This window comes from Protomyctophum bolini (assembly GCF_963924005.1).
Source record: "Protomyctophum bolini genome assembly, chromosome: 13".
NCBI lineage: Eukaryota > Metazoa > Chordata > Actinopteri > Myctophiformes > Myctophidae > Protomyctophum > Protomyctophum bolini.
Genome location: NC_137874.1, coordinates 43,633,634 through 43,691,133, shown reverse-complemented (window position 1 = coordinate 43,691,133; position 57,500 = coordinate 43,633,634). Strand labels below are relative to the sequence as shown.

Sequence of the window (57,500 nt, the reverse complement as noted above, 5' to 3'; positions counted from 1 at the left end):
ACATACAGTACCGGTACCTGCACAATAAACACACTGTATTGACCCACATCCACTCAGTCACTCACATACAGTACCGGTACCTGCACAATAAACACACTGTATTGACCCACATCCACTCAGTCACTCACATACAGTACCGGTACCTGCACAATAAACACACTGTATTGACCCACATCCACTCAGTCACTCACATACAGTACCGGTACCTGCACAATAAACACACTGTATTGACCCACATCCACTCAGTCACTCACATACAGTACCGGTACCTGCACAATAAACACACTGTATTGACCCACATCCACTCAGTCACTCACATACAGTACCGGTACCTGCACAATAAACACACTGTATTGACCCACATCCACTCAGTCACTCACATACAGTACCGGTACCTGCACAATAAACACACTGTATTGACCCACATCCACTCAGTCACTCACATACAGTACCGGTACCTGCACAATAAACACACTGTATCGACCCACATCCACTCAGTCACTCACATACAGTACCGGTACCTGCACAATAAACACACTGTATTGACCCACATCCACTCAGTCACTCACATACAGTACCGGTACCTGCACAATAAACACACTGTATTGACCCACATCCACTCAGTCACTCACATACAGTACCGGTACCTGCACAATAGACACACTGTATTGACCCACATCCACTCAGTCACTCACATACAGTACCGGTACCTGCACAATAAACACACTGTATTGACCCACATCCACTCAGTCACTCACATACAGTACCGGTACCTGCACAATAAACACACTGTATTGACCCACATCCACTCAGTCACTCACATACAGTACCGGTACCTGCACAATAAACACACTGTATTGACCCACATCCACTCAGTCACTCACATACAGTACCGGTACCTGCACAATAAACACACTGTATTGACCCACATCCACTCAGTCACTCACATACAGTACCGGTACCTGCACAATAAACACACTGTATCGACCCACATCCACTCAGTCACTCACATACAGTACCGGTACCTGCACAATAAACACACTGTATTGACCCACATCCACTCAGTCACTCACATACAGTACCGGTACCTGCACAATAAACACACTGTATTGACCCACATCCACTCAGTCACTCACATACAGTACCGGTACCTGCACAATAAACACACTGTATTGACCCACATCCACTCAGTCACTCACATACAGTACCGGTACCTGCACAATAAACACACTGTATCGACCCACATCCACTCAGTCACTCACATACAGTACCGGTACCTGCACAATAAACACACTGTATTGACCCACATCCACTCAGTCACTCACATACAGTACCGGTACCTGCACAATAAACACACTGTATTGAACTACTTACAGTGACTTTGATATAATTACAATATAAAAACATGTAAAATGTCTCACGTTTTTGTCAGTGGTGTTCCATCCACCCACGTCCACGTCCAGGACGGATAGCGTCCGCTCCTTTTCAGACCAATCCATGGGAGGGAACCCTCAGACAATCCTCTGATGAATGCCTGATCATTTGCACATGATTGAAATCATCATTAATTTGATCCAATACATTCACTTCTTCACTTTGATCATGGAAGTAGATCACATGCAACTATGTGCACGCACGCACGCACGCACGCACGGACGCACGCACGCACGCACGCACACGCACACACACACACACACACACACACACACACACACACACACACACACACACACACACACACACACACACACACAATACTGCAGTGTAGATTTACTCTGTTAGAAGTAGAAGTGCACTCAAGTAAAAGTACAAAAGTATCGGCATCAAAATGTCCTTTAAGTACAAAAAGTAAAAGTAAGAGTCGCATTGTGACGCGTTGTGGGCTTGTAGATCTATTCTGTGACGCGTTGTGGGCTTGTAGATCTATTCTGTGACGCGTTGTGGGCTTGTAGATCTATTCTCACAACACGTCGCATTGTGAAGCGTTGTGGGCTTGTAGATCTATTCTGTGACGCGTTGTGGGCTTGTAGATCTATTCTGTGACGCGTTGTGGGCTTGTAGATCTATTCTGTGACGCGTTGTGGGCTTGTAGATCTATTCTGTGACGCGTTGTGGGCTTGTAGATCTATTCTGTGACGCGTTGTGGGCTTGTAGATCTATTCTGTGACGCGTTGTGGGCTTGTAGATCTATTCTGTGACGCGTTGTGGGCTTGTAGATCTATTCTCACAACACGTCGCATTGTGACGCGTTGTGGGCTTGTAGATCTATTCTGTGACGCGTTGTGGGCTTGTAGATCTATTCTCACAACACGTCGCATTGTGAAGCGTTGTGGGCTTGTAGATCTATTCTGTGACGCGTTGTGGGCTTGTAGATCTATTCTGTGACGCGTTGTGGGCTTGTAGATCTATTCTGTGACGCGTTGTGGGCTTGTAGATCTATTCTGTGACGCGTTGTGGGCTTGTAGATCTATTCTGTGACGCGTTGTGGGCTTGTAGATCTATTCTGTGACGCGTTGTGGGCTTGTAGATCTATTCTGTGACGCGTTGTGGGCTTGTAGATCTATTCTCACAACACGTCGCATTGTGACGCGTTGTGGGCTTGTAGATCTATTCTGTGACGCGTTGTGGGCTTGTAGATCTATTCTGTGACGCGTTGTGGGCTTGTAGATCTATTCTCACAACACGTCGCATTGTGAAGCGTTGTGGGCTTGTAGATCTATTCTGTGACGCGTTGTGGGCTTGTAGATTTATTCTGTGACGCGTTGTGGGCTTGTAGATCTATTCTGTGACGCGTTGTGGGCTTGTAGATCTATTCTGTGACGCGTTGTGGGCTTGTAGATCTATTCTGTGACGCGTTGTGGGCTTGTAGATCTATTCTGTGACGCGTTGTGGGCTTGTAGATCTATTCTGTGACGCGTTGTGGGCTTGTAGATCTATTCTGTGACGCGTTGTGGGCTTGTAGATCTATTCTGTGACGCGTTGTGGGCTTGTAGATCTATTCTGTGACGCGTTGTGGGCTTGTAGATCTATTCTGTGACGCGTTGTGGGCTTGTAGATCTATTCTGTGACGCGTTGTGGGCTTGTAGATCTATTCTGTGACGCGTTGTGGGCTTGTAGATCTATTCTGTGACGCGTTGTGGGCTTGTAGATCTATTCTGTGACGCGTTGTGGGCTTGTAGATCTATTCTCACAACACGTCGCATTGTGACGCGTTGTGGGCTTGTAGATCTATTCTGTGACGCGTTGTGGGCTTGTAGATCTATTCTGTGACGCGTTGTGGGCTTGTAGATCTATTCTCACAACACGTCGCATTGTGAAGCGTTGTGGGCTTGTAGATCTATTCTGTGACGCGTTGTGGGCTTGTAGATCTATTCTGTGACGCGTTGTGGGCTTGTAGATCTATTCTGTGACGCGTTGTGGGCTTGTAGATCTATTCTGTGACGCGTTGTGGGCTTGTAGATCTATTCTGTGACGCGTTGTGGGCTTGTAGATCTATTCTGTGACGCGTTGTGGGCTTGTAGATCTATTCTGTGACGCGTTGTGGGCTTGTAGATCTATTCTGTGACGCGTTGTGGGCTTGTAGATCTATTCTGTGACGCGTTGTGGGCTTGTAGATCTATTCTGTGACGCGTTGTGGGCTTGTAGATCTATTCTGTGACGCGTTGTGGGCTTGTAGATCTATTCTGTGACGCGTTGTGGGCTTGTAGATCTGCTATTTTCAAATGGTCAACATGTATATATGGCTGAGGTTAAAGGACCACTTCACCACTTTTCACCCTATCTTCATATAATTGGACCTCGCTAATAATCATGATTAAAATAGCACAATTCTTTTTCTATGTCTGTGTCTCTTAGGAGGGCTGTGGGCAGTTCAGAAACCCACCCACCAGTGACATCATCGATGGGTCTGTGTCTCATAGGAGGGCTGTGGGCAGTTCAGAAACCCACCCACCAGTGACATCATCGATGGGTCTATGTCTCTTAGGAGGGCTGTGGGCAGTTCAGAAACCCACCCACCAGTGACATCATCGATGGGTCTGTGTCTCATAGGAGGGCTGAGGGCAGTTCAGAAACCCACCCACCAGTGACATCATCGATGGGTCTGTGTCTCATAGGAGGGCTGAGGGCAGTTCAGAAACCCACCCACCAGTGACATCATCGATGGGTCTGTGTCTCATAGGAGGGCTGAGGGCAGTTCAGAACCCCACCCACCAGTGACATCATCGATGGGTCTGTGTCTCATAGGAGGGCTGAGGGCAGTTCAGAAACATTGTAAATAAATCCGTGTTTCTGCCCACAGCCTCCTATGACAGTTTGGTTCCCAAACGTTTTAATGTCAAATTGACACTAATTAGCCCCGGGAAAAAATATGCCAGGAACCCTGATAAGACTTTTTTTTTTTTTTTTTTTATCTCTAGGAGAGATTCACAACCCGTTTAATGTCAAGGACCCCCAGTTTGACATGTATTAGTCTACGGACGCCCAATTTATATTGTAAATTGTAATTTAACGGGTCCATTTGGTTCCATTAATACCCTCTCAGGGTTACATACCAGTGTTGTTTTTGGCAGCATTTTATTTTATTTTATTTTTAGTCTCTTGAATTAGAATAGTTTAATTTAGTTTTAGTCACATTTTAGTGACCTGGAATGTTTTAGTGTTAGTCTAGTTTTAGTCGACTAAATATCACAAGATTTTTGTCGACTAAATCTACAGTTGATTTAGTCGACTAAAATGTATTTTGGCAGGCCTTGCCAAATAATGACTTATACTGGATCTCTTGTCCACTACTAGTCCCTTCCTAACATTTTAGTCTAGTTTTTATTGTCTCCACCAGGCCGAAGGCATGGGGAGAGAGTATGTTTTATTGTCTCCACCAGGCCGAAGGCATGGGGAGAGAGTATGTTTTATTGTCTCCACCAGGCCGAAGGCGTGGGGAGAGAGTATGTTTTATTGTCTCCACCAGGCCGAAGGCATGGGGAGAGAGTATGTTTTATTGTCTCCACCAGGCCGAAGGCATGGGGACAGAGTATGTTTTATTGTCTCCACCAGGCCGAAGGCATGGGGAGAGAGTATGTTTTATTGTCTCCACCAGGCCGAAGGCACGGGGAGAGAGTATGTTTTATTGTCTCCACCAGGCCGAAGGCACGGGGAGAGAGTATGTTTTATTGTCTCCACCAGGCCGAAGGCATGGGGAGAGAGTATGTTTTATTGTCTCCACCAGGCCGAAGGCACGGGGAGAGAGTATGTTTTATTGTCTCCACCAGGCCGAAGGCGTGGGGAGAGAGTATGTTTTATTGTCTCCACCAGGCCGAAGGCATGGGGAGAGAGTATGTTTTATTGTCTCCACCAGGCCGAAGGCATGGGGGGAGAGTATGTTTTGCACTCCGTCCGTCCGTCCTTCCGTCTGTGAACAGCTAATCTCCGGCACCGTTAACCCGGTCGATGCTACATTTTGCACACACACTCCCTGGATGCCAACGATGAACCTCTGCTCCATAATTTCCAGAACGGCCTGTTATAGCGCCACCAGGAGGCCGCTTTTTGCAAAACAAGTTTTTGGACAGTACACCTACAGATTTTGTCCAAACATCACGCAAATTGGTACACAGTCTCTCTAGAGCCATTCAACGAAACAGGTCTTTCAGATTTATCAGACTCCATCCTGATTGGCTAAGATTGGCTTCCAAAGTTCGCAGGAGTGCTCAGTTTCAAACAAAATGCTGCAAATCATGAACACATCGTGTGATTTACGTGAAATTGTGCATGCACATTCCCACTAGGCAGAGGAAGAAATGCCACATGAACAATTTCAACTCAGCCTCATGGTGGCGCTATAACTGGCCGAAAATTGTTTTTTACCTCTAACTGCACGGATCTGTGGATAACTTTGTATACCAACTCCCTAGAGGCCATGGAAAAACCTTTACCTGGAAATTTTCACATCTGCTCTTTATAGCGCCACCAGGAGGCCGACATATGTAAAACACATTTTCTAATATTACTCCTTCAGATTTTATCCACATTTCACGCAAATCGGTACACATGCTCTCCATAGTCATGTGATCAAGACGGGTTCTTTTGATTTCTCATAATCCACCCTCATTGGCTACGATTGGCTTCTAAACTTTTTAGGAGTAGCCCGCTTTGTACCCGTTTTGTACAAATTGACACAACTACTCAACGCAGCGTCCGATTGTGGTGAAACTGTGCATGCATATTCCCACTAGGCTTTGGAAACTTGACAGTTTTCAAATCAGCCTCATGGTGGCGCTACATTAACATTACATTAACCTTGACGACCTCACAAAGGCTCAACTTATATGTAACTTAAATAGCATTTTATGTAGACATAGCACTCTATAGTGTATACACATAGTTTCATATTCTACTGTTAGACAGACGTTAGGTTTGTAGTTTACATAATGATTCATGATGACTATTTTTATGTCTTTGATGTAATGTGTTGTTCTTGCTTACTGTAAATCACTAAGAGTGTCTGATAAATGCCTAAATTGTAAATTGTATGTTTGTAATAATAATCAAAACATACAAAGTAACTACAGTTCATAAATAATTGTAATGGAGTAAAAGTAAAAATGTTGCCTCTGAGATGTGGTGGAGGCCATGGAAGTAGACACACACACACACACACACACACACACACACACACACACACACACACACACACACACACACACACACACACACACACACACACACACACACACACACACACACACACACACACACACACACACACACACTAACCTGTTCTGCTGGACTGTTGATGACCACCAGATCAGCTCCTTGACTCTGACAGTATTCTCTAGCTTCCTGCCATGATTTATATTCAGTACTTAAGTAGTAACATCCGTCTCCAAACGTCGTCCATCCACCGGGACACGACTTGACTAAAAACATCAAACAGGAGATTTACTGATGGATTTTCACTGTACTGATAATCAATAATCAACACATAGCTGTAATAATAATAGTATTCAGAGATGTAGTGGAGGGTAAAATTATGACTTTATTACATCAATGGTGTTTTCTACAACACATGTTTACTCAAAGTACAATAATTTGCTACTTCTGTCTCTTATTACAAAACTTGTATTAAACAATTAAGCCCTATTTTAAAATGACATCATTTGAATATATCAGATCTACAAGCCAGCATGATGAGCTTGTAGATCTTAATTTATTTTGAAACGTTTGACATGCTTTGAAAGTTTGAATACTTTTACTTTGGTATTTTGGTGCAAGTGACATTTTGAATACAGGCGTTTTAATTTAATTGTAACAGAGAACTTTTTAAATTGTGGTATTGTTACTCTTACTTAACCCATTCAGGACAGGAACCCTTTTTGGTGTTTTAAGCATTATGTTATACTTTAGCTATTGAAAAATAGCAGATCTACAAGCTCATAGCGCGGCACTCGGTGCCGCGTTATGAGCTTGTAGATCTGCTATTTTTCAATAGCTAAAGTATAACATTTTGCAAATCATTGAATAGGCCTATATATTCTTTCAGAGCGAACGTTTTTAACTCGTATCTTTTCTTCTGGGGGGGGGGTCCGTGGAACTACATATTTTCAGACGGGGGTCGGCGGACAATTATATATAATTTCTGGGGGTCCTTGACATGAAACACTTTGAGAACCAGTGATATAGAAACAGGTTTTAAAACTGTTCTGATTTAGAAGACATTAGAATCTGGTCTCAGTCCTGAATGGGTTTAGTAAAACAGTACAGTACTTCTTCCACCACTGAATGTACGCATGTTTATAAAGTAAGAATGAATGAATGAATCTTTATTTCCGTGTCTTGTCGTTAAGACCCATCCCGTACGGGATTATAAGACACCAACAACATAAATAAACAATATCACGTTCTCTTCCCACACAGAAGTAAAGTAAACTAGAACTGCACTCTGCCGAGTGCATACTTGCTTGTTGCACACTAGTAGGCCATAAATGGCCTACTAGTGCGCAAGCAGAGCGCGCAAGTACTTTCGACCGCTGGAAACTATCACATCTCAGTATCTCTGTGAAGGAACGTTTGAAATGTATAATCATTACGTGTAACTATTTGCTACCTAACTACTTTTTTTACAGAAAAATGAATCATTGATATGTGATGAAAAAAAAAGGTATATAAACTGAATTAAAATATATTATACAGTATAATTATTTTATTACTTATTGTAAATTGTCAATTGTTTTAAATGTATTTCATTTTGTACTATAGTGATATTAATACTAAATCATGATCAGAGTAATAATTATGTGTCTCTAACTTCAATTTCTGTAATAATACTTTCAAATTTGTTGAAATATACATGATCTAAAATACTTCCGAAATCTGTAGTTGGATTTGTATTTAATTGTTTAAAGCCTAATCTTGACATGAAGGTCTTTATAGTTATATCTTTTTCAGTATAATGGTCTTCATTGAAATCTCCTATTATCATAATTGTGGAAGTCGGAGATGATAGATAATTTACCATTTTCTTGAGAAATGTGTTTAATTCCGAAAGGTTTGTTTTAGGTGATCTGTACATAAGAATGATATATAGATCTTGACGTAAGAGATATGGTCATCTGTGTAGTCTGGTCCCAGCAGACCAGGCACAGATTTACAAATTACAAATCACATTACAACTACATACAGAGTATGTAGTTGTAATTTGATTAGCAGTATACTGTGGTTACTTGGTTCCAAAAAGTGAAGCCAAGTTTTTTTCAACCGTAAGTCTGTGCCTGGTTTGCTGGGACCAGTTACAACATTACGTCATCCTTGAGAACTGGGACCAGAGTACATGGTGTGTATATGTATGACTAGCTCTCAGTGATGACGTAAGAGATATGGTCATCTGTGTAGTCTGGTCCCAGCAGACCAGGCACAGATTTACAAATTACAAATCACATTACAACTACATACAGAGTATGTAGTTGTAATTTGATTAGCAGTATACTGTGGTTACTTGGTTCCAAAAAGTGAAGCCAAGTTTTTTTCAACCGTAAGTCTGTGCCTGGTTTGCTGGGACCAGTTACAACATTACATCATCGTTGAGAACTGGGACCAGAGTACATGGTGTGTATATGACGTAATGTTGTAACTTGTAACTAGTCCCAGCAAACCAGGCACAGACTTACGGTTGAAGAAAACTTGGCTTCACTTCGAAGAGACCAAGCGAAATGATTACTTGCGCGCTCTGCTTGCGCAAGTAATAAGTAATAATAATCTATCTCTGTGTGTGCGTACGTACGACTGTAATCCACGTAACTCGGGAACCGTTCGCCACACCGACTTCAAATGGAGATATCTCCATATATGGAGATATAGGGGTGCCCAACTTTTTTGCAAGCTTCTTTGGCAAATGGGCAAATCGAAGCAGACAGACTTATTTATATATATTATATAAATCCCGTTGGGTTCTAAATATGTTAAGTTTCCTATATAACTTTGAAACTCAAATTGGTTACGTCATCTACATTTATCTGTGTTGTCCCTCGGCCAATCAGGAACAAGTTACATTATCAGCCAATTCCAACTTGCATCGTTTCAAGTAATAACTGGGTGGGGCATGCCTTTCCAACTTGCATCGTTCCAAGTAATAACTGGGTGGGACATGCCTTTCCAACTTGCATCGTTCCAAGTAATAACTGGGTGGGGCATGCCTTTCCAACTTGCATCGTTCCAAGTAGGGCAGCGCTCTAGTAAACTCTAGTGTCTAAATAATGGTTATGAAGTGTTATTAGTTATAATAGTTTTTATAAGTGTATAAGAACTATTATGGATCCAGGTGGATCTATAGGATGGCTGTAGGATTGGTTTGGGTTTTATAGGATGTGGGATTGGTTTGTGTTTTATAGGATGGCTGTGGGATCGGTTTGGGTTTTATAGGATGGCATTTTGGGTTGTCTCCAGTTCAAATACCATTAATTGGAGGGGTCCCCAGTTCAAATACCATTAATTGTTGGGGTCCCCAGTTCAAATATCATAATAATAATAATAATTATTATTATTTATTTTAAATTATTGTTCTATGATAGTTGTCATAGTCCAGCAGTGATGTCAGATTTTCTACCTCTAAATCCCTGATAAAAGATAAAATAGAAATAGTAATAATACACAATATTGAATATTTATTCTAAATGTTTTGCAACATCTCTCACCTGGTGGTGGTGGTGGTGGTGTTGGTGGTGTTGGTGGTGTTGGTGGGCATCTTCTTCTTGGTGGGCATGGTGTTGGTGGGCATGGTGTTGGTGGTGTCGGCGACTTCTCCTTCATCAGGACGTCGTTATGAGCCGTCAGTCGGGTGATCTCCTGCGTCATGTTGATCTGATTGCTCTGTAGTTGCGTAATCTCATTACGCAGCTGGGCCAGGGTCAGGGCGTCGCAGCTGGGCTTCTGGACATCTGTAACAATAGGATTGTTAGGTTTTGTTACCTTGTTTCTACACGGACCGATTTCAGTGTGAGTCACCACCAGTGCAGTGGAGCTGACAGATCGTAACATGCTACGTTCTACATGAAACTTGAATAAATGTGTAAGCAGCTACAGGTGCGTTAATCATCCGTTCTTGGAGTATGAGAGGCAGGAATGAAACATCATCCTGCAGGGTCAGGTTGCTTGTGACTGAAGACAAAAGACTAATCATTGTGTATATTCCTGCACTATACCTGCATTGAGTGACCTTGGTACATAGAATTTGATCTGTTGAAGATTCTGACCTTCAAATGTACATCATTTTTGTTTTGATTGTATTGCTGTATTGTTGTATTGTTCTTTCTGCTTTGGCAATGTAAACGTATGTTTTCTCATGCCAATAAAGCCCTTTGAATTGAATTGACTGAATTATCTGCAAACAGAGACCAGAAGGTGATACTAAACACAGTTGTGACTGATATAAGAGTGACTTAGAAAACATCTCTACTTAGCGACACTGAACCCCAGGCTGAGTCTCGCAGCCTGGGGTTATGCAGCAACATAATGTTTGTTGAAAATGGATGCCATCTTGAAAACTAGAAGCCATATTGAATTTCTATTGGCACAATTGAATTTGTCATAAAATACATCATTATACTCTGTTCAGACATTCAAGCTCTGCACTGAAAAACCTTTCATTTGATGTGATGTAAAGTTGGACCTAGGCATTAATAAAGCCAAATGCCAATTCTTCTGAAATATTGACTTAATCTGCTGGATAATTAGTGTGGTTTGGGGGCGTGTTCTCTCCTCCATGTCATCAGTTGGGGGCGTGTTCTCTCCTCTGTGTCATCAGTTGGGGGCGTGTTCTCTCCTCTGTGTCATCAGTTGGGGGCGTGTTCTCTCCTCTGTGTCATCAGTTGGGGGCGTGTTCTCTCCTACATGTCATCAGTTGGGGGCGTGTTCTCTCCTCTGTGTCATCAGTTGGGGGCGTGTTCTCTCCTCTGTGTCATCAGTTGGGGGCGTGTTCTCTCCATGTCATCAGTTGGGGGCGTGTTCTCTCCTCCATGTCATCAGTTGGGGGCGTGTTCTCTCCATGTCATCAGTTGGGGGCGTGTTCTCTCCTCCATGTCATCAGTTGGGGGCGTGTTCTCTCCTCCATGTCATCAGTTGGGGGCGTGTTCTCTCCATGTCATCAGTTGGGGGCGTGTTCTCTCCATGTCATCAGTTGGAGGCGTGTTCTCTCCTCTGTGTCATCAGTTGGGGGCGTGTTCTCTCCTCCATGTCATCAGTTGGAGGCGTGTTCTCTCATCCATGTCATCAGTTGGGGGCGTGTTCTCTCCTCCATGTCATCAGTTGGGGGCGTGTTCTCTCCTCCATGTCATCAGTTGGAGGCGTGTTCTCTCCTCCATGTCATCAGTTGGGGGCGTGTTCTCTCCTCCATGTCATCATTTGGGGGCGTGTTCTCTCCTCTGTGTCATCAGTTGGGGGCGTGTTCTCTCCTCTGTGTCATCAGTTGGGGGCGTGTTCTCTCCTCCATGTCATCAGTTGGGGGCGTGTTCTCTCCTCTGTGTCATCAGTTGGGGGCGTGTTCTCTCCTCCATGTCATCAGTTGGGGGCGTGTTCTCTCCTCTGTGTCATCAGTTGGGGGCGTGTTCTCTCCTCTGTGTCATCAGTTGGGGGCGTGTTCTCTCCATGTCATCAGTTGGGGGCGTGTTCTCTCCTCCATGTCATCAGTTGGAGGCGTGTTCTCTCCATGTCATCAGTTGGGGGCGTGTTCTCTCCATGTCATCAGTTGGGGGCGTGTTCTCTCCATGTCATCAGTTGGGGGCGTGTTCTCTCCTCCATGTCATCAGTTGGGGGCGTGTTCTCTACATGTCATCAGTTGGGGGCGTGTTCTCTCCTCTGTGTGATCAGTTGGGGGCGTGTTCTCTCCTCCATGTCATCAGTTGGGGGCGTGTTCTCTCCTCCATGTCATCATTTGGGGGCGTGTTCTCTCCTCTGTGTCATCAGTTGGGGGCGTGTTCTCTCCTCTGTGTCATCAGTTGGGGGCGTGTTCTCTCCTCCATGTCATCAGTTGGGGGCGTGTTCTCTCCTCCATGTCATCAGTTAGGGGCGTGTTCTCTCCTCCATGTCATCAGTTGGGGGCGTGTTCTCTCCTCTGTGTCATCAGTTGGGGGCGTGTTCTCTCCTCTGTGTCATCAGTTGGGGGCGTGTTCTCTCCTCCATGTCATCAGTTGGGGGCGTGTTCTCTCCTCCATGTCATCAGTTGGAGGCGTGTTCTCTCCATGTCATCAGTTGGGGGCGTGTTCTCTCCTCCATGTCATCAGTTGGGGGCGTGTTCTCTCCTCCATGTCATCAGTTGGGGGCGTGTTCTCTCCTCTGTGTCATCAGTTGGGGGCGTGTTCTCTCCTCCATGTCATCAGTTGGGGGCGTGTTCTCTCCATGTCATCAGTTGGGGGCGTGTTCTCTCCTCCATGTCATCAGTTGGGGGCGTGTTCTCTCCTCTGTGTCATCAGTTGGGGGCGTGTTCTCTCCATGTCATCAGTTGGGGGCGTGTTCTCTCCTCTGTGTCATCAGTTGGGGGCGTGTTCTCTCCTCTGTGTCATCAGTTGGGGGCGTGTTCTCTCCTCCATGTCATCAGTTGGGGGCGTGTTCTCTCCTCTGTGTCATCAGTTGGGGGCGTGTTCTCTCCTCTGTGTCATCAGTTGGGGGCGTGTTCTCTCCTCTGTGTCATCAGTTGGAGGCGTGTTCTCTCCTCCATGTCATCAGTTGGAGGCGTGTTCTCTCCTCCATGTCATCAGTTGGGGGCGTGTTCTCCCCTCCATGTCATCAGTTGGGGGCGTGTTCTCTCCTCTGTGTCATCAGTTGGGGGCGTGTTCTCTCCTCTGTGTCATCAGTTGGGGGCGTGTTCTCCCCTCCATGTCATCAGTTGGGGGCGTGTTCTCTCCTCTGTGTCATCAGTTGGGGGCGTGTTCTCTCCTCCATGTCATCAGTTGGGGGCGTGTTCTCTCCTCCATGTCATCAGTTGGGGGCGTGTTCTCTCCATGTCATCAGTTGGGGGCGTGTTCTCTCCTCCATGTCATCAGTTGGGGGCGTGTTCTCTCCATGTCATCAGTTGGGGGCGTGTTCTCTCCTCCATGTCATCAGTTGGGGGCGTGTTCTCTCCATGTCATCAGTTGGGGGCGTGTTCTCTCATCTGTGTCATCAGTTGGGGGCGTGTTCTCTCCTCCATGTCATCAGTTGGGGGCGTGTTCTCTCCTCTGTGTCATCAGTTGGGGGCGTGTTCTCACCTCCATGTCATCAGTTGGAGGCGTGTTCTCTCCTCTGTGTCATCAGTTGGGGGCGTGTTCTCTCCTCTGTGTCATCAGTTGGGGGCGTGTTCTCTCCTCCATGTCATCAGTTGGAGGCGTGTTCTCTCCTCCATGTCATCAGTTGGGGGCGTGTTCTCTCCTCCATGTCATCAGTTGGGGGCGTGTTCTCTCCTCCATGTCATCAGTTGGGGGCGTGTTCTCTCCTCCATGTCATCAGTTGGGGGCGTGTTCTCTCCTCCATGTCATCAGTTGGAGGCGTGTTCTCTCCTCCATGTCATCAGTTGGGGGCGTGTTCTCTCCTCCATGTCATCAGTTGGGGGCGTGTTCTCTCCTCCATGTCATCAGTTGGGGGCGTGTTCTCTCCTCCATGTCATCAGTTGGGGGCGTGTTCTCTCCATGTCATCAGTTGGGGGCGTGTTCTCTCCTCCATGTCATCAGTTGGGGGCGTGTTCTCTCCTCCATGTCATCAGTTGGGGGCGTGTTCTCTCCATGTCATCAGTTGGGGGCGTGTTCTCTCCTCCATGTCATCAGTTGGGGGCGTGTTCTCTCCTCCATGTCATCAGTTGGGGGCGTGTTCTCTCCTCCATGTCATCAGTTGGAGGCGTGTTCTCTCCTCTGTGTCATCAGTTGGGGGCGTGTTCTCTCCTCCATGTCATCAGTTGGGGGCGTGTTCTCTCCTCCATGTCATCAGTTGGGGGCGTGTTCTCTCCTCCATGTCATCAGTTGGGGGCGTGTTCTCTCCTCCATGTCATCAGTTGGGGGCGTGTTCTCTCCTCCATGTCATCAGTTGGGGGCGTGTTCTCTCCTCCATGTCATCAGTTGGGGGCGTGTTCTCTACATGTCATCAGTTGGGGGCGTGTTCTCCCCTCCATGTCATCAGTTGGAGGCGTGTTCTCTCCTCTGTGTCATCAGTTGGGGGCGTGTTCTCTCCTCTGTGTCATCAGTTGGGGGCGTGTTCTCTCCTCCATGTCATCAGTTGGGGGCGTGTTCTCTCCTCCATGTCATCAGTTGGGGGCGTGTTCTCTCCTCCATGTCATCAGTTGGGGGCGTGTTCTCTCCTCTGTGTCATCAGTTGGGGGCGTGTTCTCTCCTCTGTGTCATCAGTTGGGGGCGTGTTCTCTCCTCTGTGTCATCAGTTGGAGGCGTGTTCTCTCCTCTGTGTCATCAGTTGGGGGCGTGTTCTCTCCTCTGTGTCATCAGTTGGGGGCGTGTTCTCTCCTCTGTGTCATCAGTTGGGGGCGTGTTCTCTCCTCTGTGTCATCAGTTGGGGGCGTGTTCTCTCCTCCATGTCATCAGTTGGAGGCGTGTTCTCTCCTCTGTGTCATCAGTTGGGGGCGTGTTCTCTCCTCTGTGTCATCAGTTGGGGGCGTGTTCTCTCCTCCATGTCATCAGTTGGGGGCGTGTTCTCTCCTCCATGTCATCAGTTGGGGGCGTGTTCTCTCCTCCATGTCATCAGTTGGGGGCGTGTTCTCTCCTCTGTGTCATCAGTTGGGGGCGTGTTCTCTCCTCTGTGTCATCAGTTGGGGGCGTGTTCTCTCCTCTGTGTCATCAGTTGGGGGCGTGTTCTCTCCTCTGTGTCATCAGTTGGAGGCGTGTTCTCTCCTCTGTGTCATCAGTTGGGGGCGTGTTCTCTCCTCTGTGTGATCAGTTGGGGGCGTGTTCTCTCCATGTCATCAGTTGGGGGCGTGTTCTCTCCATGTCATCAGTTGGGGGCGTGTTCTCTCCTCCATGTCATCAGTTGGGGGCGTGTTCTCTCCTCTGTGTCATCAGTTGGGGGCGTGTTCTCTCCTCCATGTCATCAGTTGGGGGCGTGTTCTCTCCTCTGTGTCATCAGTTGGGGGCGTGTTCTCTCCTCCATGTCATCAGTTGGGGCGTGTTCTCTCCTCCATGTCATCAGTTGGGGGCGTGTTCTCTCCATGTCATCAGTTGGGGGCGTGTTCTCTCCTCCATGTCATCAGTTGGGGGCGTGTTCTCTCCATGTCATCATTTGGGGGCGTGTTCTCTCCTCCATGTCATCAGTTGGGGGCGTGTTCTCTCCTCCATGTCATCAGTTGGGGGCGTGTTCTCTCCTCCATGTCATCAGTTGGGGGCGTGTTCTCTCCATGTCATCAGTTGGGGGCGTGTTCTCTCCTCCATGTCATCAGTTGGGGGCGTGTTCTCTCCTCCATGTCATCAGTTGGGGGCGTGTTCTCTCCTCCATGTCATCAGTTGGGGGCGTGTTCTCTCCTCTGTGTGATCAGTTGGGGGCGTGTTCTCTCCTCCGTGTCATCAGTTGGGGGCGTGTTCTCTCCATGTCATCAGTTGGGGGCGTGTTCTCTCCTCCATGTCATCAGTTGGGGGCGTGTTCTCTCCTCCATGTCATCAGTTGGGGGCGTGTTCTCTCCTCCATGTCATCAGTTGGGGGCGTGTTCTCTCCTCCATGTCATCAGTTGGGGGCGTGTTCTCTCCTCCATGTCATCAGTTGGGGGCGTGTTCTCTCCTCTGTGTGATCAGTTGGGGGCGTGTTCTCTCCTCTGTGTCATCAGTTGGGGGCGTGTTCTCTCCTCCATGTCATCAGTTGGGGGCGTGTTCTCTCCTCCATGTCATCAGTTGGGGGCGTGTTCTCTCCTCCATGTCATCAGTTGGGGGCGTGTTCTCTCCTCTGTGTGATCAGTTGGGGGCGTGTTCTCTCCTCCATGTCATCAGTTGGGGGCGTGTTCTCTCCTCCATGTCATCAGTTGGGGGCGTGTTCTCTCCTCCATGTCATCAGTTGGGGGCGTGTTCTCTCCTCTGTGTCATCAGTTGGGGGCGTGTTCTCTCCTCCATGTCATCAGTTGGGGGCGTGTTCTCTCCTCCATGTCATCAGTTGGGGGCGTGTTCTCTCCTCTGTGTGATCAGTTGGGGGCGTGTTCTCTCCTCCATGTCATCAGTTGGGGGCGTGTTCTCTCCATGTCATCAGTTGGGGGCGTGTTCTCTCCTCTGTGTCATCAGTTGGGGGCGTGTTCTCTCCTCTATGTCATCAGTTGGGGGCGTGTTCTCTCCTCCATGTCATCAGTTGGGGGCGTGTTCTCTCCTCCATGTCATCAGTTGGGGGCGTGTTCTCTCCTCTGTGTGATCAGTTGGGGGCGTGTTCTCTCCTCCATGTCATCAGTTGGGGGCGTGTTCTCTCCTCCATGTCATCAGTTGGGGGCGTGTTCTCTCCATGTCATCAGTTGGGGGCGTGTTCTCTCCATGTCATCAGTTGGGGGCGTGTTCTCTCCTCTGTGTCATCAGTTGGGGGCGTGTTCTCTCCTCCATGTCATCAGTTGGGGGCGTGTTCTCTCCTCTGTGTCATCACTGGCAGTTACAAAGCTTCAGGCTACCAATTGATCGATTTATTGATCTTTATTTTAGTGCCATGCGTCCAAGGAAGCAAAGCCCAAATGGACTTGCAGGACACTTTTACTTTCATTTTACATAAACAATGAACCGACATGATCAAATGATTAACCAACTAAAAACACCCAAGCGTCATACATGGCATGACATAATTATAATATAGAAAACAAATAAAATAATAAGATTGGCAAGTTGAACTGCATTCAACTGCTCCGGGCCAGACCTTTCGCACCTCATGCAGGTAGTAGAGGATGACCTAAAAAACCTAAAAATATGGTTTGACATCAATAAATTGTCCCTAAACACCAGCAAAACAAAATTCAGGCAATAAACAAATACATACACCAGTCAAATTAACTATAAACAACAAGGAAATTGAACAAGCAACCCACATAACATTTCTAGGAATTACTATTGACAACAAACTCACTTGGAAAAACCATATAGACAACTTAGAAACCAAAATATCAAAAACCATTGCAATTCCGTATAAAATTAAATTCATTATTAATAAAAAAAATCACTCCAGACACTTTATAACTCCTTAATACTGCCTTATTTAACCTACTGTGCTGAAATCTGGGGAAACACATACAAAACAATAATATATCCCATTTTTCTCCTACAAAAGAAAGCAATAAGAATAATTAATCTGGCTGAATATTGTGCACCAACAAATACACTATTTATAAATAACAACAAACTCAAACTTGAAGACCTAGTCAACCTCAACACAGCCACAATAATGTATAAGATCTACAAAAAGCTACTTCCAACCTGCATGCAGGATCTGTTCAAACCCAGGGAGAGTAGATACGAACTCAGAGGAACTGGAATATTCAAAAGAAATCTAAATCTCAAGAACTAATACAAAAGAGAGATGTCTATCTGCCATTGGGGTGAATCTGTGGAACGAACTCAATACAGAACTAAAAGAGAGCAACTCCATAAGAACATTTAAAATATCATATAAAGCTATGATAATTGACAAATATACAAAATCACTTTAATATACAATATGCATAGGCAGTAGTCATTACAAAATTATATAAAAAAAAATATATATATATATATATATATATATATATATATGTTTGAAGTAACCACTTCAAACATATATATATACAAACACATACGCAGTAAAAGTAAACAAGAATAAAAATATACACTATATTTGAAGCAACCACTTATAAAATATAAAAGTACGCTCCAAAAAAGCTAAATCTATGTGTACGTAACGTAACTAGTATAAGGCATATAAGCCAAATATGAATTTCCTGTTCATCATTGGTATACAAGAAGCACAACACTACAGATAATCAGTTTTTCCCATTGCTATTGTTCCTGTTTTTTTTTTTTTTTTTCTGTTCCTTTTTTTTCCCTTTCTTCTATTATTTGAATCAGTAATAAGGTGGGCATAATAAGCTTCGGCTTCAGCCCAAACCTTTTCAGTCAAACTGTAATTCTGAAACCCTCATTCTGAAATGTACTAAACTGTAAATGACTGAGATAAATAAACTAACTAACTAAGTATTATTATATATCAAGTTGTTGTTTAACAATTTCCACTCACCTCCGTAGATTTCTTGAATCCCCTTGCGGTCGTCTGCTGAGAGCTGGAAGTCATCAGTCTCCCTCCATTTGTAGTCTTTAAGCATGATGGACGATGTGTCGTCAGAGTGACCCAAACCCAGGCTGTGGCCCAGCTCATGGACCGCTACCAGAAACACATTGTAGGAACCTGGATGGATGGAAGAAGAACTCCTTCAGTTAAATTAAATAAAATACGTTTTTGCGTCTGGGGGCACCACCTCTTCCTACAGGTTTAGGGAAGTGGTGCAGGCAGATTCTTCTCCTGAGAGATTATTTGAGGGGCGGTACGGACTGCAAAACAGAAGATAAATTAGTGCACATTTCCGCAATATTATAAACCAGGAAGAACACTGCAGAGTAGTCCTCTTATTGTTGATCTGATTTTCATTCTTATTTTTCAAATGTGTTTTTTATTAGTTTGCATCCATACAAAAGGAATGCAATTAATGAGATGTAAGTTGTGCACCTTGCACTGTTCTGTAGCATTACAGCTGAACTAAAAACATCTTTAAAACAACTAAGCCCTCATTGATAAATCTCACTTAATTTCAGTTGAAGTGACCTGTTAATTGTAACAAGTGAACAAAAGCCCCTTCAACTAGTTCCGGTTGTCTCTATAGCGCAAAACTCACTTTGTGTCCAAGTGACACCATCTCTTACCTGGCACATTCTGGTTGGTGACGCTCCATTGCCAGTCTAAGTTGAAGTGCACGTAAACTGTCTTCCCAATCCCAGGCTTGGGGGGGCTCTCGGCATGTGCCAGGTCCGATGAGCTAAAGTCATGGCCTTCGTGACGACCCGCGTAGAAGGCGATCATGATGTCGACGTCTTCCCTATAGCGGAGGCCGTTATAGATGTCATCGTAGGAAATATACTCAAAGGTGAACGGACTGACATCCTTCCAGACTTTGAAGGCTCTATGGATGGCCTTTAATAAGTTCTGATGTGGGATTCTAGGTGGATAGGTCTCAACACTAGAGGAAGAGGAAGAGGCAAAGAGAGACAAACTAAGCAAAGCTGTCCAAGTGGAGTATTACATTCCCTAACTAACCCCACAGTAATCTTTTGGGTTTGGCCGGTTTGGCCTGACGTTCATCAAGTCTCGGTCAATATTAGGAAAGTCTCCAATGTTTCCAGTTTTGTGGTAGATAATAAGGTGTCATGACGATGTATAGATTATTGGCACATCAATACTAATACCTGAAGACCAATCAAAACTGTTCTGTTTGTACCTGTAAGTGAGGTCAGTCTTGTTCCACTTGTTTGGAAGCGCTTCGTAGCTCAACCTGGTCTTGTCAGGAATTCCACAGCGGGGACGCTTCATGGCTCTGAGGGACGGGGGGGACAAGGAGACATTAGAGCTGAAAACACCAGAATATAATGTCCAGTAGCCTACAATTTAGCTCTCCATGTCAGGCATCTTTAATCAGACTCGTCTGAATTGAGTGGTGCTGTACTGTACTGTACTGTACTGTACTGTACTAGCCCTCCTCCTGGCCTGTGTGTGTCTGTGTGTTAGGCTGTTCAACAGTGACACTTGGTGGTGAACAAGCGCTGTATTCGTGCTTGGACAGACAGACACTCCAGGGCTCTATTTTGGCCTCGGTCCCATCCTCTGCAAACACGATATATCCTTCCACTGTTACGCTGATGACGTACAAACTTACATGCCTCTCACACCCAACAGCAATAACTCCTTGGAGCCCCTGATTAAATGATGCGTATAGCTTTCAGAGTTAGTTCAGTCAGATATACTCGAGGGGTTTCATGCCGTGCTCAAATGCACACACTATACTCAAGGGGTTAATATGCTGCATTACTATGTGGGTGTATTCAGTGTGTGTAAGACCCACATGTCATTCGCTGATGTGGCAGTCAGCTGACCAATTGGGCGGGCTACTTAAAGATGGAGTGCCACAATTTTTGTATTGTTCCAGTTTTTCATGTGTCTATGAGGTGACAGTATACTTCATTAGACACCCTGGAGTTGTTTTTATGTGCAATGGTGTATTAACTTTGTATTTAGAGTTTCTTCCTGGAGGCTGAACCCTTGACAGTCAAACGGGCCAATGAAATAAACAGTAATATAGTGACATCACACTATCAGCCCCTCCCCTAACCCCTCCCCCTTTATCATACAACTACAGCTGTGGGTGTGGCTTCAGTTCAGGTGGATCACCACCCACAGGGGCGTGCATACGTAGACGCCAAGGGGTGCTTGAGCACCCCTTGGTGGCCCTCTCTGGAACAACATGCCCTTTTGAACGTCAATATTTTTACACTTTTTTATTGTTTTGTATAATTTATTTGTACGTGTATAGCATGTGGCCCATGGTGACATCGATCAATTCTGGATTAAAAGCTTATAATATATTTATTTATAATGTTGTTCATCATCATGTCATGACGTGGTGTGTGTGTGTGTGTGTGCGACTGACTGTCTACACACCCACACCCACATACACGTGCCCGCGGCGAGCTGCGGGTGCCCCTCCCTCCGTCTCCTCTCTGCCGGCTGCCCTAGTGACTGAGTTCACTCACTCTAGTCCCAATCAACGTGAACGCGCACACAGCTGATGCAAGTTGAAATCGCAAAATTTCACAGAAAGGCTCCTGGCTTCTGACTACTTCTTTCACGGATGACGGTTGACGGACCCGGTCCAAAAAAAAGTTGGGTGGTCCCTCCTGACCACATCACCACAAGCAGCCAGCCAGGTAACAATATAAATTATAAAACCACTGTGTTTACCCCCCCCCCCCCCACTGCAAGACAGTGCCTCTCTGACTGTGCCAAACAAATGATACCAGTACACTGACGTTGCAAAACTGCATCCATTTTCGTCTCGTTTGTCAACAATGAAAAATGTCACTGTTGTTATCAAGTTAACTTGACTGCCCACCTGCAGCCTGCTAAAGAAAGAATTGTTGTTGCTGCTTGCTTGGTAGTCAAGCATCATGAGCAGCATGTTTGTGTGAAGCTATTAAGCTAAGTTTATTTATTGTGTTGTAGTGCTGCCTAGGCTATAGTAACCTGTCTGTCTGGCCACTGCACTGCCCTGTATGCCCACCTGCTAAAGCGTAATATTTAGTAACCTAACCTTATGTTACTGTACTGTGTACTCTACTGTAGGCCTACTTGTTTGTTGTATGTTTGTTGTGCCTTGAGGACCCCCTTGAAAACGAGTTGCTGCAACTCAAGGGACTATAATCCTCCAGCCATTTAGTCCAGGGGGGGGGGGGGGGGGGGGGCTAGTTACAGTACACGAGAGTTTACTGTTAATGTTTCTGACTGTTACACTTTTAGTAGAGAGCAGAACATTGATATTTAGCTCATGTACCACTTGCAGCAGAATAATGCCAGGAAAAGAAAGGCTAAGAAGAGGGAGAGAGAGAGAGCTACAGCAGGCAGCCCAGGGAAGCAGATCTCTGCTCTCCTGGATAAAGCAGCATGTGCCTGGTGGTGATGATGAACCCATCGATGTAAGGTTAGTCAACACCAGTTGTACCAATTTATGTTACCTGGCTCTTAGTATTTTTTGTGAATAATTGCTTAAGTATTGCGTAACCAATTAGGGGCGGATAATGTAAGAGCCACTTTATGAGGTCATGTCATGATGACCTTAATTGCTTTGATGTTGATTGCCTATTCTATGCAACAGTGTGATCACTTAATTAGTGCAGCAGAGTACTCTTTTTACTGCCTTGCTTAGATTGGTCAGTCTTGATTGCATGCTTTTGATTGGTGCTCCTTTTCTTTGATGTCTAAGTTACCCTCCTGTCCTCCTGTTTGAGCTTGTCAGAAGCTGTGAAGTTGCAGTAGAGAGAGCACATATTTTTTCTACCACAGTAACCACTCTCATGTTATCTCACCATGTAACTTTATTGGGACATTTTGTATCACTTGTATTTTTTGCCTTTACTTCACTAAAGTGTTACAACGGATACCACGTGCGTCAGAATATTTGTGCTCACAGCTTTTGAAGGGAATATATTTTGAAAACTGAACAGAAAATATACGCCTCTATAATAGTATTGAGGGGCTGACATGAAGCCCAGATGACAATTTAAAATAAAAAAGTAGGCAAGTAGGGTGATTAATATTTTATCGTTTTTCTTCTAGGCAGCTACAGCAGGCAGCAGCCCATGGAAGCAGCTCTGTGTTGTCCTACAATAGTCCATCGTATAGTAGCATCGATTCCATGGACGATCAGGTAGACACAGTGACGGATGAAGATGACCTGGCAGAGTCCAGACCAGCACCATGTTCAGAAACAACAGTAGGATTGTCCGTAGAAGAAAGTCATGAGCAATCAGTTGTTCGTGAAAGAGATGAGAGTGCGACAACTGCAAAGATAGCTATTATGGAATATCCGACAGACCCTTCCCATGTAAATGCTTTTCACATAAAGTGCAATAACAGCTATATTTCCATGTGCTGCAGTATGGGCCCTTGTCAACCAGATATGGTGGCATATCCCAAAAATATTGACGGGCGCTCATTCCAGAAACAATGGTTCTCTGGAAATGCATGGCTGGAGTACTCACCTGCTGCTGATTCAATGCACTGTTTTAGTTGTCGGCTTTTCCACACATATCATAGCAAAACAGCATGGACGACTGAAGGCCCGGCCCTAAGCAAGTGGAGCACTGCTCTTGAAAAAATCAAGCAACACTCACAGACAGAGAAGCACATGAGAAGCATGGTTAGTTGGACCAATTACCGAAAAAAGGCTCTCCAGTCTGCATTCGATGTTTCAGATGTAAAGGGGGTGGAAGTTAGAGAGCAAGAGAGGCAGACAAATAGAGAAATCATAACCAGGTTGATTGATCTGACTGTATACCTTGCACAACAGGGACAAGCATTCAGAGGTCATGATGAGAGCAGCTCCAGTGACAACCGTGGCAACTTCCTTTCATTAGTAGATGTATTTGCACGGTATGACAGTGTGTTGAATATGCATTTGAAAAAAGTTGAAGATGTCAAAACCGTCAAGTCAAGGCCCCAGGTGTCAGCACTTTCCAATAGAGCCAAAATGACATCATTGAAGCAGTGGCTACTTACATCAGGAGGGTGATTCGAGAGGAACTGAAAAAGGCTCAAATATACTCCATTCTACTTGATGAAACCTCTGATGTTTCACGCAAGGAACAAGTGTCATTTGTGGTGCGATACTTGCATGATATGCAAATAAAGGAGAGATTCATTGAGGTGTGCACAGTTGATACAACTACAGGCCAGGAGCTGGAGAAAACTGTGCTCTCGCTTCTTCAGAAGAATGGCCTAGAGCTTAAGAATCTGTATGGCCAAGGCTACGATGGAGCAGCCAACATGAGTGGCATGTATAGCGGTCTTCAAGCCAGAATACGAGCACACAATGACAAGGCCCTCTATGTCCACTGCAAAGCCCACTGCCTAAATCTGGTCCTGGTGGAAGCTTCAAAGTCCAACAAACATTTCATCACATTCTTCAACCTTGTGGAGAAATTGTATGCTTTTTGCACTGGCTCACCAAAGCGCCATGCTGCCTTGGTGAAATGGCAGAAGGCTCTGTATCCTGGAGAGCGTGTTACTGAGCTCCAGCAGCTGTCAGATACCCGGTGGGCATGCAGGGAGTCAGCACTGAAGGCCCTTCGGAGAAATCTGGATGCTGTTTTGAAGCTGCTTGACGAGATCAAGGACAAAGACCCACCTGACCTAAGCCGAGGTGATGCTCAGATGTACAGAAAAGCGATCAACATTGTATTCTTTCTCTGCCTGGAAATCACCACACCAGTATTTAGTGTCACTGCTAAGGCATCAGATACTCTGCAGAAAAAAGACTTGGACCACCCCACTGCCCAGAAGGTGACTGACGGTGTGATTCACACATTGGAAATCATGAGGTCTGAGGAGAAGTTTGAGGAAATATTTGCATCTGCATCACAGAAGGCAAAGAGCCTCAACATCGACATACCTACAGTAGTGCCTGGTCAGGAGAGGAAACGGAAGGTGCCTAATGCGGTTGCAAGACAGCCCATCAGTGTCTCAAGTGGGGGTTCAGTTTAATTCTGTAGAAGCATACTTCAGGAGCTCTGTCTACTACACGTTTCTGGATCGTATGACTCAGGAGCTTCACAGAAGATTCAAGGGGGACAGACCTGGAAGTCCCACAGACAAAATAATCCAGTCCTTCCGCCCCTTAACAGTAAATGCCAACTGGGTAATAAATCCCACAGAGGAATCAAAGGAAGCTGTCCACATACTGTGTGACTTTTATGGAGAAGATGAGGACCAGCTGCTGACTGAACTGAAGGTCTTCCACTCCAGTTTTCCTACTAAAGACCTGAAAGAAATATTGGACACACTGAGGGAAAACACAATCAGGGAAACCCGGAAAAGCCAGGAGCAGGAGAAGCCCATATTTCCAACCTTTGAGAAAATTATTCAAATATATACCACACTGCCAGTAACAACCGCTTCTGTTGAAAGATCATTTTCCAAACTCAGTATTATAAAGAACAAACTTAGAAACATGTGTGGAGAAGAACGGCTGTCTGACCTCCTCCTTATTGCAATTGAAAAAGAGATTCAGATCGATCGCAATGAGGTCATCAGCATTTATAAAGAAATGGCACCAAGGAGGATGCTCCTGTAATTGTAACCCATTTAGGACTGAGACCAGATTCTAGAAAATGTCGTATAAATCATAACAGTTTTCTGAAAAACCTGTTTCTATACGAGTGGTCCTCAAACTATTTCATGTCAAGGACCCCAAAAATTATGTAATTGGCTGGCGACCCCCATCTGAAAAATATATTGTTCCAGGTACCCCCAGAAGCAAATATTTGAGTTAAAAAAAGTTGTATTGTACTGCACTGCATTTGCAAACTGTTGATAAAGTACCATTCAATCAGTCATTGATGTCATTATTTATCCCAGTGGTTTTCAACCCTTTTTTATCTCAAGGTCCACAACAACCATTTTCAACATTTGAGCCACAGACAGACCACCTCAGATTGAAATGTGTTTGGATAAGTTTTTATCCACAATTCCATGCTGTACTATTGATGATGAAAATAATTCTACATTGTCTCGTTGTGAATGTGTTGACTTCTTATAAATGAATTAATGCTGTGAGAGTGCAGAGTATAAAATAAGTATTACATTTATGTACTAATGTTATTGAGACTGACTGTTATCCAGACCACTGATTTAGTCAGTTAAAACTAATTACAGGCCAGCAGGGGGCGTTGGTTCCACGCGCCAGACAAGGTGCCCTTTTGTTTGACTTGAGCACCTGCCCCTCAAAGTGTCTGTGCACGCCACTGACCACCCATCACCACCCACCAGGCAAACCAGGCATACTTAATGAACTGGTGAGCGTGTCCACATAAAAGCATGATTTTAACAAATACTGTACACTTTTTGGAAAAAGTTCTTCCCCCTTATATTGTAATAATACCTGATGATCATGTTTTAGGGCACTCCATCTTTAAAGGTCCAATGAAATGCCCCGAAATGAATATGGGTGGTACAGTACATCACGTGGTCTGACTGAAAACAGTTTGAAAGCGTTGGCGACGGGCTACGGCGCTAGCAACAAGTGGCTATAGGTCAGGCTAGCGTTTTTGACGGTACATTTAGCGTCATATTGGCGATAAATGTAATTGAAAAATATATTTTTTTATCGCCCAAAACTCTTAGTTAGAATGCAATTGAGGGGGGCTCTCTTTTCTCTCTCACACACACACACACACACACACACACACAAAAGCACTTAAGCGTCTTTGAGTATCAAGAAAAGCGCTATATAAATCCCAGATATTATTATTATTATTAATGAATGGTTGACCAAACCAAGGAGCTACATGAGTAGATGTAGGAGACATACGTGATGGTTTGCTGGTCCAACCATCCAGTGACATCCAGGTTGTAGGACCTCTGCATCTCCCTGATGGCTTCAGACAGATCCTGGTTAGACGAGTCCCTGCTGTCAGCCAGGTAGCCATATTGTCTCAGCCATGACTGGTGGAGACACAAAGACAAACAAGACACCATTAAAAGATTTGTTCCACAATAAGAAATAACCAAGCACTTTGAAGGAACACCAACATACCTTGTATATGTATAGTGAATTAATAAAATGTGTTATATAGTAATTGTGTGTTGGTGTGTGTGTGTGTGTGTGTGTGTGTGTGTGTGTGTGTAATGGGCAAAAAACAACGAAAATGTGTCCATCTCTGATGGATTAATTACAGACTCCAGCGTTGTAGTGAAGGCTACCCTCACCCACCAGGGAGGGGACACTAGACTACAGGAAGACACGGCAAGAAGGGTTCTGCTTAGCACAGAACAGACTGAAGGGTTCTGCTTAGCACAGAACAGACTGAAGGGTTCTGCTTAGCACGGAACAGACTGAAGGGTTCTGCTTAGCACGGAACAGACTGAAGGGTTCTGCTTAGCAAAGAACAGACTGAAGGGTTCTGCTTAGCACAGAACAGACTGAAGGGTTCTGCTTAGCACGGAACAGACTGAAGGGTTCTGCTTAGCACGGAACAGACTGAAGGGTTCTGCTTAGCAAAGAACAGACTGAAGGGTTCTGCTTAGCACGGAACAGACTGAAGGGTTCTGCTTAGCAAAGAACAGACTGAAGGGTTCTGCTTAGCACAGAACAGACTGAAGGGTTCTGCTTAGCAAAGAACAGACTGAAGGGTTCTGCTTAGCAAAGAACAGACTGAAGGGTTCTGCTTAGCACGAAACAGACTGAAGGGTTCTGCTTAGCACGGAACAGACTGAAGGGTTCTGCTTAGCACAGAACAGACTGAAGGGTTCTGCTTAGCACAGAACAGACTGAAGGGTTCTGCTTAGCAAAGAACAGACTGAAGGGTTCTGCTTAGCACGGAACAGACTGAAGGGTTCTGCTTAGCACAGAACAGACTGAAGGGTTCTGCTTAGCACGGAACAGACTGAAGGGTTCTGCTTAGCAAAGAACAGACTGAAGGGTTCTGCTTAGCAAAGAACAGACTGAAGGGTTCTGCTTAGCACAGAACAGACTGAAGCCAAAGAACATTGGCGTGGCCTTCGACTGCAGGGAAAGTTGGCCTGTGTTGATTCAGCCGTTCACTCTGTTTCACATTCCATGTACAAAAATGCTGCTATTGGGGAGGATGTTTTAAAATTCACCATCAAAGCAAGACTGCAAGTATTTCCAACCAAGTACAATCTGTCAATCTGGTATCCCGACAGGCCGACACCCACACTCCACTCTGTAAAAACCATCATGATTCTGAACAACACCTAGAATCCATCGCACACATAACAAATGGATGTAGTGCATACACAAATTTGTATATTGCTCGCCACGACCGGATTGTTGACCTAGTGTCTGATGCAGTTCGAAAGTATGTGCCATCCAGTGCAGCAATGTATAAACATTGTGTTACCAGATTGGTTTAGCCGTGCAATGAGATGTCTTTGCTAACATCCCCAATACACCTGATGTTGTCTTTGTTGACACCAGTCACAAGGAGGTCCTGATTCTGGAGGTGGGCTGTGTCTTTGATCTGTACATGGACCAGGCATTCCAAGATAAACATTCTAAGTACCAACCATTACTTGGAAGTATAACAAACCTGGGGTATCGCTGTAGATTTGCCGCACTGATATTCGGAAGCCTGGGCCGTGTGCATAAACTGACGAGTGCAGGCCTACGTAAGAATAGCTGGCATGACAAAAAGCAAAGCCAAACAACTTGCCAAATACTGAGCTCTGTTTGGGCTGTTATAGGCAGTTTGTCTGTGTGGAGGAGGAGGTGCCATGTGTATCCTTAAGTGAACATGAACTGTCAACCCCGTTATATTTGTTTCCTTGTAAAATTAATTGTAATTTGTGGATTCAAATAAAGAAATCGAAATGTGTGTGTGTGTGTGTGTGTGTGTGTGTGTGTGTGTGTGTGTGTGTACAGCTCCGGCACACACACTCCCTGGATGCCAACGATGAAGCTCTGCCCCAAATTTTCCAGAACGGCCTGTTATAGTGCCACCAGGAGTCCGACTTTTGAAAAACACATTTGTTGATATTACTCCTCCAGATTCTGTCAAAAAAATCCCGCAAATCGATACACACTATCTCTATAGTCATGTGTTCAAGACGGATCCGTCCAATATGTCATATTCCATCCTAATTGGCTTTCAAAGTTTGCAGGATTGGCCCGTTTTTAACAAAAAGCCTCAAATCATGAACGCAGCGTCCACTTTTTTGGCCAAAAAGGGATTTTTCTTTCACCGAAAGGGAATCTTGTCTATGAGGTTTTCTCTTGGCGTTATCGGTAGATATTTATCGGTAGATAGTTATCGGTAGATAGTTATCAGTAGAGGGTGCAGTGCAGTAACTAAAAGTATTTTTTTTTTCATCATACATCATATTCCGTGATCAGCCAATTAAATCATCACAAATGTAATTCTGGCCAATCACTTTTCTGCCCTCACATTTATCCTCAATATGTACTTGCTCAGCCAATCAGGAGGGGGTAGCGCCTCTCAAAAATAGGAACAATCCTGTCAGATACAATAACAGACCAATAGACCCTCAGGCTTTGGGTAAAAAGCATTTGGTGATCGAGTACAATAATTAGCATTTAGCCCACAGCGCTTTGTGAAACACGCACACACATGCGCACACACGCGCGCACACACACACACACACACACTAGGCATGTGAATCTCGTCTCATCTCACGATTCGATACGCATCTCGATGCACTGCCAGCGATACGATACATTAGAGATACATGGAATCCCCTGGCGATACGATGCGATACGATTCTCCCTCTTCCCGATGCGATGCGATGCGATAACCATTTAGTTCAAATCAATGCGATACGATGCGAGTCACCCCTCTACTGATACGATGCGATTTGATGGCGATTCATCACAATAGAAAGGATTTATATTAAAGCTCTATTAATTTCCCAAAACATGTAAAAATGCATTACATTTAAATTCAAAGCAATTTATTGTTTTACTGTAGGTTAGTATTATAGCTCTGCATCTCAAACAACCCAACTTATAGAATTATGTAAGTAAACAAAGGGTCTGCTCTCTGCTGGTTATTGTGGAATTGTTAGATTACTAATAATCATAGGCTATAGTATAATAATTATATCTCAAAGGTCAATTTGAGGTTGAGTATAGAGGGTTCAAGAGATTAAAATGTAATAGCCTATGTAATAGCTCAATTAATGTTACCAACATATAAATAGAAAAGAAACAAATAAACAAAACAAAAATGACAGGTCACACTCGTAGTGCTGTCAAACAAGTAGTTTAATCTGCAACACAGTTTTATAATATAATTGCCTATGTATAGTGGGGGTCCCTGCTTGATCTCTCACTCTCAGCTAAGTGGTCCTTGGCTTGACCTAAAAAACATTGAAGACCCTGGCCTGCATGTATTATTAACGTTATAAATACATAGCAGATGTACAAGCTCACAACGCGTCTCATCCACGCCCCGCTGTGAGCTTGTGGATCTGCAATTTTAGGCGTGCGACACCGTCTTGCTGCAGAATATAAATAAGGCTTCTATCTCAGAGAATAGCAGGGGAAAGCTGGACAGTGGAAAGTTGTGGAACGGTTGTAAACGACTTTAAACGCAAGCAGTACACCCAGCTGTGGCGTTGTTGTACACGTGTGTGCAGACTGCAGAAGCTTTCTTTAATTACAAATTGATGATCGCGAGTCGCGACGCAGATTCGCGTCGGAGAATCAGCTAGAACAGCTGTGGAGTGTAGATCATTAGCAGCACGCAGCGCTACAGTGAAAAGTCAACTGATCGACGGACAGCTATTTTATAAAGCTAAAGGTTGTTTTCCACATGCCTAACACACACACTAGGCATGTGGAAAATAATCGATACGTATCGATACATCGATTATGACGTGCGCGATGCGAGTGAATCGGTTCATTCACTGTGTATCGGTAAAATTGACGGGTGAAATCTCGATGCATCATTGGCGGAGTGCTTGCATCGGTAAAATCCGTGGTTGCACTGTTTTTTCATGGTAAATTTCACCCTATCCTGTGTTTCCGAGGCGCATTCAACGTACCATCAGAAAAGGAAGGGAAAAAAGGTCTCTCGCAGCCACACAGGGCGCGTTCGGATATAGCGCACTGAGCCCACTGTGCAATGCAAACTAATAGAAGAGTGTGCTCCGGTGGCGGTGTGGTATTTCCGAACGCGCCCACAGTCAGTGAACAGAAGCTACCGTACGACGGTGCAGAGTAGACACGTTGAGACAACAAACAGACTCAGACTATAAAGAGCACCCGCGACTAACAGAAGTGAGCCCCACGCATTAAACGAGAAGCACCACCTTTACTCTTTAGCTTTATAAAATAGCTGTCCGAGTAGCTTTGTCCGTCGATCAGTTGACTTTTCACTGTAGCGCTGCGTGCTGGACTGCTGGTAATGATCCACACTCCAAAGCTGTGCTTGCTGATTATCCGACGCAAATCTGCGTCGCGACTCGCGATCATCATCAATTTGTAATTAAAGAAAGCTTCTGCAGTCTGCACACACGTGTACAACAACAACAACGCCACAGCTGGGTTTACTGCTTGCGTTTAAAGTCGTTTACAACCGTTTCCCAACTTTCCACTGTCCAGCTTTCCCCTGCTGTTCTCTGGGATAGAAGCCTTATTTATATTCTGCAGCAAAACGGTGTCGCACGCCTAAAATTGCAGATCCACAAGCTCACAGCGGGGCGTGGATGAGACGCGTTGTGAGCTTGTACATCTGCTATGTATTTATAACGTTAATAATACATGCAGGCCAGGGTCTTCAATGTTTTTCAGGTCAAGCCAAGGACCACTTAGCTGAGAGTGAGAGATCAAGTAGGGACCCCCACTATACATAGGCAATTATATTATAAAACTGTTGCAGATTAAACTAGACATAGACTTGTTTGACAGCACTACGAGTGTGACCTGTACTTTTTGTTTTGTTTATTTGTTTATTTTCTATTTATATGTTGGTAACATTAATTGATGAACGATAGGCTATTACATTTTAATCTCTTGAACCCTCTATACTCAAAACCTCAAATTGACCTTTGAGATATAATAATTATACTATAGCCTATGATTATTAGTAATCTAAAAATGCCACAATAACCAGCGGAGAACAGACCCTTTGTTTACTTACAGAATTCTATAAGTTGGGTTGTTTGAGATGCAGAGCTATAATACTAACCTACAGTAAAACAATGTAATGCATTTTTACATGTTTTGGGAAATTAATAGAGCTTTAATATAAATCCTTTCTATTGTGATGAATCGCCATCAAATGGCATCGTATCGGTAGAGGGGTGAATCGCATCGTATCGGTAGAGGGGTGAATCGCATCGTATCGGTAGAGGGGTGAATCGCATCGTATCGGTAGAGGGGTGAATCGCATCGTATCGGTAGAGGGGTGAATCGCATCATATCGGTAGAGGGGTGAATCGCATCGTATCACATTGATTTGAACTAAATGGTTATCGCATCGCATTGCATCGGGAAGAGGGAGAATCGTATCGCATCGCATCACCAGAGGATTCCATGTATCTCAGTCTAATAATAATAATAATAATAAAACTTTATTTGTATAGCACCTTTCATGACATGAAATGCAGCTCAAAGTGCTTTACAGAGAAATGGAGGATAAAAGAAAAGCAAGGCAACAACATTAAAAGCAGTAATGCAATACAGTGAGGACATGAATAACAAAAATAAAAAAATAAAAGATCAATTAAAAGCAATGTTGTAGAAGTGGGTCTTGAGCTGAGCTTTAAAAATATCTACAGAGGCTGCCTGACGAAGGTACAGTGGGAGCTTGTTCCATGCCGACGGCCCGTAGAAGCAAAAAGCTGCTTCCCCGTATTTTTTAGTTGCCATTTTTTTTGGCAAAGCGAGCAGGCCGGCAGTGGAAGACCTTAGGGGGCGGTTTGGGACATATTTAGGCAGGCAGTCATGTAGGTAGGAAGGTGCGAGACCATTGAGAGCTTTATAGACAAGTAAAATAATTTTAAAATCAATCCTAAAAACAACCGGAAGCCAGTGCAGTGATGCCAAAACTGGAGTAATATGTTCTCTCATCTTTGTTCTAGTTAAAACTCTGGCTGCTGCATTTTGGACAAGTTGTAGTCTGTCAGTTGTTTTCTTAGGCAGTCCTGAAAAAAGTGCATTGCAGTAGTCAAGCCGAGAAAAAACAAAGGCGTGGATTAGCGTTTTTGCATCGTCCAAGGACAAATAGGCTCTGATTCGTGCAATATTTCTAAGGTGAAAAAAGGCAATCTTGGTAACATGGTTAATGTGTGAATTGAAATTCAATTCAGAATCAATAATAACCCCCAGGTTCTTTACTTTACTGTTACTTTCTACAGTCAGGTTACCAAGTCTGCTTATTATTGATTCTTTCTGCTCACTAGAACCGATGAGAACTTCTGTCTTATCCTCGTTTAGCTTGAGAAAGTTCTCACTCATCCAACATTTGATGCTAGACAGACAGGTCAACAGCGGGTCTAAGGGCGCTTTCACACCCAAAGTTCGCTTAGAAGGTCCGGATCAAGGACCAAGGACCAAATATTTGCATTTTGATTTTGGTCCGTTTGGTGTTCACACTGGACTTTGTAAAGCGTACCAAATATGTAAACAAATGACACGTGGACATGTTAAGCGAACCAAATAGTGAGGGAAAAAGAACATGAGGGGAAATCACTGTCTACAATTTTTGGGGCATACCTTCAGTCACACAGAGAGAGAAGAGAACAGCAACAACTTGCTATTGCATTCATTCTTATTAATTATTTTATTAGCCAAATAAGAGCAACAGATGAACAGGAGCAGGTGTTTGAACAATAATGTGCTTGCTGCTGGTGCATACAATTCACGGAGACGTATAGCCTACAAGGTATCCCCGATAAAAATGACTTTTCTTCCATGTGTGCACCTTGACCCGATTAGATATATGTTATTTCTGCGCATCAAATCGGCGGGCATTTCCATGTCATCTTATGGTTTAAACTTGAAGGTGGTCAGTTAGTAGGTTATTGAGCTTCAAGTCAGAAAAGCTCCGCTGCAGCTAATTGAGTTGACCTAGTTTTACGTCTTTTGCTATAGTGATGTAGGCCTAATCAATTAATCATTTGGGACCACCTGTGTATAGCTTATTTAACATTGGCTTTTTCTCTATACGTGCGGCCGTGCGCGACATGGATGATTTTAAATATTTCAAATTCTGTCTCTGCGTCTCTCCCATATAAATATACACACACACACACACACACACACACACACACACACACACACACACACTGACACACACACACACACACACACACACAGACAGACAGACAGAAAAAAGGAGGGGACACGAGTTGAAAGAGAAACTCTCGCATGAAGACTCATGCATCGCATGCTTTGTCATAACTTCGCGTGACGGCGGCGCATGCTTAAAATAAACAGATCTACAAGCTTACATCGTGTACCATATACCGTACACCATTCCGTGTGGACCGTGTCGATAATTATACATCTGTTATTTTTGCGCATGTGAACCTCGTACGCTGCCATTACATTTGCGCTGCGCCTCGACATGCGTCTACTATTAAAATAAAATCAGACTGTCAGCTGTCATATCAATAGTGATCCCCGTAAAAAATACATGCTTTTATAACTAATTATTAATGCAGCCTCACAACTGCCGAAGCCCGACAGCTATTTTGGCTATCGTACTGTATTTGGTCCTCTATAAAGTCCGAATGCATTCACACCAGTAACGAACCGCACCGTGGTTCGTTTGGAAGCGAACCGAGTCCGGCCTTTTTTAGCGGACCATGGTTCGTTTCTTTGATCCGCACCAGAGTTCGGATGCATGTTCACACCAACCGAACCAAAGGGGTAAGCCGTAAGCGGACCATGGTTCGTTTTAAACGAACCAAACATGTCCGGTGTGAAAGCGCCCTAAAGCACAGGGATCATCTGTGTATCGTAATGTATCGTATCGCTGGCAGATTCACATGCCACACACACACACACACACACACACAGTGGAGGAAAGCCCTCCAGACTCTATGTCACTGCAGCAGATTATGTCACCATAATAAACCCTCCACAAAACTGGCGTTGCAACTACAATAACACACAATCACCAGTAGGGGGAACCAGACCTCCATTATGTATGGACTCAAGTTACATCTGCTGGAGATTTTAATCCGTTTATAAGGTAACGATACATTGGCCCCTGAGAACTAAAATACATACTATATATTTGATTTAATACACCTGAGAACTAAAATACATACTATATATTTGATTTAATACACCTGCGAACTAAAATACACACTATATATTTGATTTAATACACCTGAGAACTAAAATAGCCACTATATTTTGATGTAATACACCTATACAGTTATGTGACATGAGGGGCAAAATAGCCTACACAATTTGTAACATAAAAAGGCCCAATATTTCTATAAAATATTGAAGTTGAAGAGTATAAATGTAGGTCTAAGTCAGGGGTGGGCAACTTTATTTTTTTAATATATATTTTTTATCCCACGGTTTTGTGACCCATTTTTCCACCCCTGTGTTAATCATCTAATGTGATCCTGGGCTCTACACACCCTCCGCCAACCTAGTCCCCATACGGTGGGATCCTCTTGGTTTCCGCCTCAATCTCAAAATGACATTGCTGGGTACCTATGGGTATTTATGTTAGACACACCCACAGACACACCCCCAGATTCTCAGCCACACCCACAGGTTTATTTTAATATGTGGAGTGGCTATTCAACCACCAGGTGGCGTCGGCCCATGATGAGCAGAGCTGCATGCACTGAGTCTTAATATGTAGCTTCTAGCAATATGCAGTAAATTTGTACTGTAAACTAAAGTATCAATACTGTAATATTGAAATACATTAAAATGCATACTGTTACAAGTAATATTTATTTGAGTACGCGGTTAGGGTCCATTTGGTTCCATTTCTACACTCTAAAGTTAAATTATCATTGATGTTACAATATAAATATTGGGGGTCCCAGAGATATAAATTCCATTAAATGGGGGTCCATACTCCATAGACTAATGCATGTCAAACTGGGGGTCCTTGAAATTAAACGGGTTGAGAGTCACTGCTATAAAAACCTTCTCTTATGGGGGTCCCTGGCATATCTCTTCAAATGGGGGTCCCTGGCATATCTCTTCAAATGGGGGTCCCTGGCATATCTCTTCAAATGGGGGGGTCCCTGGCATATCTCCCCAAACGGGGGTCCGTGGCACACCACCCCATATGGGGGGTCCCCGGGAAACACCCCCCAAACGGGGGTCCCTGGCACACCCCCCCAAATGGGGGGTCCCCGGCACATCCCCCCCAAATGGGGGTCCCCGGCACACCTCCCCAAATGGGGGTCCCCCCGTCACATCAAATAACTTTAAAGAGAAAGAAAAGGACAGAGACAGAGCCTCATTTAAAAACAAAATGCTCATTATGCAATGTGAAATGCCACCTAATCCTTTTCCTTGTCTTTATTATGGGCCAACTTGTGAACGCTGCATGCTTTTATTGTGAAGGGTCTCAGTTCTCACAGCCTGCTTATTTCCACGTGCTGAAAATAGCTGATCGACAAGCTCACAACGCGCTGCGTCCGCAACGCGTTGTGAGCTTGTAGATCAGCCATTTTCAGCATGCAAGCATAACACGTGTACGACGAAGAATAAATCACGCATCACTGCGCTTCTGTGAAGGGAGGGAGATATATTTTGTTGGCCGAACGAGGCGATCATGTTTGGACATCTATGGACAGCTATTTTTCGTGGCACATTATGTTTAATCACAACAACGTCACGTTTAGCCTACTTTACCTCCTGGTCGGGACTGTATGTGTCTGCTGTCTACGTGCATGTGCTCTGCGCGCTCCAGTCTTTCTGGAGGGAGCGAAATGTAGCGTCTTCTGGATGCATCTAAGCATTAACATTTCAATGGCCGAGGGTCGTTAGAGTCTATTGTTCCGTGTTGTAGTTATCGCACGTCTAATGGTTAGACGTGTGACAACAATGACGCAACAATAATAAGCCTGCAGCCCAGTAGCTATAATATTGCTTAAGGGGGAGAGTTAGTGTGCCGCCTGATTTGACAGAAAGTAACACTATAACTTAATTTCGGTCAAATTACGGGGAGCACTTGGACACATCAAGCGGAGCACCAAAGCTCCGCGACACACAGGTTGGGAAACACTGGCATAGATAGTCAGGGTCTGTCTGCCTGCCTGCCAAATTGCAATATTTGCCTCTGAGATGTGGAGTAGAAGCAAAAGCACTGGAAATCGGCAATACTTTAGGCTCTTTGGATGCAAGAGAGTATTTTAATTTGTATTTAACCCATTCTGACCTGAGATCAGATTCATACGAGGTTTCCACTGGACACACACTGGTCTGATTAAACCCATTCTGACCTGAGATCAGATTCTGAAAATGTCAGTCGTTCTTCGATTTTTCAAAAATAGCAGACCTACAAGCTCGTAGCGCGCCACGGCGCGCTACGAGCTTGTAGATCTGCTATTTTTCAATAGCTAAAGCATGACATGATGCTAACACCAAAAGGGGTTCCCGTTCAGAATGGGTTAATTTTACAGTTCATATTACCCCACCCCCCACGGCGCATTCAACACCTTTAGCTGTGTCCCAAACAATGGTGCCTGTTATTCACTTCAAACTGTGCTCTCCTGTGTTTTTTTTCCTGTGTGTTCACTGAGTCTATATCGAGTTAAAGTTTTCCTTAGTTTTGGGTCAGTTACTGTGCTCAAGTATTCTACTAATGTGTATTCCCTGTTTAGAGCTAAATAGCATTCCATTTTGCTCTGGTTTTGAGTAGATCTGTTCCAGTGTGTGAGATAGCTTTCTTTTTGTTTTCTTATGATTTGGTGTAGCAAATTCAGATTTAAGCTCAGTCTTTGAACAATCTGTTCTGAGGACCCCCTGTTTTTTTCATATGCCATCTGAATTAATTAAAAGCAGGCTCTGTACAGTTTTTAGTAGTATTTGACTATCTCTCCCCAGAGTCCCCACAATGTCTAGCCAAACAGGTTATGTTAATTGTATACAGTAGTCAGCCTACTACAGAGGCTACTGAGAGAGAGAGAGAGAGAGAGAGAGAGAGAGAGAGAGAGAGAGTAAGTTTTTTTAGGGTTTTCAGGAAGGAAAAAAACTGATAGGCCTAAATAGGATTAAACCTTATACTTGTTTTATTACTCTTAAACAGATACAGGCTTTGAGAAAGCATATTCAAAGAGCCTAGTGACAATCAGGGGTAAATATAAACTGTTACTGACTTACTCCTGATGACATTACAAAACCATTGAAAAAATCCTATTTTGGCATGCATGGTAAACCTATTAATTTAAGTTTTTATATTTAAATGATATTAAGAAAGTCACTCACCATTCCACAGTGGTGGAAAGTAAGTGCATTTACTTAGGTACTGTACAATTTTGAGGCATTTGTACTTTACTTTAGTATTCATGAATTCCAATACTTCTACTTCTACTCCACTACATCTCAGAGGCAAATACTGTACTTGTACGCCAAAAAAATGCATTAACCACTTCCTCAGTATAGTAGACTATTTGAAAATAGCGGATCTACAAGCTCACAATATGTCGTCATTTGCCACATTATGAGCTTGTAGATCATGCAAAGTAGCCAGTGAGGGATATGGTGTGAAGCTCTTTCCAACACGTGGTGATGATGACAGTAACTCAGGTCGTCTCGTTGAGTGCATTTAAAGATGTTTTATTTTGCTTGCAGGGGTGGATAAGGCATGACATAAACCGGGTACTTAAACTTTAACTTAAACAATACCTCGTGATGCAAAATAAACAAAGGATAACTCAAAACAACTGAAAACAAACAAAACACGCACGGTTGAAAAACGGTGTGGCTTCCCTGTGACGTTTCCCAAAATCCCTCCTGCCGTGCACCTGTGACGCATACAAGTAGGCTGTGCCTGTGATTGACTGAGCCCGCCTCTGCCCAGGTTGTCATAGCAACTTCACAAGAAATTAACCACAAATAAAATCATCAAATTGGCTACAACATAGCCTATAGTGCTGGTTTGCAATAGTAACTAACTAAAGTTTTAAAATCTGTGTTTTGTTTGAAGAGGCTGAGCAATTATGTTTTAGTTTATTTTAAGCCAGTGTAAAAAATTTGTTGTCTAAGACTAGATAGTTTAATTGCCTAGGCAGGCCTAAAGTTCAATGGATTGTTGTGAATTTGCTACTAAAAGTAACACTAAGAGGTGCCTGCATGGTGGGGGTGGGGAAATGTTTTCACACCTCACAGACCGGGCATATAGGGGGGGGGGGGGTTGAGAGAGTGACTGTGAGACCCCAAAGCAGTAACACACACACACACACACACACACACACACACACGTAATGTGTGTTGTGGAAATGTAGATCTGCTGTTGACAATAAAGGATAAAAAAACTTCCTCTGTCTCTCAGAATCAGAAGCTGTTACATCAGTTTTACAAGTAAAAAAAAAGGGAAGGAGATTAAGGCAGGAAATAGAGTTTGAGTGCAATGTAAACGTACATTTTCTCATGCTGATAAAGCTCCTTTGAATTTAATTTAATTTAGATTTTCTGTCTCATTTCAAGTTTTCAAATATATAAAAATATTTTGAAAATAGCAGATCCACAAGCTCACACGCTATTTTAAAATGGCCAAATTGTGTATAGTTGTTAATGTGTATTTTATTTACTTCTACTCCACTACATCTCAGAGGCAAATATTGTATTTGTACGCCACTACATTTATTTGCAAACTTTAATTAATGTACAGTTAATGTACAGTTAACCCCCAGTCCACAGAACAGGGGGTCCTCAGAACAGGGGGTATGATGTAACTAAATATATAATTATATAAAAAAGTGGGCAGAAGGGTGTTTACCAAAAGTACAAAAAGTGTTTCATTGCAAACATTTCATCAATAATCATCAACACAATATTCAGATTAAAGAGATATGCCAGGGACCCCCACCCGAAGAGACACGCAGGGACCCCCACCCGAAGAGACACGCCAGGGACCCCCCACCCGAAGAGACACGCCAGGGACCCCCACCCGAAGAGACACGCAGGGATCCCCCACCCGAAGAGACACGCCAGGGACCCCCACCCGAAGAGACACGCCAGGGACCCCCACCCGAAGAGACACGACAGGGACCCCCACCCGAAGAGACACGCCAAGGACCCCCACCCGAAGAGACACGACAGGGACCCCCACCCGAAGAGACACGACAGGGACCCCCAACCGAAGAGACACGCCAAGGACCCCCCACCCGAAGAGACACGACAGGGACCCCCACCCGAAGAGACACGCCAGGGACCCCCCCTCCATAGACTAATGGCTATAGCTGTAAAAACCTTCTCTTATGGGGGTCCCTGGCATATCCTCTCAAATGGGGGTCCCTGGCACATCCCCCCAAATGGGGGTCCCCGGCACATCCCTTCAAATTTTCATTAAATTTGCAAGCTGTATAGTTGGGTGGGGGGGTGTACCCCCCACCCGAAGAGACACGACAGGGACCCCCCCTCCATACTCCATAGATAGACTAATGCATGTCAAACTGGGAGTCCTTGAAATTAAACGGGTTGAGAGTCACTGCTATAGCTGTAAAAACCTTCTCTTATGGGGTCCCTGGCATATCCTCTCAAATGGGGGGTCCCTGGCACATCCCTTCAAATTTTCATTAAATTTGCAAGCTGAATACTGCACTGGCCTCTGTCCTACTGCCCTACTGCCACCTACTGTCTGTTTATTATATTACACAGTAGGTGAAAAGAAAACACTAAACCACACCCATCAGAGGTGTGACTTCCATAGGTACCCAGGTACTTTTAAATACCTAGAGGTAACTATGGGTACTGGGCTGGCATAAACGAATGGAACCCCACTGTATATGGGGGACACAAGGGGAGACCAACCTAGTCCCCATATATGGGGGACAAGGGGAGACCAACCTAGTCCCCTAGTCGATCTACAAGCTCAAAACGTGTCGTGCTGCGACGCGTTTTGAGCTTGTAGATCGGCTATTTTTGCTATATTCAAACTGAAGCTATTTTTGGAATTGGAATCCTGAAAATTTACATTTTGATGTCATTCCAAATGCCTTTAATTATACTTGTGTTGAAGCGATGAGCTCCTCATTTAGACTGAAGTAATAACAGCGGGTCATGTTTGTATATGTTGTGGAATAGTAACAGCTGAAACCAATATCATATCAGTATTCTATTCTGACATTAACCTGTACACATAGTACAGAAACAACATAACACCAAGACAATACAAAAGAAACATGAGTTGTGTACAGAAAACCATCCTATCGGCGGGGCAGTTTGTTGCCGCGATGGCTGAGGGGGACAAAACTCCTACTGAAACGGACCTTTTTCCAGGGTAAGGTTCTGTATCTTTGACCTGATGGCACGAGGTTGAAGAAGCGACACAGGGGATGGTCAGTGTCACGTGATATTGAGAGTGCTAGTCGTGTGATGTCAGAGACAGCCCATTCACCCAAACAGAACAGTCCTATCTAATTGCATTAAACAACGTCTAACTCACCAACATTGCAGCTGTATAAGCGGAAAGCTTGAATTATCCTGTTTTTCGATCGGCAATGCGTTTGTTTAATAAAAATGCACTGCACTGTTAACTGTGAGTGGACGGCCTACACTTGTTTACCAAGAGGGTCCACCTTGTTCAATTCATCAAAACATTTAGAGACGTACAAATAGACACTTTATATATAGTTAAAGAACAGAACAGGAATTCATCACTGTAACTTCCCCTATCCAGCAGAATGACGCTCCAACTGATATCTTTAAGGTTGTTTATTTACCCCAAGACAACGTGAAAAACTGTAACAAAAACATAACAACATTCTCTTAGACACAATGAAACATGAAATATGAATGTCCTTGTTGTAAGTCAATCATGATGTCCATATTATTATATAAAGAAACACAATATTTACACAAACACAATGAAATGTAAACAAACAATTAAACGCGCAGCGGAATTACAACACTGTTTACAAACAAAGAAAACACCAACATGTGACATACCGTGTGCGCCTTCTGCAGATTATTTTAGGAGAGCTGCGTTATCTTCTCTTATATTCTTTATTTTAAGGACACTCTTTTTAGACGTGGGAAGAGCTCCTTGCACCACTCAGTCAGCTGGTTCTGCCTGAGTTCAGCTGGTTCTGCCTGAGTTCAGCTGGTTCTGCCTGAGTTCAGCTTGTTCTGACTGAGTTCAGCTTGTTCTGACTGAGTTCATCTTGTTCTGACTGAGTTCAGCTTGTTCTGCCTGAGTTCATCTTGTTCTGACTGAGTTCAGCTGGTTCTGCCTGAGTTCATCTTGTTCTGACTGAGTTCAGCTTGTTCTGCCTGAGTTCAGCTTGTTCTGACTGAGTTCAGCTTGTTCTGACTGAGTTCATCTTGTTCTGACTGAGTTCAGCTTGTTCTGCCTGAGTTCAGCTGGTTCTGCCTGAGTTCAGCTTGTTCTGCCTGAGTTCAGCTTGTTCTGCCTGAGTTCAGCTCGTTCTGACTGAGTTCAGCTGGTTCTGCCTGAGTTCAGCTGGTTCTGCCTGAGTTCAGCTGGTTCTGACTGAGTTCATCTTGTTCTGACTGAGTTCATCTTGTTCTGCCTGAGTTCAGCTGGTTCTGACTGAGTTCAGCTGGTTCTGACTGAGTTCAGCTGGTTCTGCCTGAGTTCAGCTGGTTCTGACTGAGTTCAGCTTGTTCTGCCTGAGTTCATTTTGTTCTGCCTGAGTTCAGCTGGTTCTGACTGAGTTCAGCTGGTTCTGCCTGAGTTCAGCTGGTTCTGCCTGAGTTCAGCTGGTTCTGCCTGAGTTCAGCTGGTTCTGACTGAGTTCAGCTTGTTCTGCCTGAGTTCAGCTTGTTCTGCCTGAGTTCAGCTGGTTCTGACTGAGTTCAGCTTGTTCTGCCTGAGTTAATCTTGTTCTGCCTGAGTTCAGCTGGTTCTGCCTGAGTTCAGCTGGTTCTGCCTGAGTTCAGCTGGTTCTGACTGAGTTCATCTTGTTCTGCCTGAGTTAATCTTGTTCTGCCTGAGTTCAGCTGGTTCTGCCTGAGTTCAGCTCACACAGGTGCCATTAATTCTGCCTCACTTCAATCAAGCTCTGCACCTGCATGCCCAAACCCAACAGGTGCTTGAAATGAGGTGATTAGCTGCTTAGGTGAGCCTAATTCAACCTGCCCATGAACCTAGACGAACAGACCACAGTAGATGGCACTATCTCACCATGCCTTTACCATATGTACACGTTTTCAGAAAGGTGAGCAATACAATAGGAAATTAGGACAGTTACAATCATAAAGGAGGTAAAAAGGGAAAAGAAACATGAGATAGAGAGAGAGAGAGAGAGAGAGAGAGAGAGAGAGAGAGAGAGAGAGAGCGAGAGAGAGCTCTATTTGGAAATAGCCGGTCTACAAGCTCAGAAAGCACACTGTGTGAGCTTGTAGATCAGCTTTTTGAGGGGCGTTAGTGCCTCCTATGCCCAGCTTTCCAGGTTGTGTAAACACAAACATTGGCTTGTGATTGGCTGATCACCCCATAGCAATGATTTGATTGGCTGAGCAAAGTACATATTGAAGATAAAAGTGAGGGCAGAAAAGTGAAGACTGAGCGTGCGCACGCACGCACGCACACAGACACACACACGCACAGACACACACGCACATGCACGCACGCACACAGACACACACGCAGACACGCACGCAGACACGCACGCAAGCGCATGCACCTTTTGCAGAGCAATGCCCTGTTACATCTTATCTCCATATTTTAACTTTATTTAATAATGAATGGCCTACTTTGTCATTCTGTCACACAAAAGTAGCAAAAGCAGCAGATCTACACGCTCAACGTGTGGCACAGATTTAGAGATGATTCTATGTGTGTCTATCTGTATACTAAATGAAAGAGTGTTGAGCGTGTGTGTAAAGTACGTATGTGGATGCGTGGGTGCGTGCGTGCGTGTCGACACATGTTCTGCCAATAGCCTGGAACTACAGCGCTCCTTGAGGAATGGGTCAGAGATTAGATTATGGGTCTCACACGAGAACATCACAGTCTGTAAACACGACTGTCTGCAGTGGGTCGGCCTAAAACTCACCTTGGAGCAACACAAGTCTGAACACACTTCAACCTACAAGCAGAGCTGGACGGAATAGTACAAAATACGACCTGGTCAAATTTACTCCACTACAAGTAGAATAGCTCAGTCAAAATGTAAGTATAAGAGTAAAAAAGTACTTGCTTTTGAATGTACTTTTAACTGCGTTCAAGACTAATCAAGAGTACATGCTTTTACAAATAATTCTTATTTTTGCACCTCAACAAATTGCTGCAATTAGTGTCTAAGTGTAAAAAAGACAAAAAGGCCAATAGGCGATGTGTTGTTTGTATTACTATGGGAGAGTGCAATCATCCAATCCACTAAGCAACTCAAGGCAAGGGTAGCCTCGCTCTCACGCTTACTCATCTGTGAAGAGAAAAGCCTGCAGGTCACAACGTACGGCAGAGAAGCATAAAGTAAAGCCTGGTCACAACGTACGGCAGAGAAGCATAAAGTAAAGCCTGGTCACAACGTAAGGCAGAGAAGCATAAAGTAAAGCCTGGTCACAACGTAAGACAAAGAAGCATAAAGTAAAGCCTGGTCACAACGTAAGACAGAGAAGCATAAAGTAAAGCCTGGTCACAACGTAAGGCAGAGAAGCATAAAGTAAAGCCTGGTCACAACGTACGACAGAGAAGCATAAAGTAAAGCCTGGTCACAACGTAAGACAGAGAAGCATAAAGTAAAGCCTGGTCACAACGTACGGCAGAGAAGCATAAAGTAAAGCCTGGTCACAACGTACGACAGAGAAGCATAAAGTAAAGCCTGGTCACAACGTAAGACAGAGAAGCATAAAGTAAAGCCTGGTCACAACGTAAGACAGAGAAGCATAAAGTAAAGCCTGGTCACAACGTAAGACAGAGAAGCATAAAGTAAAGCCTGGTCACAACGTAAGACAGAGAAGCATAAAGTAAAGCCTGGTCACAACGTAAGACAGAGAAGCATAAAGTAAAGCCTGGTCACAACGTAAGACAGAGAAGCATAAAGTAAAGCCTGGTCACAACGTAAGGCAGAGAAGCATAAAGTAAAGCCTGGTCACAACGTAAGACAGAGAAGCATAAAGTAAAGCCTGGTCACAACGTAAGACAGAGAAGCATAAAGTAAAGCCTGGTCACAACGTAAGACAGAGAAGCATAAAGTAAAGCCTGGTCACAACGTAAGACAGAGAAGCATAAAGTAAAGCCTGGTCACAACGTAAGGCAGAGAAGCATAAAGTAAAGCCTGGTCACAACGTAAGGCAGAGAAGCATAAAGTAAAGCCTGGTCACAACGTACGGCAGAGAAGCATAAAGTAAAGCCTGGTCACAACATAAGACAGAGAAGCATAAAGTAAAGCCTGGTCACAACGTAAGGCAGAGAAGCATAAAGTAAAGCCTGGTCACAACGTAAGGCAGAGAAGCATAAAGTAAAGCCTGGTCACAACGTACGGCAGAGAAGCATAAAGTAAAGCCTGGTCACAACGTAAGACAGAGAAGCATAAAGTAAAGCCTGGTCACAACGTAAGGCAGAGAAGCATAAAGTAAAGCCTGGTCACAACGTACGACAGAGAAGCATAAAGTAAAGCCTGGTCACAACGTAAGACAGAGAAGCATAAAGTAAAGCCTGGTCACAACGTACGGCAGAGAAGCATAAAGTAAAGCCTGGTCACAACGTACGACAAAGAAGCATAAAGTAAAGCCTGGTCACAACGTAAGACAGAGAAGCATAAAGTAAAGCCTGGTCACAACGTACGACAGAGAAGCATAAAGTAAAGCCTGGTCACAACGTAAGGCAGAGAAGCATAAAGTAAAGCCTGGTCACAACGTACGGCAGAGAAGCATAAAGTAAAGCCTGGTCACAACGTACGACAGAGAAGCATAAAGTAAAGCCTGGTCACAACGTACGACAGAGAAGCATAAAGTAAAGCCTGGTCACAACGTAAGGCAGAGAAGCATAAAGTAAAGCCTGGTCACAACGTAAGGCAGAGAAGCATAAAGTAAAGCCTGGTCACAACGTACGACAGAGAAGCATAAAGTAAAGCCTGGTCACAACGTAAGACAGAGAAGCATAAAGTAAAGCCTGGTCACAACGTACGACAGAGAAGCATAAAGTAAAGCCTGGTCACAACGTACGACAGAGAAGCATAAAGTAAAGCCTGGTCACAACGTAAGACAGAGAAGCATAAAGTAAAGCCTGGTCACAACGTAAGACAGAGAAGCATAAAGTAAAGCCTGGTCACAACGTAAGACAGAGAAGCATAAAGTAAAGCCTGGTCACAACGTAAGACAGAGAAGCTATCGGCGGAAGTATCGCCCAGAACATCCGTCAGATGTATTTACCCCGGATACGATCATTTAAATGTGTGGTCTGTAATAACAATAAAACAGAAATAAACATATTATCATTATTAGTGTGAACTCAAGCATTAACTTACATTATTCACTAGCATGCAGGATGCAATCACATGTCAAAAGGTCAACCATAAACAGCCCATTTTGATAGGTTGACGACATAATAATAATAATAATAATAGTAGTACAACAACTAGCAATAGGCCTGGGGCCTATTTCACGAAACTTGGATTAGAGATTAAGCCGGGCTTTAACACATATCCTGGCTTAATATATCCTGGATCAGTGCTTAACCGGTTTCATGAAAGCTGGTTGATCTTGCCAGATTAACTTAACCAGTTAACCTGGATATGTTGAGGCTTGATTCGGTTTCATGAAAGTGATGCTACATAAGTTACCATGGGAACTTATGCTTTGGACTTAGCCTGCTCCGGACCAGGCTAACAGCCAGGTTTAACCTAATCCTGATGTCTTTACTGTTCATTAAGCAGTCAAACTGATCACAAACCAATGATGTTTTCCAGATGTATTCAATTATTATGGGTTTATGTTGCCTTATTTGTATCGGTCTGCATTAAAGGACTAATTTAAGCACTATATAAAATCAAATAACCAAAATATATAGGCTGCACAACATGACAGCTTGTGAGCTTGTAGATCAGCTGCTTTTGGTGAATGTTCCCCATGAATAGGTTTGCTGTCGTGCAAGTGCACGGTTAAGAATAATTATTATATTATATTATTATTCTTTGTAAAAGTGAAAACCACTAAATATTACCATTACTCATTGTTTTACAACATATTGTAACGTTTCACCCACTACTAGTCCTACATACTTACACCTAGAAACCCCATTCAAACCTATTTAGGTTCATCCTACGGTGGACATGTGTGCCTGAAAAGGAATCTTTGAAATGTTTCATAGTTTTAGAAATATAGTGCTTTCAAATTTGAGACATTTATAGGCAGATAGTGGCACTTCAAAAAATCACTTTCACCTAGAAACTCCATTCACACTTTGTAAAATTCAGCTTACTGTGGAAACACATGCTGGAACTTTTTACTTTGAAATGTTTTGTAGTTTCGGAGTTATGTAACTTAAACGCCCAATGCATTCTCAATGGCAATAGCACAAACTTTGGCATGCTAACCCATGAACCTATGACCCTCACCAGTCTGGCCCCTGTCTGGAAAACAACCCCCTTCCCCAAAGGTAGCTCCCTCAGAGGAGGGAGTTATGGCCAAATATCACAATGCGACAATATCATTATGCTTACAATATTAAGAATTCTGTTTTAAGTTAATAGTAGTGGTAAAATGTAAACTATATTTTTGGGGTAGTTAATCATTCAGTCTATCCACTATTGAGAGTATGTTCTCTCTTTAATTACAGCAGCAGTATTTATTTTAGAAGCTTAAGTCCTTGTATCAGTTGGTCTTGAATAGATTAGTAAAGACAATGAGATATACAGAAGGGGGCTGTAATGCAACTATTAAGGATGCAAACTGCCTTAATACCCCATGAAGAAGAAGGATCAGTAAATCTTTGATCCACAGAAGGGGTCTAGAGACAACAAGCCAGACTGTCTATTAAGCCAGGCTTGCTGATCCCGGCTCGCCAAATCCGCCAATTCTGAGCCTCGCTTGGCTTTAGTGGAACGGAATAAACCAGGCTGTAAAGATCAGGACTTAAAAAGCCTGGCTTTGGCCTATATCCTGGATTAGTTAATCCAAGATTCGTGAAATAGGCCCCTGGACTCCAAGATTCACTACATCACTAAGATACCCATGTACCAGCCAGCCACACACACACACACACACACACACACACACACACACACACACAGTGCTCAGACCCAGCCAGCCAGCCAGCCACACACACACACACACACACACACACACACACACACACACACACACAGTGCTCAGACCCAGCCAGCCCCCCACACACACACACACACACACACACACACACACACACACACACACACACACACACACACACACACACACACACACACACACACAGTGCTCAGACCCAACCAGCCAGCCACACACACATTGCTCAGACCCAGCCACACACACACACACACACACACAGTGCTCAGACCCAGCCAGCCACACACACAAGGGACTCGGAGTCAAAAATCTCTACTGGAGATTGGAGAACCTGATTTGGACATGATCTGATGCAGGACAATATGTCACTATGACAGAAAGAGAAGATGGGTCTGGCCACATTCATTCACCCCATAATCTCAGTGTAAATTAGGGGAATATGTTGTGAAATAAAAAGTCAGAAAACCGGAAAGTGGGAAAATGCCTTATTTTTACATTTGCTTATAGTTCAAACCATTCCATGATTTCCCCATGCCCACACACACACATCTGTGGGCTCTCTCTCTCTCTCTCTCTCTGAACAGAAACAAGTCGCGATGCGGCTCCCCCTTCACACACACACACACACACACACACACACGCACACACACACACACACGACTTTGTCCCTATAATGTGCACGGGCCGTTCCACTTCCTCATATCAAGCCAGAGACGCCACACACCAGTATAGAAGAGAGATATAGTCACTTTTACTCACTTGTTGTAACTTGTTTGGAGCTATATTGTCTTCCATGACAAATATTTCTTTAGCGACGTTAAACTCCGCATGGTTCATTTCCATGCGTCACACTGTTTGGTCCACCGGTTACCCTCCCACTGCATGATCTCATGCACATCGGCTATTTTACCGTTTGTGAGTGAGGACGCAATTGTTATTTATAATGCGTGTGAAATGGCATGTGTGGCGTGGTGCGTGGTAAAGGGTTAAATCGCGTGACTGTCACGCTCAAAGGGTGAGACATATGGCAGCCCTGCCGTTACCAATGAAACAAACACAAGACTCACAGAACGTAAAATACAGAGTCACAGATTTAACTGAACTACCAAACTAGCAGAGGTGGGATAAAGTCCCTATGTTGCAAGTCCAAGTCGAGTCTCAAGTCTTTGCGCTCAAGTCAAGTCAAGTCTCAAGTCTTTGGCATTCAAGTCCCAAGCAAGTCCAAGTCCTGAACTTTTTGTTTCGAGTCCCAACCAAGTCCTAAGCATTTTGTTTCAAGTCCCAAACAAGTCCTTACCTTTTGTTTCAAGTCCCAACCAAGTCCTTACCTTTTGTTTCGAGTCCCAAACAAGTCCCACCAAGACATAATACTAATTAATGATATGTAAAGATTTACATAAATCATGAGCATTTTCCACAATTCCACAACGATACTGTACTTTTCAATTTCCTCCGTGAGGACAGTGTTTAAAGCACCACTCTGTACAATGGGGTGGTTGTAGTTTGTCTCTCTGCTCTTCTATTGAGCCATTTAGATCATGTCAAAGGTCATGTCTCACCGAGACACAGGATCTGACACAAATTCAATGTTTCCCCTGAGCAAGCAGGCTATTATTATTACAATGGTAAAATGTCATTACTTGCACTGAAACCGTGTTCAAATACAGGGTAGAAGAGGAATGTTACATAATGCCTCGATCCACTTTTTCCACTCCCGATCCGATACCGATTTAAAATCATTTTTTTTACCAACTTGAGCCTATACTTCAAAAGTGTTCTAGTGACAAATTTATTTTATTGTATTCTATGCCTTTTTTATTATTATGCACATTGATCAGGTTTTTTTGTGTTAATACATTTATCAATAGCATAGGTAGGCTATACACATTAATTCTGAATATAGGTTTTGAAACTCATTTGCCCCAATACAGCAGCTGTGTTTTTTATGGATCTATCATCTATCAATGATCATCATTTAAATTTTAAGGACCCAGCAATTTGTATCTCTGGGACCCCAAATTATTATTTTGTATTTGTTTATATTGTAAAATCAATGTCAATTTAGAGTGTACAAATGGAACCTATCATTTGGCTGGGAGTGGGGACCCCTGATCCCCAAACCGTGCACTGTCTTACAGCTACACAGCACACTGTCTGTCCGTGACAATGTAACTAGTGACGTCCGTCTATTTAAGCATTGGTTAGCACTTAAGCAGTTATTAGCATCATAGCATGCATGGTCTGTCACATAAGTATTGACAAACAGCGGTCATATTTGTCAAGCAAAACTGTTGGGGACTGTGGGGAGATATCATTTTAAGAACATGAGCATGTCGTCATGCTCAGCTCAGCTGTCAGCATGTTGCGCTGTTCCGTCTCTAAGATGTTGACGCTAATCAATGCTAAAGATTAGCTTGCATGGAGCTCAGGCTGAAACTTTGCTGCTGTAGTTGCCACGGTGGCGAATCCATTTTTGCACTCGGCTGTTGGGTCTTTTTTGTTTTATAATATATAATACTCCCATAAGGGTCCAAGGGAGCGGCAGTGCTGCTTTCTCCACACTGAGTAGCAGCGCGCAGTAATGGCTAGTGGCTAGCCTAGCAGCCTGCACAGTGCAGGCTGCACTGTGCAGCATTGCCACTGTGAAGTGTGACTGGCTGCCAATGCCTCTGTAGCGCAACACTGCTGGAGGAATAATGTCCTGGAGTGGAGTACTGGAATGGACTGGAGTGGAGTGCTTGCAGTGCTTTTCGCTGTAGTCCGATCCGATCCGGATCACGTTTTTTGGCTGATATCGACCAGATATCCGATCCGCGGCATTACTTTATATACCAATACCAAACCATTTTACATGTCATACAAAAGATAATCAGATGCTGTAAGGTATTAAGTGACTTGAAAATGTTCAAGTCAAGAGGGCTCAAGTCAAGTCTCAAGTCCTTGGTGTTCAAGTCAAGTCAAGTCTCAAGTCTTTGGCATTCAAGTCCCAAGCAAGTCCAAGTCTATTTTTGATTTGATCAAGCAAGTCTAAAGTCATCAAAATCGGGACTCGAGTCCAAGTCGAGTCTCGAGTCTCGAGTCCAAGTCCCCACCTCTGCAAACTAGCATTTATAGGACCTAAAATAATGTACTCACTTTGTTTCTGAATGAATGAACGCACAAAGGGAATCACACAACGTAAACAAACACACAGCTCGTTGTGTCCTATACTGGCTGTGTGTGTGTGTGTGTGTGTGTGTGTGTGTGTGTGTGTGCGCGTGAACACAAAATGACCGGAACTATTTCATATTTCACCAAAACCAGAGCAGAACTCCCACCACGGGACTCGGGCAATCAATTAATACAGTTGCAACTATATTAATGGCAAGTATTTCATACAGCTTAAGACAAGTTAGAAAAAACTATCCCTTCAACGTGTGTGTGTGTGTGTGTGTGTGTGTGTGTACATTTATCCTCAATATGTCACCCAATCAAATCATTGCTATATATATGGATATTCAACAGCCAATAATCAGACACACACAGCTGGGCATAGGGGGGGCTAGCGCCTCTCCTGTCTACAATAGTTAGCATTTAACCCAGCATTCTGCATTTTGTGAAACAAACGCACGCACGCACGCACACACAGCCATCTGGAGAAAAGTGCAGACCCCACACACACACACACACACACACACACACACACACAGTGCACCCCCCCCCCCTTCCCTCAGGCAGACCTCAGTGTTGGAAGTAAATACAATACTGATCTCCCTCTCTCTCTCTCTCTCTCTCTCTGTCTCTCTCTCTCTCTCTCTCCCTCTCTCTCTCTCTCTCTCTCTCTCTCTCTCTCTCTCTCTCTCTCTCTCTCTCTCCCTCTCTCTCTAATGACTGGTGTCTGTTGAATCTTTACCTTCCCGTTGAAGGTTCCATCATCGGCGTCAGCGAGAGCAGAACAGAAACCCAACAGGAGCAGAATGTAGAGAGTGTCCATGGTGCCCTGTCCTGGTGTGTGGACTTTGTGATGTCTTGGACCTGGTGGTTCCACACAAACTGACCGACTGAATGTCTCTTCCTCTGGAATGCCTACTTTTAAACATGGAGGGAGGGGGAAGGTTGAAGGAGAAATGACCCTTAGGGGAGGGGCGGGGGTGTGGGTGTGGGGGGATGGTGAAGGAGAGATGACCCTTAGACATTTGCTTTGTGGCCAGAAGAACACATGTCAGGGGGGGGGGCGGGGGGGGGGGGGGGGGGCATTAGGGCAGAGATAACAAAAAGTTAACTTTTCTGAGCAACATTCACTTGTCCTTCTCTTTATCAGGGGTATAGAACCAAATGGGACATGCAGGTTTTTCCATATCTTTAGGATGTCCCCTTCATTCAATGGAGGTAGAGGAAGAAGATGTACCTGACTAGACCATCTGTGCAAGCATGACATAAAAACAACCAGCTGGTAGACAATACTCCAGAACTACTCTGCCATGGGCTGGGCTGGTGCATGGAAGGACTATAGGCTCTGTGGGTTGACTCCTGTCCGGGCCCCTCCTACGTCTCTCCAGGTCCACTCCTGCTCTCACCAGGCCCGGGACCTGTGCGTTGCACCAGAGTCCCAGCACCAGACAGTTCATTCAGGAGTGGTGGGCAATGGTTCCGCAGGGAAATGGTATGCTGCGGCTCCGCTTGCTGCTTGCATGGCCCTCCTAAAGGCCTCACCGAGGGTTGTTGGGCTTCCTCCTCACGGAGGACACAGGCTGGGGGCCCTAACCCACACTGCTCACCTCCTCACGGAGGACACAGGCTGGGGCCGTCTACATCCCGGCTGTCACCCGTCTCTCCGGTGGTCACCAGACTATACCTGGTTGTCACATAGTCTATTCCTATATGGCTGAGTCACTGTAAATAGAAAACCATATAACTATAAATACATGGCATGGATGCACCTGGGACGTATCCTCAGTGATAGAATCTATTATTCTCAGGTAGGCCTAATATCTCTACACCTCAAAGCATCAGAATGATACATTATTGATGTTGTATTCTATAGCTATAGGTCCATACAGCCTAAATGCACTATGGTTTAATGCTGTAGAATTCACAGAATTCACACAGTGCCATTCTTAATTAATTAATTAATTTTTATTTATTTATTTATTCATTAATCAACATTTCAGTTTTCACATCAATGTAAATGGGCCAGAGTTAGCCGAAGCTACATTTCATCTGTAGTCCCTGGGCAGGCTCTTAAAAAATGAATGATAAAAAGAAGGACAAGTGTAGTGTCCCTGCACACAACACTACGTCCATACAAAAACACAATACAATACAGATAACAGAAAGACAAGTGTAGTGTTCCTGCACACAACACCATGCGTTGATGCCATGTGTGCATATGTGCAGGCACCCAACACTACGTCCATACAAAAACACAGTACAGTACAGGAACAGATCGACATGGTACAGGGGACAGAACAACGGCAAGTGAAGTGAGAAATGACACCGGTGATGAATACTAAATAGTGCTGATAGTTACTCATGATTACACATTTGAGTTGTTTTTAGCCACCTTTTCAGGTTGAATTTGAAGGTCGGATAGTTGGAGGTCTCTCTTAATTCTGTGGGGAGCCTGTTCCTGTGATGGGAGGCTGTAACAGAGAAGACTGTTTTTTACCAAACACACTACGTCTGATTGGCACTTCACAGTCCCCTCTGGTAGTTGCCCTTGTTGTTCTGTCACCACTGTCCGTTCGATCTATGAACTGGTTCAGTGGTGGAGGTGCAAGTCCATTTAAGATCTTAAAAATGAGGCAGGCATCTGCAAAGTGTTTAAAGCCGTCAAAATTAAATAAGTTGTACTTTTGAACTATATGGCAATGGTGGTAACGGTTGGGCTTTTGATCCAGTGTTTTTAATGTCTGTTTGTAAAGTGATTCTATGGGTTTTAAAGTTGTCTGATTTGTCTGTGACCAGGTTGTGAAACAGTAAGTTATGTGTGAAAAAAATCATAGCATGCATGAAGAGTTTGGCTGCATCTGTTGTTAGATATGGTCTTATTGCGAACGCAGTGAGCACTTACTATGAGACCTAGCAGATCATGTCTGTCTGTGTGTGTGTGTGTGTGTGTGTGTGTGTCTGTCTGTCTGTCCCACTATCCAAATATGGAGTGTGTTGCATCAGCAATCACTCAGCTCCATATATGGGCACAAAAGGGGCCAGGTCCACTCAGCTCCATATATGGGCACAAAAGGGGCCAGGTCCACATATACAGTAACAGCGGGACAGACACAGACACAGACAGACAGACAGACAGACAGACAGACAGACATGATCTGCAGGGTCTCAGCTGCGTTCGCTTCCCGCGTTTGCGCGTCTTACTGGTGTGTCTGAATAATCATCAATCAGCAGTTTATGGAAACCAATTTGGCCCCAGTCAGTCAGTTCTCCATACAATGCTCAAGATGACATGGCATTTTACAGTAATAGATCAGGATTAGAACATTTAGATGTTTTGAAAAGAAAACTGTAAAAGGGGCCTTGGAGCCTATTTTTTACATATCTTGGGGTCCTACCTGTGGACAATATGTGTAAATATGTAAATCCAAAAAGTAGGTGGACAATGGAGCAGGATTAACTTGCCTTTTCGGCATTTCTATTTGCAAATATCATGGATACATTTCATGACTTTTGAGGTACCCCTGATAGAAGAGTATAGGAGCAGTATTACATGAGACTATATGGGCTGTATTTTGAGTGTCTTAAGTACCAGGTCTTATTACCTAACTTGAGTAAACTAAAGACCTGGAGGCGTGGTCAATGCCATTTGGCTATTCTGAGTGCATGGCCAAAGAGCATGGTCTTTAGTTTACTCAAGTTAGGTAATAAGACCTGGTACTTAACCCATTCTGAACGGGAACCCATTTTGGTGTTGGCATCATGTTATGCTTTAGCTGTTGAAAAATAGCAGATCTACAAGCTCATCGCGCGCCACCGAGTGGCGCGCTACGAGCTTGTAGGTTCTGCTATTTTTGAAAAATCGAAGAACGACTGACATTTTTTAGAATCTGATCTCAGGTCAGAATGGGTTAAGACACGCAGAATACAGCCCTTCAGCTATTCCCACGCCTGAGGGTGAGAAGGGGCCGCGTCATAAAGGGCGAGGTGGCGTGCACACGCCCACCTGGGTGACGGCTGGGTGAGCGCTGGCGCTTTGGCATGGGGGGGGAGTAAGATCAACATATGGAATGAACCAGTAAGACGTATAGTATATTTGGGTTTTGGACGTATAGCTGCTTTGGGGACTCCTTATATGGTTATGGCTGAGTCATGGTGACACAAATTACTATATATGGGCACAAAAGTGGGACAGACAGACAGACAGACAGACAGACACACAGACAGACAGACAGACAGACAGACAGACATGATCTGCTAGGTCTCATAGTAAGTGCTCACTGCATTCGCAATCACTGCGTTCGCAATCACTGCGTTCGCAATTATGTACTGGCCATATATGGAGCATGTCTTGAGTGTACTGGGTCTGATGAGGTCACAGATCAACATATAGAATGTCAGAACAGGTCAGCCCCATATATAGATCTAAGGGTGGCAGTATATAGAAAAGGTTGCTTATTCACAATAGAACCAAACATTGGTTGCTTTAGGGGCAGGGGAAGGTGCCCAAACCCCATAAGAGGGCACCATTTTGGGGTGGTCTTTTTGTCCCTGGTGCCATTTCAGTTCAGAAATATCCAACTAGTATGTTTCACAATAACCGGGCCTGTGTTCATTGGAGTTGACCCACTGTCACCGGGCCTGTGTTCATTGGAGTTGACCCACTGTCACCGGGCCTGTGTTCATTGGAGTTGACCCACTGTCACCGGGCCTGTGTTCATTGGAGTTGACCCACTGTCAGGGTAGGCGTTTTTTTTTGCAGTGGGGATCACTTCATTCATGTATGGATTTAACCCATTCTGACCTGAGATCAGATTCATACGAGGTTTCCACTGGACACACACTGGTCTGATTAACCCATTCTGACCTGAGATCAGATTCTAAAAATGTCAGTCGTTCTTCGAATTTTTCAAAAATAGCAGACCTACAAGCTCGTATCGCGCCACTCGGTGGCGCGATATGAGCTTGTAGATCTGCTATTTTTCAATAGCTAAAGCATAACATGATGCCAACACCAAAATGGGTGCCCGGTCAGAATGGGTTAATGACTTTTGCAGTAAAAGTAAAACGTCTGACCATCCATTTCATGAAGAGGACATCTTAAAGATATCAAAAAAAACAAATATGTCACATTTTGTTGATAAATAGTAGGACCAGAATTCCAAGTGAATGTTGCTCAGAAAAGTTACCTTTGTGCTATTTCCGCCTATTTAAGGCCTTATATAAAAGGGTTGCGGATTCACAATAGAACTAAATATTGGGATTGTTCTGGGATGATGTGGGCACACTACCTGGAGACGATTTGTGATTGTTCTGGGATGATGTGGGCACACTACCTGGAGACGATTTGTGCAAGTATGGCAGGTAAAAAAAAAAGAAGGTATGGTCAACTTTGGGGTCTTTGTTTCCTGCCAGGGGCCTATTTCACGAAACTTGGATTAGAGATTAAGCCGGGCTTTAACACATATCCTGGCTTAATATATCCTGGATCAGTGCTTAACCGGTTTCATGAAAGCTGGTTGATCTTGCCAGATTAACTTAACCAGTTAACCTGGATATGTTGAGGCTTGATTCGGTTTCATGAAAGGGATGCTACATAAGTTACCATGGGAACTTATGCTTTGGACTTAGCCTGCTCCGGACCAGGCTAACAGCCAGGTTTAACCTAATCCTGATGTCTTTACTGTTCATTAAGCAGTCAAACTGATCACAAACCAATGATGTTTTCCAGATTTATTCAATTATTATGGGTTTATGTTGCCTTATTTGTATCGGTCTGCATTAAAGGACTAATTTAAGCACTATATAAAATCAAATAACCAAAATATATAGGCTGCACAACATCATGACAGCTTGTGAGCTTGTAGATCAGCTGCTTTTGGTGAATGTTCCCCATGAATAGGTTTGCTGTCGTGCAAGTGCACGGTTAAGAAGAATTATTATATTATATATATTATTTTTTTGTAAAAGTGAAAACCACTAAATATTACCATTACTCATTGTTTTACAACATATTACCATTATAACGTTTCACCCATAGTCCTACATACTTACACCTAGAAACCCCATTCAAACCTATTTAGGTTCATCCTACGGTGGACATCTGTGCCTGAAAAGGAATCTTTGAAATGTTTCATAGTTTTAGAAATATAGTGCTTTCAAATTTGAGACATTTATAGGCAGATAGTGGCACTTCAAAAAATCACTTTCACCTAGAAACTCCATTCACACTTTGTAAAATTCAGCTTACTGTGGAGACACATGC

General features: G+C 44.0%; 1 protein-coding gene across 1 annotated transcript; it reads right to left on the bottom strand.

Moving 5' to 3' along the window:
* Window positions 1–10,098: 10,098 nt before the first annotated feature.
* On the bottom strand, window positions 10,099–52,061 carry LOC308327716 (matrix metalloproteinase-24-like; the record flags this gene model as incomplete). Its single annotated transcript, XM_080781241.1, has 7 exons — window positions 10,099–10,106; window positions 10,266–10,427; window positions 18,682–18,849; window positions 19,362–19,675; window positions 19,934–20,029; window positions 26,573–26,706; window positions 51,981–52,061. 7 exons carry the CDS (start codon window positions 52,059–52,061, stop codon window positions 10,099–10,101), a joined length of 963 nt encoding a protein of 320 aa, XP_080637367.1.
* Window positions 52,062–57,500: the final 5,439 nt, after the last annotated feature.